The following is a 72,089-nucleotide window of genomic DNA, read 5'->3' on the forward strand; positions in this document are numbered from 1 at the left end:
GTGGGATTACAACCACACAGAACCAAAGAACAGGTGCATAATGAAAATGAACCAGTTAATGGGGTATTACATTTATTTCAGTTTATATAACACGCCTATGGCATGAAATGAGCAATTCCAATTTATGAATGTAATTACAATAAATAAATAAATAAATAAATACAAAAAAAAAAAAAAAAAATAATTTTTTTCTTCACTGTCATAAAATATTAGATTTTATTTTATATTTATATTAGATAGAATAATGTAAGTCAGCTTTTGTAGTGAATGTATGATTTATTTATTTATTTTTGCCTAAATATTATGGCGACACCATGGGATATTTTATGTAAGTAATGTTCCCACCTCAGCACACCCATTCACTTCTAACACTCAGTGTGGTGTCCTGTCACTCTCATGCCGTTTTGTACAGCCAATAGGCCTGGTGGTGAAGTGTCTTACCTCAAATTCCACCTACTTTTGCACAGACAAAATCAAACCTCCAACCGTCTGGTTTCAACCCTACTTGGTGGAGACTGATATTGTTGATTTTACTGTTGTCTCCTTGAGCAAGACACCTGACCTGACTTGCCTTCAGTGTGCGCATGCACATAAGATTGCAGCACATGAATAAAATATAAACATGACATGTTTTGGCCCTTTTATTCGTTAAGAAATAGGAGGTGTCATGTTTAGTTAGTAAAAGGATGCTGACGACTTGTGATGCACTTCTAATCCACATTGGGGCGCTGTTTCATCAGCATATCTTGTGTCGCTATGAAAGAAATCAGACAAATTAGAGTCAATTCAGTTGATGTGGGCGAGAGGTGTCGCCAAAGCCTTTAGTTGTCAGGAAAAGCACACTGCATTGTTGTTGTAACTGTTGTTTATGTGAAAATGATGTGTCCTTGATGTTATCACTGCCACCTGTTGGACCTGGAACCTTTTAGTGCAGCACAGACAGACCACTGTGCACCTCGTGTCCTGTCCACTCCCAGTCGCATGGTCCTCCCCAGAGACTTCCATTCGGGACTATCTTGGTTATATCTCTTGTAAATTTACAAGGAATGATCATAGGTATAGATCCTGGATTTTTGCCAGTATAGGCTTATGATTTTTTAGCCATATCTAACTTAAATCAAATTTGCTCTTTACTTTTACTTTTGTTCAAAAGATGGCAGTGTCGCCCCGCCCCTTTACATTTTTAACACGTTATAACGCTCGCTTTTGTGTAAGTCTGCAAGGCATAAGATACTTCATTTAACCATCAAGTAAAGACGCGTAATGTTCATCATCATCATAAACATCTTTCTTTTCTCTCATTTCCTTTCAGAAGAATCTCTTTTGTTCATTAGAGCTCCCACGCGGCGCATCCACACTCTGCAGGTCTGACGTGTTGATGCCCGCAGTATACGTGAGGACGCTGGGCATGGCACGCTCTGGCGTACGGACCTCGCCAAAACGCACGAGCGGCGTGTTTTGCGACGGGGAGAGAGAGGTGGATCCGTGTGCCAACTACTCATGCCGCCGCATTCCGAAGTAAACACAGCGCACAGAGCAGCAGGATGTGAACGCTTAGGTCTCTGTCTGGAGCCCGGTCTCCCGCGGCGTTGGTTCGAGCTCAGTGGCGCGTGGCCGTGGGGGAGACTGCCTGCTGCTGATGCTGATGCGGGCATGGAGCAATGATGTGCTTTTACCTGCTCCCTTTCTCCATCCTCTCTCGGTTAAAGCCCAACTAAGACACTCGACGGCAGAATTCTCAACACTGATCCGAGGCAACAACGACCAGAAGAAAGATGAAATTTCCCAGTGAGAATCCAAGAAAACCGGGGAACATGAACCCACCTCCAGGTACAACATTTACGCACACTTGTCTCGTTCTCTGTCACTTGTCAGTTACTGCGCTTTTACTACAGGCTATGGCGCGTTCCTTTCTGCTCAGTGTTTGTGGAGCTGTAGATTAGAACATTTATAACCTCAGCCCAAAGCATTATCACTGACAATAATTGAACGCTATTGGGGGAAGCCCGGGGATAAGACTGAGGGGTGGATTTAAAGGGGTATTTAAAAGCTTTTGCGTTTGCATTTGGTCATTGTGGCGTTTATGAGACAATGAAAAGATAAAAGAGAGAAGATGATGTCCATAGATTGTCCATAATGTCACTGGTGAGAGAGGCTGAGGCACTGCAGTCACCCCCCAGCTCCGCGCGCTCGCTTGTATTAAAGACCTGTCGAAACATTGGCGCCTGCAGTGGAAGCCTCTCTCCATTACCTCATCGGGAGCGCATCTTCATGTGGCTCACGTCAGCTCATCCAGCCCAGAAGCAGCAGCAGCAGGTGAAGCGTGTCGGGCTCTTCCTAACCTGCCATGGCCCCTCACACAGCCTCTGCAGCGGAGCGGAGGAGGGGGAACAGCACCCGGGCCCCCCCCGTCTGCTCTTGTTGTCTTACGAGCTCGGGTCTCACCCCTGTCAAGCGCACAACAACTGTCACGAATCCCCCAAACAGTTGTTACGTAACATCTACTGAGAAGAGGAGATGTCATAGTCAAAAAACACCACGAGTGCCCTTGTTGGCGCGCACATCTGGCGACGTTTTCATTATCCGCACCAATAAGCTTCAAAATTAGCTTTGACAAAATATTTAGGCTCATCAAATGCGCCGTATGCTGCATTCAGGGTTCACAACATATCTTATGAGTTGGATGAGCTGGAAAATAAGAAATTCAAAATCATGTCTAAACAGGAGTCAAATCATATACAATCAGTAAAATCAATAGACCGCGTTTTCATGGTTTTGGTCTGTCTCAACCCGAAACTTTCTGATAAAAACACATTTGGACCGATCTGCTCTACTGCAAGACAAGACAGCACTCAAGCTGCAAATGGTCTCTCCTCGAATGACCTGAACAAGATTCATTGTGTTCTGGACCAGAGTTTAAGCTGTTTTATTGTTTGCAAAAGGTGGCATTTAAGGAAAACTCTCTTGTGACATTGTAGTTATTGTTATTTAATTTCTGAATAGAAGAATAAAATATGAATGCGAAGTCTACAGTACTGTGGAAATATTATGCCAAATGCAGACAAGATGCTTTCCGTCATTATGTCCTTGAGCAAAACACTTCACTCTGATAGAATGCAGTATGAGACGACTGCTGAATGATAGTCATGGTTTCTCAGTCTGTCCCAGGGAAGCTGTGGTATGCATAGTAGCTCACCACCAGAGCTGATACAGAGTGAATGAATAGGGCAACAAATTGTTAAGGGAATTTGAGTGTAACCAGTTGGTACTAAAGCTACAAGATCCTGCTTGGGGAGCAATAAGACTGCCAGCAGAGTCAGACCTGGGATTAATGTGCTGAGGAGGGGAGACATGTCTGTTTTTTGTATTCTTATGGTTCATAAAGTTGAACCATTTGTGAATATTTGTCCAGTTATATTCATTCATATTTATTCATATATTCATAAGGCTCGAATAAGAAATAGCAACATTCAGATATACTGGGATGTCATGTCCAAAATAATGATAAAGGTCTTGTATTCTGAATAAAAGTCACAAACATTTAAATTCCTTATCTGCTGTGTTTCCAAAATCTGAGCTCCATATTGAACAGACTTTGATATGGATTTCCTCTTCCTTTTCAGTTCCAGTTCACACCAACCTGGTCCCCCCGAAGAAGGTGCAGCCAGGCATGCTTCAGTCCAGCCTGGTTCACGCCAGTCTGGCCACCATGCAGAACCCCATGGGCTGCTCCCTGCCTCGCCTGTCCGTGTCCCGGCCGGCGAGCGTGGTGGCCAGTATAGAGGCGGGTCCAGATGGTACGGTGGTCTTCACCTTTATGAAGCTGAAGACTGTGCTGGCCGTGTTCGTGGTGGTGGTCCTGTACCTGGTGGCTGGAGGCCTGGTGTTCCAGGCTCTGGAACAGCCTTTTGAGGACAACCAGAAGATCACCATCACAGCAGAGAAAGCTGCGTTCCTCCACAGGCACCCCTGTGTGAGCCCCGCTGAGCTGGAGGCCATCATCAAGGTGAGCTCCATGTTTACACTTCAGGGAAACAATTAGTCTAAGAAGTGCATTCTGTCACTGTGTCTTTGGGCAAGACACAAAGTAGCAGACGCTGTTGGTGTAAACCACATCTCTATCATCATGTCAGATATCTCCAGGGCAGCTGTGACCACAAAAGTAACATAGCACGGTGTGTGAAGTGCAGAGTGAGTGAATAATGCAACATAAAATGGATTTGGTATTTTGAGATGCGCTACATAAATCCAATTATTATGATCTGACCCTGGGGATGTAACCATATGCAATCTGGTATTATCACAGTGCGACACTCAGCGTGAGATTTTGTGCAGAATACAAATATCAAGTTTATTTAATAAGAGGCTTTTTCCCTTAAGATTTTAACCATCCAGTTTTAAAGGATATCCACATTGCAAGTAGATAAAGAAGCTAAATAGTCTTTTTTTAAAAGGTACTATCTCAAAGTACATGAATGTACTTACAGTACATTATCAGTGTATTGCCTATCCCCAGCTCCACACACACACAATCTGTTTACTACCACATTCTCTGAGCCAGAAACATGGAGTGGAGTAATCCATACATAACAAAGCCTGCATCAATGAATAGTAGAGTGAATAAAAGACCAGTTTGAAACGGGCCTGGCTCGGACCCACACTGCATCACTGTACTATTGCACACTGCAGGACTTTTCATGGCCAACCGCCCCGGCCTCCCGTAAAGCAGAGGACAATGGGAAGAGGCAGCGGTGAGCTCGATGCTTATTGAACTGGGCAGTGGTGAAACTCAGTCTGATAATGGATGGATCAGGCACTCTCGCAGAGCAGAGCCGAGTGAGCACGTGCCATAAGTGCTGCACTGTAAACATTAGCACACAGGCTAATTGTGTTTAGGCTATCAGGTGTCAAGATCTTCTGCAAGCACCTATTGTTACAACTGTAGATGTGAAGGTATCCAAGTATCACTCTGCTGCTGTGTACTACGTGGGCTGGATTACAAGGGTTGTAGAATTGTTGATGATGATTGGAAACAGGAATCTAATTTGAAATCATGTGTATAAGTCATTAGGTCACTGATCTCACTATACTGTAAAACAACATAAAACAATGCACATTAACAGTATTTTATTTTATCTGCACTGAGTTAGACTTTTCCAAATCAGGAGGAAGAGCTATTTTATCCAGCTGTATTTATGTATGATGTATTTCATTATTTGTATAGGTAAAACAATTAAATATTAAAATCTATGCCCTTTAATTCACTATTTCTGCATATAATTGAATATTCTTGCCTCATTTTGCTGCTTTAGTGAAAATATAGTTTCCCCTAATGCATCTGGGACTATGATGAATGCACTAAACTTTTACCCTGTTTATTTATGCTAATACCCATGAAAATGCATAAATAGATACATTTTTTCCATGTATTTTATTGCTACTGACTTTTATGTGTGTGTTTTATCTTTTTCTGATACTGTGTTTGGTGGAATTCAAGATTAGCATGTAATGTTGTCTTCTGCGCCAAGTCAATCTTCTATGGATCTGAAAAAATCTAAAAAACATCTCTATTTGGAGTAGAGTTTGATATCCTGAAGCAGATTTGATTAGGCCGGTCCTCCTCCATTTTAAACTCCTTCCTCGATCTCTTGTGTGTTGTGACGTGTGAATGCAACCCATGTGTTTTTATTTCCGTCGAATCTCCTGACAATCCTTTTTATTACGTAGAATTCAATACATTGTAAACGAAAATAGAAGAGTTTCCACCGTTACATTTTACGAGGCCCAGGTCTATAAACCTAATGCTTGTTTACAACTCCACCCTTCCAGCTTAATTCACTAATGGATGAAACACATAAATATCACTTTATGTTCACACCTCAGACTCAGCTGCTTTCTTGCAGACATGCACTTTGATCACCACAAAACATTTAATTACACACATAGGATCAAGGAAAGTGAAATATATTGCCCAGAGGAACCATGGCAGTAAAACTCGTGTACAAAGTCAAGTAATCCACAAACTTTGGGTTCGACTAAACACCTGCCAATCCATATTATGTTTGTTTTTGTTTTTGTCGGGAGGAGGGCATGACTAAAAGTATGAAATGGCAGTGAAGAGTGGAACTGTCAGACCTGATTATTGAACCCAGGGTGCTGAAACCTGGTTAACTGGCAGCTCTTTTTAATATGTGAGAAGTTAGATCAGCAATATCATAAAATGTAATTATGTAAACATCTGCTGACAGGTGTAATAAGAAACACTTGACTTTAATAAGGGCAGTGCACTGTAATGTCACAGGGCAATTGCACTATTTGTACAGCCCTGGAGGCAGCACACGTTCAGCTTTGGACTGTTTCTCACCGGAAAGTGGCAAATTTACCTAGAAGGCACTAAAATTGTCCAAACATTACAAAGCACAGTATTAAAACACAATGTACACAGTTTAGTAAAAAGAATAGTTCACTGAGTGTTTAGTCCAACTTAAAGTTCTATTCATTTGTAAATTTATTTTTTTTTTTTTACCGATTTACTTCATGCAGGACAGTCAGAGCAGATGTTGCAAAGATGTCACGGCTGTCTGCGTCATATTGGATCAAACATTTCTTTTCTTGCTGTTCAGACTGGAAAATAACAAGATCTAGTTAAATTAAAATGACTTAAATTAAGAACATTTTACTTTATTTGAGTCAATTCAACTTGACAAATACAATGTTCAACCAATGGAATAAGTGTGTTTTTCTTAATTCAAGCAACATTAGATTTTGTTTCTTATTTTAAGTGCAAAAAGTTGCTGTTTCTCTTATTTTAAGTGTAGCAAGATGTATTTTCATATTCTAAGTACAAAAAGTCTTGTTCCACTGGTAGATATTTTTACTTGTCAAGTGAAATTTACTCAAATCATGATAAAACATTCTTACTTCAAGTCATCTTAACTTGGCTAGATTTAGTATTTTGCAGTACACAGAATTCATTTGGAAGACACTCTAAATTACCCAAACATTGATTTACTGCTGATATTTGGAACAGTTAATGCATGTTTCCTTTGGAGTTTACATTTGTTTAGCAACTAGAATCAATGTGGCGACAGGTGGCATCATCTCATCATCAGTCACCTCATTGGGTTTTACAGGAATCCAAACAACACAACATTTAAATCAACAACCAAACAGGCACGGGGCATCCCTTCGTTCTGCACCAGCAAAACTCCTGCAGGCCTGGTGCTGGAGTGGTAGACTGGTGGCAGGCTGTGCTTCCACGGTTGGTCCAGCCTTTCTCTGCTGAATAATGGATGAGGCTGAAGGAGTGCAGAGCTAAATGGAGAAAAGAGGAGAAAAAGAAAGGACAGATGGTTGGTGCCAGGCAAGCGCTATGACAGAGCCGTGCTGGCACAGACTCATGGCTCATCAAAACACCATAGAGACAAATAAACCCAAGTATTAGAGTTATAGAGGTACTTTAGACATAAAGCACTTTTTAAAGCGAGTATGTTTATCACATCGCATTTACTCTATTTGAGTTAAGTCAAGTGCCCATTAGTAAGGAGGTTTGTCCTTCCTTCCTCCACTTAGCCGCACCCTGTCTTTGTCCCTTACTTTTACTTTGTAACTTTGAGTCTTACAGGAACAGGTGTGAGCTTTCAGGTTGTGACTTGGACTTGAATCTGATAAATGGACTTGACTTGGGATCTGACCTGGGCTAGCATCTTTATGACAGATTAATTCTCTCTGTTTAATTGGATCATGCCCCAGGAACATGTCCCTTCCCGCGTCTATTTGTCTGTTTTAACATTAGCTACTTGCCCTGATGTATAAAATTAAAAGCCAACTAGGAGCAGTGCCACCCACTCACCTCACTCCAGCTGACCACCAAACCAGATCTAATCACCCATATGAGGATTAGACCACAAAACCCACTACCGCTCAGTATAAAAACTATAAAAATAACTTTTCCACGCAGCATCCCAGAATGGATTCAACCACCAAGTGACGCAGTTTCAAGCCCGACTTTGGACACTCTTAAAAGTGTGCTGGCAAACATCACGCACTCTTCATGTAAGTTTGTGTTTGGAGGTTTGTGGTTCGAATCCAACTCTCGACATAATCATCATTGGTTGAGCGCTGAGATTCCAGCTCCCAGGGATGTAATCATTATGTCTTTGGGCAAGACACTTAACCCCCCTCACCCCCTGCGTAGATTTTTGTATGAATATGTGTGTGAATGGATGAGTGTTTCCTTGGTGTAAAGAGCTTTGAGTGCCTTGAAAGTGGAAAAGAGCTTTATAAAAATGTGATCATTATTGTTTAGCTTGATGTATAAGTGTGAAAGTCCAAGAAAATGTACAAGGATAAAATAATGATGGACGATGTGACTAAGGAAAATGTTTAAAGTTAATGAAAGCACAAGAGAGAAATTGTACCATGCATATGACTTATTAATTGGTGACTTGGATTGGTTTTTGGGTTGGGGAACGATTATTAAAGAAATTTTAAATTTTTTGATCTTTGAAAGGAGCAGGGTTTATACGATTTATCTTCTTCCTGTTCCTTTTGTTCATGCAGCAAAGACAAGGAAAATAATCGTAGAAACATGTATTTATGTTAATTTTCATATTTTTTGTAGTTGTTCTCTTTAAATTGATTCCAACAAAATAATATCATGAGCAATAAATAAATAAATTAGTTCCACTGCAATGACATGTTACACAAAGTTGTCTTCCAGATTGACAAAACTGAACTGACTAACTGTCTTGACATCACCGTCTAGTGTATTTATGAGAAAGTGTTTTTTTTGCTGAAGGCCACCCTAAGCGAGCACAGATGCGAGCAGTGTCACAGATATGAAGTAGTGAGATCAAAGGTCAAGTTCTTACGGAGAGTCATGACCTCTCCATCTGGCTGGGTTCATTACTCATACATAACTATTTGTGTCGTGCTAAAATTATACACCAGTTTTAATTAGTGGTGTAATAAAAGGAGATGGGTTTCGATGTAAAAATAGAACTTCATGGAGGAAGAGGAGGCTGGTGATTCTGCTGCTGTGGTGGAGTTGGGTATAGGAGGATAGAGAAGAGAGAAAAGACTTATATGGGGGTTGGTTGACAGGCAAAGGTAGCTTACTGTGACTGTCTGATAAAGTAGTAGTAGAAGCAGGAGGAAGAAATCGAGTCTTTCTTGTTAAGGAATCTCTCAATCATGTGTAACAGTGTTGTCACTGTACTAAAATATCCAAGCCGGAGTCCCGGCTCGATTCTGAAAGCTTGATCAATGTTGATGTAATGTTAAAAATACACAACCACAACATGAAATGGATTGATGCTGTTGATGGATTGGTGCTATATATATATATATATATATATAAAACTACAAACTCAGTTACCGTCTTATAATTGTTTAAAATGTAATGTAACACAGAATAAGTTCACTACATGGTTCTACTATTTCTACGTTCAAGTATCACTTAGTCAAATCTGGTGTCACAAGTACTAGCCAGGTTGTCAGAAGTATCAGAAATCAGACACTAATCAATACTAAAACTAGTACTGAGACTAGATACTCATTTGAACGAAGTCCATCCATCCATCCATTTTCTTCCACTTACCCGGGGCCGGGTCACGGGGGCAACCATCTAAGCAGGGACTCCCAGACTTCCCTCACCCCAGACACTTCCTCCAGCTCCTCCGGGGGGGACCCCAAGGTGTTCCCAGGCCAGCTGAGAGACATAGTTCCTACAGTGTGTCCTGGGTCTTCCCCGGGGCCTCCTTCCGGTGGGACATGCCTGGAACACCTCCTGAGAGAGGCACCCAGGAGGCATCCGGAACAGATGCCCAAGCCACCGCAGCTGCTCCTCTCGATGTGGAGGAGCAGCGGCTCTACTCCGAGCTCCTCCCGTGTGACCGAGCTCCTCACCCTATCTCTAAGGGAGCTCCCAGCCACCCTGCGAAGGAAACTAATTTCGACCGTTTGTATCTACGATCTCATCCCTTCAGTCATTACCCAGAGCTCATGATCGTAGGTGAGGGTAGGAACGAAACTAAAAAAAAAAATCACATCAACACTTTCCTGAAAAGCTGATGATCTTGAGCTGTATCAGAACAAGTGTAAGAGCACAAAGACTATACGCCCATGGACCATTATGAAACATATCTGGATGACGGACTTACACAGATATAAAACTGGATGGTAAAATTAAAGAAAGTACTGTTACTTGTTGAAAATCACATAATATATGAGTTTTTTTAATTATCATCATGGTATTGCAATACAGTAGGTATTATACTAAGTCTGTTCCTTAGTATCGAAATCGAGTTTGAAGTTTTTGTATCGTGACAACTATTAATATCCAGGTCTAGACTGTAGTTAACATTATGAATGACCCGACCGAGCATATGATGACGCATGATCCACTATTCAGACCACAGGTGTTTGAGTCCGTGTGTCCTTCAACCACCTTCTCCACAGTGTGCCACTTTGTGCCATCTGTTCCTGTGCCCCTCTTCCCCTGTCACGCCCCTGCCCCTGTCTGTGTCTGGTCCTGCTGTGCCACCCTCCTGGTCAAAGCTCATTATTTCTCTGTCTCTTTCCTCAGCACTCGGTGGACGCAGTGAACGCTGGAGTGAACCCGACCGGGGACACCTCCTACAACTCGAGCCATTGGGACCTGGGCAGTGCCTTCTTCTTCGCTGGGACGGTCATCACCACCATCGGTATGGCAACACACAAACAAACAGTAGCCCGCTGGATACTCTGGCTTAATGAGGTTTCTAATAGAGAAGTGTCGGAAGAGAATCCATAATCCTGAGTCAGTTTTTCTGTACAGTAGATTTTTCTTCATTTGGCAAACCCTGAAGTGCATTTTAGTCATTTTGACACTTATTCTGTATGCAAAAAGTAGAAATGGACTGTAATGGTGCTAATAATGGTATTACTGATGTTAGGGGATTCTTTTATAACAGTACTGGCCAGATATTGACCATTTTCTGATATTGTTTTTTAGCTGTAAAGACATTTGTGTGCCCATATTGTATTTCCAATTTGTGTCTTTTTAAACAGTCTAGTGAGTTCAAGAGCAATTAAGCTAAAATCTGGATGCATGTTTAGTACACAATCACAGCAATTTAGATGACAGATATTGGTATTGGCCGAAAAAGATCCATATTACATAATTCCTCGTCAAATGGAAAGTGAGCTCAAGTTAGTCACAGTAAATAATAGTAAATAATACTATTTGAGCTCATAATCATTTTAGAGTGTCTCACGTAAGTCACAAGTCTTTGATCTCAAGTCTGAATCAAATCCCAAGTCAAATAAAGGCAAGTCCAAGTCGAGTCTCGAGTCACTGGCCCATAAGTCCAAGTCAAGTCAAATCATCTGCTTTGAGCTTCAAGTCATTTAAAATCTTTAAAACAAAGTACCAAATCTATCTTAGATTTTTGCAATTTATGCAACTTTTAAGGATTGGACTTTAAAAAATCATAGTATATTTATATATGAGTATTTATAGAGTATGTAAGAGTTGTACAAATGTTAATTTTTCCTTTTTAAATGTCTTGACAAGATGTGAATCATTACGGTCAGAACAGAAAGAATTCAGATTTAAAAGTGCTTCTCAAGTCTTCTCAAGTCACAGTTCAAGTCAAGTCCCAAGTCACTGACCTTCAAGTCCAATTTGAGTCCCAAGTCTTACTCCATTTTATCAAGACAAGTCTCAAGTCCTAAAAAGAGTAACTCAAGTCTGACTTGAGTCCAATTCACAACCTGCAAGTCTCCACCTCTGCAGCGTGTTACTTCTTCACTCTGTAAATGAAAACTGCAGGTTCTCAGTTATTTGCCTGGTCAAAAAGGGTTAGATTAAAGAAAAAGAAACTCAAATGAATGAACTATTAGTCTTTGGTTCATAGTTGTTGGAACACTCTAAACTCTATAAACTTGTATTCCTGTGTCACCTGCTTGTTCCTGTAGCAGAGGTGTTTCTGCATAAACACAACAGCACCTCATTAGCAGCAGGAGCAGATGCAGTGCTAATGAAGGAGGTGTGCTCATGAACCTGTTAGCTGGATTCATTAACGCCGTACCTGCTCACGGCTCCCCTGCTGTGGTGTTTCTCCTCAGGCTACGGGAACATCGCTCCGAGCACAGAAGGGGGCAAGATCTTCTGCATCCTCTACGCTATCTTCGGCATCCCCCTCTTCGGCTTCCTGCTGGCAGGGGTCGGCGACCAGCTTGGAACCATCTTTGTCAAGAGCATCGCCCGCGTGGAAAAGATCTTCAAAGTGGGTGACTGACACTTAACATGACAGTATTGGCAGGTTTCAGATTATTGAATGTGATGATGTCGTACTCCTAGATGGAGGGCAAGATTGATTGATTCCCTATTGATTACACTGTACTTTGCCAAGTATTAAAAAATGTAAATTCACAATATGGAACCTGATCATTTCTATTATTGGCCAGACCAAAGACCATACTATATTACAACAAAAATCAGCAGTTGAACAGTAATTTTACCCATCACCCATCTTTATTAAAAGAAACAAAACTGAAACCAGCAATATACACCGCAAAAACTAAAATCTAGCCAAGTTAACACTACTTCAATTAGAAAGTTTAAGTAAATTTCACTTGACAAGTAAAATTATTTGCCTTTTACTTGACTTAGACTTAAGACTTTTTGTACTTAAAATATGAAAATACATCTAGACTTAAAAATCAGAGGTGGAAAAAGTACAGAAAAATTGTAATTAAGTAAAACCATCTTTACTTTGCTTAATTCCTACTCAAGTAAAAGTAAAAAAGTACTTCCTTTAAAATATAATTTGAGTAAGTTACTTAGTTACTTTCAATTATTTGATGTAATAAGAATGAGTCTTAAACCTAATCCAGCACAAGTAGTTTTAATCAACTTTTAGGTGATACAGTGCAAACCTTGTTCAGTGCAAACTTTGTACATTTTAAAGACAACTTAGCTCAATAACACTAACTCTTTTAACACGTGCATTATTATGTTATTCCCTATTTTGTGTTTGAACTCAAAATAGCTGTCCGAGGTTTGGCCAAGTGTTTCATTCGCTTTCCTCTCGAGAATTATTCAATGCACCTTCTTCTTGAATATCATCCATGACGTTGTCTGTCTGTGGCTCGGCACCAGCATCATCCAAGCTGATCCAAGATGATGATTATGTACGATGACTGTACATTTTATACTGAATGAACAGTCATTGAAACAAAATCTAATGTTGCTTGAATTAAATAAAACAAACTTATTCCATCAGTAGATAATTTTACTTGTCAAGTTGAATCTACTCAAATAAAGTCAAAAGTTCTTAATTTAAATCACTGTAATTTAGCTAGATTGTATTTTGGAGTGTATGTCTGAACCCATGTGAATACTGGTAGAATTTAAGAGAGGCCGATATTGACAGAAAAAAAAAAAAAAATCATATATTTTTCTTTACTGGAGGATCACAATACTGATTATCAGAGTAGGGCTGTAGTCAACTAAAGAAATTCTTGGTCAACTAACAACATACCCTGCTGATCGACCCGACTGTAAACTATACTAGACTGCAAAAGCAGGTGTGACAAAAGCTTTAGGAGCTATTAAGTAACTTTATTATCTATCGCACTCAAACTGCACCCACAAGACAACAAGTTTAACAAAACTATTTATATAGAAAAGTAATAGGAAACAGTGTATTTTTATGTAAAGATAAGTAAAACTCAAAATTCTCACGTCATATACTGTATCTTCTCCTTTCTTTTATTGTCCCATATAAATCCTCATAATCTAACTAAAATAATTTGTCAACAATAGTAATACAAAGTTTGGTTGACTAAGACATTACAGACAAGTGAATTGCCTAAAGGCTTACAGTCCAATACCCATCTGAAATGTGCTAAAATGTGTTGTTGAGTTTTAAAGGGCCCATATTAAACAGTTTTATGATCAATTTTATAATGATATTTCCTCATCAAAAATATACCCTAAGTTGTGTTTTGTTTCATTCACATATTAGGCTGAGTTCTTCTCTCAAACAGAAAGCTCTCTGCACCACTTTGTGATGTTATGTGGTAATACATAAGTGCTCCACTGTGTTTTTAAACTCCATGTGCCTTCACTAGAATAATTTGGATTATTTCACCTGGAATTGCCAAAAAACTACCACTTCATGACATCACAAGGTGGAACAGAGCATTTTAAGTCACTCAAACTGTAAACGAAACAAAACACAACTTGAGGTATGTGTTTGTGGAGGTAACAACATTATGACATGGTTTAAAGTTCTCAAGAGTCACATTTGCGTAACATAGGCCCTTTAATTAAACCTAACTGCAAAATTACACATAAAACTGCTGAAATATCACTCATAATTAATCCCCTTTTGAGTAAAATAGAAGAAAGGATGATGATCCACAAAGAACACATCACATTTTAGAAACTACTGTATGTTTGTCTTTAATAATACTGTGAGGTAGTATATTACTGGTATCTTTAATTACCATATTTCATATAACAGCACACGCCATAAAATCAGGCTTGTCAAATTGATTCAATATTAACTAGATAAATGCTAGTTTTATTGACCCATAATAGCCTTTATTAAAGAGAAGCAATATCATTTTATGGTGTGTAATTAAAACAACAGTGTTTAACCCGAGACATAAAACTGATCAATACCCACATGAGCTCATGATGATCTCACTTCCCACAGAAGTCTGTTCTTACTTGCATTCTTTAGCACGTCTCTTCTCTCAAACCTTCACAAGTCATGGTGCTTTATTGTTGTTTATGGGGGCAGACTGCTCTCAAGTGAACCTGACAACAATGACAATTCTTCACAGCTTGATAACTTTTCAACTTCAACTAATCAACTTTTTTCTGTGGGTAGAGATATTTTAAACCTGGGTTTTATTGTTTGTGGGATTTCTTGTATAGGTTCACAGTGAACAGTGGGATACCCTAAAGTAAATCTATAGTTTACTGTACTTATTACTCTCACAGTTACTTTAAAGCGCATATTACAGGTTGTACTAATTTTGGTTACTTATTTTTGTAGAAATTAAATAATTATATTGAAGATTTTACAAAAAAAAATCATGCTCAATTGTCCAGATTTCTTTTCTTTAGTCAGAAAGCAAATGAGACAAGACCGTCACAAAACAAGACTGTCAGTAAACACTACTATATATTTCAAATTTTCCAGATTTGTAAAATGTTGGTAAAGTTTAGGATACCTGTCTCGTTGGACATGTACACTGTTACTTGGCTATCATGCTGTAAACAAGGGACAATTCTCACCAAATTACATAACAGGTATTATTTGATAGTTTTCTTAAATTAATACTAAAACTGCTATAATTATTTTTTCCGTGTGTGAAAATTATACCCTGTATTTTGAATGGGCTTTTGTGCATTGATAACAATACAAATGGTTAGACAGAGGGTTTCTTTTTTTGAATTCAAAGTTAGATTTTATTTGCATTATGTAGGCCAAAAGTTTGGATACACCATTTCATTCAGTGTCAAATGATAACCATATATATCAAGCGAGATATATAGAATTAGGTAGTAAAGAGGGGGGAAAAAAGTAAATAACTAAAAATACTTTTCAACAAAGCAAAGGATGGTTAGCCAAGCTGGTGCCACCTAGTGCTCCCACTCAATTTCATTTCTCTCCAGCGACTAGGTCAGGAATCAGAATACACTTGGAGGTTCGCAAAAACCCTGGAAGTGCAAGTTCAGGCACCAGCCAATCAGCGAAGAGCCATACATTTTGTGTTGGCAACAATTCCCGAGATCAAGGATTTAAAGCTGGAACAAAGAGAATGTTTGGTGAATTTTGTCAAGGGGAAAGATGTTATTGCCCTTCTTCCTACGGGATTTGGGAAAAGCTTAATATACCAGTTAGCCCCATCAGTGGTGCATTACATACGTCATGCCCAAATAATTGGTTAAATTAAAAAAGTACCCGCCTACCATCAAGCGAACGAATTTTGGCTGATGAATGCCTGCATTGAGGATTTGAAGATAATATTAAGTAGAGTAATTTACCTTTTTCCTTCTCTACATAATTTCATATATCTTACTTCATATATCTGATGTCTTCTGTATGTGTATAAAATGTAGAAAGATGTAAAAATATGTCTGACTATGCTTCTGTTGTAGGGAATATTATACCTCTGATGATGTAGGTCAAGATAACAAGGACTCACAATTTCTTTAACAACGTCCACTTGATTGACATAAACTATGATCATTATTTACCACAGATACAATCACGCCAAACCAACTTAGAAAGAAGACGACATATTTAGAAAAAAACAAACATGAAATTCAAGTCATATGGTCGCTCTCTCTCTTTCGCTCTGTAAAATTAAACATGAGACTTTTTCTAACACAAAGTCTGCATTTCTCTCCATTGCATCAGTGACTCACCTTCTGTGCCTGTGACGTGTTTCTTTTTCAGAACAAATCCAATCAGATCAGTCAGACAAAGATCCGCGTGGCGTCCACTCTGCTCTTCATCTTGGCCGGCTGCATCCTCTTCGTCACCATCCCGGCTGTTATCTTCAAGTACATCGAGGGCTGGACCGCACTGGACTCCACGTACTTTGTGGTCATCACCCTCACCACTGTGGGGATAGGGGACTATGTGGCAGGTCAGATCATATCTCACACTAGGGCGTATTAGGGCTGTCTCGAGGTTATTTATTAAAGCTTCTACCATGAGATGTTATTGCTTTGCCTGGAATGTCCCTCACTATGGCATTAAGCGTAACCATTTTATGTTCAATCAATTACAGGCTTAGAATTGCTTAGAATAGTGTTTCCTAAACTTTTTTTCTGGGGACTCATATTTTACACGTCACAAACCTTCGCGAGTCAATAGGCATTATTCGTAAATAACAAAATAAAGGTGGATTTGACCATTACTGAACATTAATGAGGATATTTTATTGCTGACTGAATGATTGTGTCTCTCTGAACAATGAAAAACAGTAACGGAACCTTAAGCCTATTTAGGACATTAAATGTAGCCCATTTATTTTTCTTTTCAACAGTCAATTGAACCAGCAATATTGGAACAAAATAGTCAATAAAATAATTACAAAAAGATTAGAAATTATTCAAAACATGTCTTAACATTTCAAAATTTCTAACGACATAGGTAGACCTGTCTGCGTTTTGTAGAACGTTCCAGTCCGGGTGCAGGAGGAGACGCAGCAGCAGATCAGGCACAGCATTCAGTCTGTTTCTGTGCTTTGTCTTCATTTTTGTGAGCACAGAAAATCTCATGTATCAGAACTGTATATTGTAGACCCACATGCAGATCGTGACAAGGCGACCCTAAAAAAAAATTCTCTTGCCCAGTCCCCAGTCTGTGTGTCTGTGTGTGACCCAGTCTTTGGGACACAATGGCTTAGAAACATGCCTTGAAACACATGTATTCTCACTGTCAGTGGGGTCGTTGCTTCACAGATCTGACCTGTAACTTGGCCTAGTGGTGTCATCTGCTTGTTTCCATGGAGATAGATATGTTTCATGTAATACTTTGGGACATTCCAGGCAACACAATAGCATCTCCATTGAAACAAGCAGGTGACAGACACCCCAACCCCAAAGTTACATATGGCACCTTTAAGCACACAAAAAAAGTTTGAATTAGACTCTGTTGCTTCTAAAATCTTACAGTTTTAAGGTTTAGCGTAATTTGGTTCATTCTGTTATTGTCTTATCTCAGTTACAAGAACTTTTTTTTGGGGGGGGCTGCAGTAACTCAGTTGGCAAGAGCGTGTGTCCACTGATGAATGCTGTTGTTGTGTCCTTGGGCAAGACACTTAACCCACCTCGCCCCCAGTGTCTGCTTACACTGGTGTATGAGTGTGTGTGAGAAATTTCAGAAACCGCAGGTAAGATTTTGATTGAATTATAATGCTGATTTATTCTTGATTACAAAGCACTGAAGATGATGTCCCATTCGTTTATAATTTGTTGTTTTGGTTCTCAAGATGATTATCCAATTAGAAAGCAGAATGAGGCTCACATAAGTCACTCATTTAAGTTGCTGGCTCCAGTGCTGAAAGCTGAAAAGTACTCATACTGATAAAAATTACAAAAGAAGACCTTCACCTTTCCTCAGTGCTTTTGAGTGGTCTTGATTAATAGCAGAGGTAGCATAAGATCACTTGTTAATATAAAGAAATATAGAAATTTGTGGTATCAAAATTGGCATTGAGTACAGAGCCTTACAGAGCGTAGAAACTGTAGTAGGTGGGTTGGAAATGTTAGCTTTTTGACATCATTACCTTGGAGCACAGATGTCTTTATAATCATCAGAATCTGTTATAGTCACTGTGAAGGGGCTTTTTAGAAAACAAACCAGTCATGTGATCCATTTAAAGAAATAAAATGCCATTTCTTCCTGTTTCTGCTCTAAAAGCCTGTGGGCTGCAGGCCACTCTGCCTTCCCAAAGACAATCTCTATTAGATTTGTGTCTGTCACTCACACAACAGTCCCACAAGAAAGAGTTAAGTAACCATCCATTTATTCTCTCTGTAGTGACTCCTTTTGACAATTTGGTTTCTATTTCAGATCATATTGAAAACCTTTACACTACAGTTAAAGGATAATACTTAAGAAAAATAATGTTGTATTTTTTGTTGTTTCAGGGGGAAACCGGCGTATCGAGTACAGGAAGTGGTACCGTCCTCTGGTGTGGTTCTGGATCCTGGGGGGTTTGGCTTACTTTGCTGCAGTGTTGAATATGATTGGGGACTGGCTCAGGGTTCTGTCCAAGAAGACCAAAGAGGAGGTACGGATCCTGCTTTAGATGGACCAGTTTATTTTATCTGCAGATTTTGATGTTAATACTCTGTACTCTGAGATAATCTAATAGCACATTGTTCATATGTGTGGTGTTCTGACAGTGACTGTTTACTCTCATGCAGGTTGGGGAGATAAAGGCTCATGCTGCAGAGTGGAAAGCAAACGTCCGTGCTGAGCTGAGGGAGACTCGGAGGAGGATGAGTGTAGAGGTCCATGACAAGCTGCAGCGGGCGGCCACTATCCGCAGTATGGAGCGCAGACAGCTGGGGCTGGACCAGCGCGCTGTATCTCTGGACATGCTGTCCCCAGAGCGCCGCGCCATCTTCAACAGTCTGGACGCTAACACGAACAGCTACAAGACCTCCTCCCAAGAGAGCATCGACACCAAGCTCAACAACCTGCGTCTGCGTGGGGCGGAGCAGAGCGAGCGGAGGAACCAGCAGGCCACGTCAGAAGACAACATCTTCAACCGCCTGGGCTCTGTCACGAAGCTGGCCAAACGCAGCAGGAACAGAGACCTGAAGAAGAACATCCCCGATGAAGCACGGCGCCCACACAGTGAGGCCTATGGGTGCAGCTCTCCCATGTTTGAATGTAGCACTCCCTCCAGCGATGACAAGTGCAAGGACGAGCCAGAGACGAGGATAAGGAGTGTAACATGAGCCTGTCCGACTTCCCGCTGTATGTGCCTCAGAACTCTTTCACTGTGGAGCCCCCCAGAGACAGCCAGAGCACCATCAGACTGGAGGAGCTGCAGGGAGACATGGGGCTGTAACTGACCTACAGTGTTTTTAATGTCAATATAGTGCCTTAGGCCCCTCTGTGAGACAGAGACAGGGGCACCATCCTGTTGTCAAGTCCACTGTAATGTACACATGCTGTGTGGCCTCCATGGGTCCATGATGTAGACTCTGTCCACTCTCTGGAGGACATGAAAACTCTGGTAGAATAGTGCATGTGTGTAATGGTCACCTGGTGATGTGCCTACTGTTCAAACATCATGTGGCACCATCTTCACCTCTGTTCCAAAGCTACTGTCTGTACCTGTGAGGTCCATTTCAACAGTACTCCAGTCTTTTTGGTGAGTCCACATTCACATTCGGTCCAGTGCAGGGCAGAGGCAGCACAGAGCCAAAGTCTGATTCCACTCTCACTCTCTCATTCAGTAACAATAACACTTTGCTGTGTAACGTGCATTGGAGTCCATGGATGTATTTCGTCTCTTGATAATGAAGTCAAGTAATTCTGTTGTATCAAATGTTTTAACTATAACGCTGTGACTATGAAAAGTATAGACACATCGGACTATCTACAGTAGAAGTGAGGTAGCTGCCATGCTGTTCATCTGCCTATTCCACTGTCTTTGTAAAACCTCACCTGTCCACCTCACCCGTCCACCTCACCTGTTCCCTTCACCTGTCAACCTCTTCTGTCCTGTCGTGTGCATGGTCCCTGCCTGCTCCTGTCACTCACTGTGTCTCATTGTAACCTCTCAACACTATCTCAGGGCTCAGGCTCAATTCATGTGAGGCCTTCAAACACCACTTAGAATGATCTGAATTCAGAATATTGATTATATATCGATAGTTTTGCATGAAAATATTGTTTTTATAGACCTGGATTATATGACATTTTGAGGTATTTCACGTTTTTATTTCATTTTTTCAAGCCAGTGGGAGCAGAAAATTGCAGTAGCCATAAACAAAACCTATTCTACTGGCAGACTTTTGAAACCAGTCAAATAATAAAGGTCTAAATAATTAACATTCTGAATTCAACTCATTTTCACTAATTTATTTAAACAGTGCAGAGCCTAATGAAAGGTGAAGAAGAAAACAGAGAATGCTACTCCAAAAAACACTATGCAGATGAACAGTGGCCACTAAATATGAACTTTTTACCACTGGACCCACAGAAGAATCCATGACCTCCCTCTCCCCAGACACTTCGCACCGCACCTTAAGAGTAATCTCACAGTATTCAAGAATTGTCTGTAAAAAGCAGTTCACAAATAATGTACAGGGAAGCTCAAAATGCAGTACTTTGTTAAATGAGACATGGACATTGTAACTTCATAATAACTACATCTTAATTAGCCTTAATGAAGTATGAACAAAGAGTTTATTAAGATTTATTCAGGCTACTTCTTTACTACTTCTTATTTAAGCAGGTAGGGTATTAATTAAAAGCTATTTTCCTGATGTATTTGACCAAAATTTAACTTTCTCCAAAGATATATTGCAGCTCTTGAGGTCAAAAAGTGTGTAATACGTATAAAGAGTTTTATTGTCTGAGAATCAGGAAGTGCCCATTAGCATGCTAGTGGTTGTTAGCTTTACCGTTACTGTAAAACTCCACTCTGGGGTCACTAAATGTTGTGAAAAGTGCTTATAAACTCATCATGGTGAATATTTAAGATGCTTGGAATGCATAAGTGAGGAAGAATTCAGAAAAACTGCAAACTGTTTATAAAAGAGATCTGTTTTTAAGGTAGTAAAAATCAGGTATGGTGCATTTAAGCCTGAATAATTCTTAATAAACTAATAGCTCATTATGAATTAAGTCTTTGCTCATGCTTTATTAAGATTATTTAAAGTGTAGCTATTGTAATGTTCCCCGACTGTCCCCATAACACTACATATCTTCAGGTCTAGTGTGAATGCACCTGAAGCCCTAGAACTGGCACTTTTTTAAACGCTTTAAAGAACTCCAGAAAGACTATATTAAAAAACAATGTAAAAGAAGAAGATGAAAGAAATGGCATGCTCTGTGCAGACCCCGCGATGTCCATGGTGTTGACTGTAAACCACCACATGCTTTGAACACCTCTCCAGCACTTTGGTTTTTACGCAGATGTCAGGACACAGCCGTATGCAGACTCTGCTTCAAGTAATGTGCAATCACTGTTATGCCTTTGAATAAAAACATCTCACAGATTCAACTACCTGCTCTCTCTGTGTCATATATTACAGCGATGTATAGATAAGTTTAAAGAAGATATTTGATCTTTTGGGGAGTCAAAATGTTGCTTCCTCATCAAAAATATATCTGGAGTTTTGTTACATTCACACATTAACACGCAGAACACTCTCCATTGTGTTTTTAAACTCCATACACCTTTACTTGAATCATTTGGATGATTTCAGTACTGGAATTGTCGATTTCTACTGAACTAAAGGTAAAAGGTAGCTGTTAACTTGAAATCTACGTCTTTGTGACATCACAAGGTGGAGCAGAGCATTTTAAGCTTTGGAAACATAAACAGACTAATAATAAAGGATTACTGAAATGTGTGAATGAAACAAAATACAACTCCAAGTAGGTTTTTTGATGAGGCAACATTATAACCTGGCTAAAAGCTTACAAGAGTCAATTTTGCGTAATATATAAAAAAAAAAAAAGTGTTCCTATGGGGAATTTAGTATCAAGCTAAAATATGCCCTAAGCAACTTTTCATAGGGAGAATCCACCACTTGCTTGTTTCAAAGAAGATGTCATTGCATTGCCAAGAATGTTTCAGGTTTTCTTCATCTTAAAGTCTATATAAAAGTCTATATCCATGTTGACAGTCAGGTGTCACAATCACGATGTTCACTACATAGGTGCCGATCCCACGGGTGCCGAGGGGCTAGAGCACCCATTCGAATTCCCCCCGATCTTAAACTGTCTCTTATTTTTGAGAGTGCTTGCTTAAAATGAGCCGTAATCTCTGTATATCTCTTTCTCTCTGTCTCTCTGCCTTTCTGTCTGGATGTCTATCTGCCTCTCTATCACTCCCTTTCTCTAGTCTGTCTTTCTGTCTCTCTCAGTCTGGTTCTCTCTCTCTCTTTCTATCTCTGTCTCTGCGCTGCACACAAAAGCTATTCACTCAGACACAAGACGAAATCTGGGACATTAAGTGAGACAAAGACGCAAGGAACAGACAATGCAATGACAAACTCTATCCAATCTGTAAAACTCCTTGGAAATACTGACGCCCTCCTCCAGTATAGTGTCGAAAATGAAAAAAAGCTAAATGAAACCCAAACCTCACTTGAAAAAACATAAATCTGCACCTATGATTCACAATGTATTTCAAGGTATGTGTTAGCTATAATAATAAATGCAAGATAGATTTGTTTAATGTCATTGTGAAACATTTTAAGCAAAGTTTAAACATCATGAGACAATCAGGTGCGTCACGCTCTCCACTAGAAAACTTACATAGTGCGTCATTAAACACATAATTAGGGATCGGATTTTTTGAGTATTCGCAAGTTAAGAAAAAAGGGTGGGGATAAGGGATGGATGAAAACTAAATTATTCAGAGCACTCTAGCCTCAGATGTGGGACTATACAGGATTACGAAAACATGCACAGATTAATTGGAATATGACTTTGAGTAAACTAATAATGAAGGAACAGTTTATAAAAGTGAAAGTTGATTTTGCTTAACACATCCCCTTTAAATGACTCTGATTCTGATTCTGTTGTAATGTGACAGATCTGATAAATTTAGCCATATTTTAGCAAATTTTGTTAGTTAACATTTGTTACTTATTTGAAATGTTTCTAAAATAATACAAATTTCATACCAAATAAATACTTTAAAGTGGTATAATGTGGCAGAGTGATGTGCAGTCTGCAGTCATTTGGTTGGGTCAGCTTACATTTAAAACAATTGTATTACTCAGGAAGCAATAACTTCAATCCAATAAAGGTTTATTAAATAATAGGATATATACCAGAGCAACAAAATTGTAAACAAACAGGGTGAAAGTTCGTCTCCATTAGAACAATTTTAATGGAGATAATGTTGTTTCCTCATGAAAAACAGACCTGGAGTTGTGTTTTGTTCCATTCACTCATGTTTAACACACAAATCCTGCATATTTAAGATGAGTTCTTCTCTCAAACAGAAAACACTTTTCCACCTTGCGATGTCATGTGGTAATACAAGAAGAGCTCACAAGAGTCAATTTTGTGTAATATAGAACCTTCAAGTAAATACGGAAATGATATTAGAGAGTAAGAAAAGTATAATAAATAAAGTATAATGGAAGCAAAATATTGTAAACTGAATACAAATTACAGATCTGAGGAAACATCACAAAAGCAAGATATTCAGAATCCAAATCCACTGAAACAAACATAGGCATTCCTTTTTTGGGTGTCCTTGTATAGGGGAGCGGCAGAGTGGTTAGCTGATGGAAAAGGATCAGGTTCAGGTCTTTGGCTTTAACCTTGTCAGTCTGAAATAACCCAGGTTTTAGCTCAGTTTCTCTGTACAGGGAGAATAGACGCCATCGATCTTTCACCTTCAGATGTCCAGACTGTCGCCGTGATTTCAACCACAAATGACACTCAGAAGTCCAAAGAATTACAAAGAGGATTCTGTGTTTGTGCCACTGCCTTTAGATTATGTCTTGTATTATACATAGTTGTTGTGTGTAACATTGTGATATTGTATCATCAAAAGTCTCACAATAATATCATGGGCCATTACAATAGTCTCTTTGATTAAATGAATAATTATGATGCAGCAATAGCTAAAAATTGTAGAACAGAAGGAACTACATAGACCATGATCCTTTGCTCCATCTCAGTACCAGAACAAAATAACTGTTTGAAGCACTTTTAAATCTCAATTCTTTGGATTATGACAGAAGCAAAGGACTATCAAAGCATTTTACAAGGGAAATTTTGTTAGCCTTCGCAAAATATCATAATAAATCATACCTTGAGATGCCTATTGTGAAAATATGGTATTGTGAGATTTGGATATCATTACATCCTTAGTATAACAGTAAACTCAGAGTTAGAATTATACATTTACACACAAAACAGTGGAGACCGTTTCAGCAGTAGCAATTCGGACACTGTTTTTGCAATCAAGATGTTTAAGAATCCATTTTCAATTTGATGGTACTGGCTTGAAATGCTGAAAATGTATCCTAACCTGAGTTGATAAAGTCAAGCCCCAAAGCTTTGGTCACAAAAACAGTGTCCAGTGAACCACTCCTGGACGACTGGACTACACTGTTTTACACAAATTAGAAAAGGTTAATTCAGGCAACATGAAGCAAATAAGTCCTGGTGAGAGTAAAGATTTGGCAGCGCCTACTGGAGTTACATTACCTCTTACTAAATCAGTGAAGGCTTCATTTGGCTAAAGCTCTGTCATCTCACTCAATACAGAGTGATTGATCTGTGCAAAACTGCAAACAATCAATGATTTTGTTTATTTTTTTAACCATAACTAAGAGTTTTTGAGAAGGCAAAACTCACCTAAATTACATCAACATCTTTAGTTAATTCAAGATATATTTGCTTGTTTAAGTTGTCTGTTAATCATTTCGAAACAGCATGAACTAAGGTAAGTAACAGTTTTAGTAGAATTTATGTCAAACTAGTAAAAAATACTCAAATGAAACTGTATAAAAAGTCTCTAAATTCTACAAACATGACTGTGTCCCCAGACAGTCATGTTCAAATCAATCACTTTTTCCATTAACAATTGTAATGCCGATTTATTCTCTATTACAAAAACACTGGACATGAAGGCCAAGCTGTTATAATTTGGTGTTTTTGATCTCCAATCAGAAAGTGGAATGAGCCTCACATGAGTTTCTCATTTGGGTTGCCAGTTCTAATGCTTAAATCCAGTTGGTTTAAACCTAAAAGGACTCTGTTTGATCTGAATTCTCACTACCTAAACCCCAGCACCGGGAGCCAAACATCAGAGCGTCTGCTGCTGCAATACATGCTGCTCATAAACTGAGAATGAGAAAAACTTGTGTGTGTCCTCTTTGCAAGTTAAGGCACTGGCAACCAAGGTCCTATTGCATATTACACAAAAATGACTCTTGTGAGCTTTGAGCCATGTTATAATGTTACCTCCTTAAAAAAACACCTGGAGTTTTGTTTTGTTTCATTCACACATGTTTGAGTAATCCTTTATTATTAGTCTGTCTACATCTTCAAAGCTCAAAATGCTCCGCTCCACCTTGTGATGTCATGTAGAGGTAGTTTTCAAGTTAACAGCTCCTTTTACCTTTTGTTAAGTAGAAACGGGCAATTCCAGGACTGAAATCATCCAAATAATTCTAGCAAAGGTGCATGGCAGGGGTCTCACATTTTTCTTCCAGTGAGCTACCTTTACAAAAAGAAACAGCCAAAGAGGTACTAATTTTAGCAGTCACAAGAAATTATGCATAATGGGGGAACAGTTAGATACATATAAAACACAAACTTTTATCCATTTATTAGTGCACAAAGGTAGGCATCAAAACGATAATGGTAGTTCATCAAATTTCCGTACAATATGTATAATTCAGAAATCCTTTGGCGAACTACTTGGAAGGGGGTGGAGAGCTACTGGTAGTTCTTGAGCTACAGGTTGGAGTGTGTATGGAGTTTAAAAACAAAGTGGAGCACTAACTGTATTAGCTCCTGATGTCACAAGCTGGAACTGCAGCTGGAGTGTTTTCTGTTTGAGAGAAGATAAAGCCTAAATATGCAGGTTTTGCATGTTAAACATGAGTGAATGAAGCAAAACACAACTCCAGGTATGTTTTTTATGGGGAAACAACATTATCTCCATTAAAATTTCTAATGGAGACGAACTTTGACCCTTTTTGTTTACAGTTTTGTTGCTCTGGTATATATCCTATTATTTAATAAACCTTTATTGGATTGAAGTTATTGCTTCCTGAGTAATACAATTGTTTTAAATGTAAGTGGACCGAACCAAATGGCTGCAGACTGCACATCACTCTGCCACACTATACCACTTTAAAGTATTTATTTGGTATGAAATTTGTATATAGATTGTATATAGAAACATTTCAAATAACTAACAAATGTTAACTAACAAAATTTGCTATAACATAAAAACAAAGACTAAAAATAACATAATCTGAGAGCTTTAAACTGCAAGAGGCTACATACAGTTCCGTTAACTTAAGCACATTGTCCATTATCTTGTTGCTCGACTGTGAGACAGTGTGTATTTTGCTTCCACTGCAAAACAATTGCCCCTCTGGGACCTATAATAAAGTACTGGAGTTAAAGTAAAAGTACATCTAATCTGTATTTGCAGTGCACCTTCTCTGTCCGTACACATCAACCAGCAGAGGGCATCAGAGTGTGCGTGATATACAGATCCTGTACTACACCGTGACAGCCCCAACACTGATGTACTCCACTGTGCTCACGCCAATGGGATATCGATCCAGCCTCTGCTCCGGCGCGCTAATGCTCTCTGTCTCTCCTGCGTTATAAGCCACATACATCCATAATCTAATACAGAACATACAGAGCAGGTTTCATCCTATACACCACTGAAACAGACTCCAGGTTTTAATTAACAGCTGCAGAAGTGAGAAAGTTCGTGTCAAAACCACCTCCTGTGCCTCAACAGACTCTATTGATTTGGAAACCTGTGCATAAACATTTTACAGAAATAGCGCTGCTGAATAAACCAGGGATCATTCTAGTCACAATATCTGTATCTCAAAGGTTTTAAAAAGAGGTAATGAAGCAATATTAGGCTACTTAATCTTAAAAATGCCTTGACATGCCATTAGTGCAATCAATTTTGAGTATAAATTATTAAAGTGTTATGACAGATTAGTTTACTTATTTTTGATCTAACAAGATTTTTGCAAAAACATTCACCCTCGTTTTTTCCCCACAATTTAATCATTTTTAGATTTACACTTCAAAAAGTAATCTCGAAGTAAAGTAAAATGGCTTAAATTAAGAAAATGTTACTTTATCTGAGTAGATTCAGTTTGACAATTATCTCCCAATGTTTTTCTGAATTCTAGCAACATTAGATTTTGTTTCTTATTTTAAGTGCAAAAAGTTGTTGTTTTTCTTGTTTTAATTGTAGCAAGATGTGTTTTCATATTTTAAGTACAATAAAATCTTGTTCCACTGGCAGATAATTTTACTTTTCAAATGAAATTTACTCAAATCATGATAAAACTTTCTTATTTAGAGTCATCTTAACTTAACATCTTATCTTAACAAGATTTTAGTTTTTTCAGTGTTTGGAAATTGTGATATCACTCTAGGGAATTCCAAAACTTTTACCTAGCAAAACTCCTCTAATGTACACAGAAATTATTGCCTGACAAATATAAATATAAGAAAATGGCTTTATTTTGTTGAAAATCATGCTTAAAGATTTTTTATTTTTTATTTTTTTGATTCTCCCTGTGAAATATCCTAGTGTTTTCAACATATTTTTGAGCTTTTCTTCATAAATTGCTTCTTGATTGGTGTAAAATTATAATTTATATTCAGTTATTAATCCGACCAAACTAAATCAAAATTAGAGAATCATACAAATCTGTCATCTGTTATTAACTGTATTATGATAAAAAATGAAAGTAATTTCTACATTGGAAAGGAGCAAAGGATTCTGGTCAATGCAGTTTGCTCTTCTAACCAAAAACCAAGGCTGACTTTAATTAAAGGTGCAATCTTTGTTTTGCCTGGAATTTTCAACGACGTGGCATTAAACAAATCCATTTCCAACGAAGCAAGCACTACAAGGCCAAGTTACAGCTCAGATCTATGGAGAGGTGACTACGCTGACAATAAGAATGCATGTTTTTAAGGTATTAGGAGCAATAAAAATACCTGAAATTACATACTAAGTAACATTCCAAGCAAAGTAGCGGAGATGGAGACAGTTAGTTGGTTAACCATTATACCTGAAAAGTTGCATGGTACACCTTTAAATGTAAAACAAAACAAAATGATGAAAAGAATGACCAATGTTGAAACCTTTTCTACATCAAACCATGCTTGTCTCTTTAATTAAATGGATGTCATCTCTTCATTAACATATTGGCTTTAAGTAGACTAGATTAACTTCAGATATTTGCTTTGCCTCAACATAATATTACAAAATAAAATCAAATGAGATCATAAGCTACATTTCAGGTCAGCATGTACTTCTTTAGGTTAGAATTTGTTGCAGTAACCAAAACAACAGACAGTTTGATCGTGTTCAGTTCATGTTCATGATTAACGACCTGACGGATATTATCACCAAGACATCTGCATTTTCTGCTCGCTACTGTCAGTCTGATTCATTTCTAAAGTCAAAGTGAGCAGCATCCACACATTTCTCTAAAGCATCGTCACCACGGCAACAGCAGCATCCCACTCCCTCACCGCTCTCAAGTAATGTCTGCGAAACTAATCTGCATTGATTTGTGTATTCTTAACATCATTAGAAGTGGTAGAAAGCAATAGATTAATGATTTTTTTTAAATATGGACTTACCAAATTTCACTAGATGCTCCTTTATTAATGTGGTCACAAAAAAACATACTATAGGTCTACTATTATTCATGGGTTTTAGCTTCCTGTTTTTATACATATAACCGTTTCTAATCTGAACCATACAGAAATACTGTCTAAATGGTTTGCTTCTCAAATTTGTAAAGTTATGTGCATTTCCCATTGTCAAGCAAAAAACAGGCCAATACTGCCCCCTGCATTTCAAAACGGGCTTGTTCACTTCACCACAAACATTTGATAACCTGGGATCTGTTTTTTATGCATGCCTTTATTTGATTTTGTTCATATTTTATTCATAGTTTTATGTTGCACCACATCATTTGGGGCAATAACTATAAAACCGCAATAGAAACATTGATAAAAATTCCAAAAAAGAGCAATAAGAATTATTTATAATGTCAAATTTCATAACCACACTAATCCACTGTTTATTCTCACTAAATTACTCAAATTGAATTGAAAATTATTTGATTCTGTATGAAACTGTACAAGTGTATAAAGCTAAAAATAAGCACACACCAAAAAATATCCAACTACTTTTTTGTGAAAGGGAAGGAAACTATATACCTACCAATATATATATGTATGTATGTATGTATGTATGTATGTATGTATGCATGGGTATGTATATGTGTATATAATGTGTATGTAGGCATGTATATATTATATCTGTGTATATGATGTGTACTATATCTGTGTTCATAATATACATATATTGTTGTTGTTGTTAGATTTATAATGCATTGCAGGTACTGTGCAATTATTGCTTATATTGTACAGGAAATGAGAAGTCTATATGTGTTCTTTGTTAATTTGGGAGAAAAAAGGGGTGGGGTTAAATAAGTTTTTACTTCCTCCCTCTCCTTTTTCGGACACAAGGAAAATTTGGCGTAACATTTATTTTGCCTGTTATTATAGAACAGAAATTGTTACTTTTTGTGTTATATCTATATATTTACGTTTTTATTTATGTTCTATGTATTACTGTCTGAATAAACATTCATTCATTCATCACCAAAGCAACTTCCTATTGCGAATTTTGTTCACTTCCAATGGCAATAAACTTCTGATTCTGGACAAATCATCATCTTTTTCATTTTAAAACACTATCACTACTTTGATTTACATGATGTCAGTGAACAGTCTTATCTTATGGATCAGATGAGTCAGTTGATTCACTGTCAGAATGATGTGGGGTCTGTGTCTCTCGTGTGAAGGAGGTGAAGGAGGAAGTAGTGACCTGTGTTAATTATTCCCAGTGGAGCTCAGACGTAATGCAGATCGGTAATGTCCGCTCATTTGGACTCATCTGCAAAACCGCGGTCACTTTAATAATGAATACTAGAACAAGCTACTGTTTATGTGTTTGTTTATTGTGTTTATTTAGCAATTTTGTTTATTTAAAACATACTGTAAAAAGAACATTCAGAAAACATACATATTTTTAGACCCTGATTTACTTAAAACAAAAAAATATATACACATACATAAATATTTATATAGGCTGTTTGACAGTGCTCATTTCATAGGACAGACATTTTAAAACATAATATAGATATAAATACATTTACAGATAATGCATTGATCTGGAACCACTGATTTAATATTAGGCCAAGAAAGAATCAACATTTTTGAGAACATGTTGCAAAAACAAAACACCTTGAATCACAATAACCATTATTTTCTGGTAATTTAGACTTCTTAATTTTGATAAACTATTGTATTTATCTTTAATATGCATTTTCTGTGCTCGAAAAAAAGTTTTTCATAATAATATTTTTTCATAATTTTCATAATAATTCATAAAAGTTAAGTCAAAATATTTTGTCAAGTTTTATAAAGACTACAAAACATACAATACACAGTATTTATTATAAACAGCAACCACCAAATCAGTAGATGATAAATACCCACAAGTAAAGCTGTAGGCCTAGATCTGAAACTGTAAAGATGATTTATTGAAAAATATTCAAGTCTTTTTCCATTCTTAGTTCTCGTTTTTTCCAGTGCTATGAAATAGTGTAGACTGCACACTTGTCCAGGCTGACGCGGTGTGCACCATTGATCTTATTCACAGAGGAGTAACTCACAGTGCGGTACAGGAAAGTCTTTGGTTCTGCGTTTTGTCCTTCTCCCACACACCTCCCGGGCCCTTTTCCTGAAGTCTTTCCCCACTATCACTAAGAGCAGGGGGTTTATCGCACTGTTACTGTACGCCAGATATGTCGACAGCTGAATGCCTATGTCCAAAATGTGACCCCAAAGACAACTTGGGGTCAACCCAAAATAATCCAGAGTGTCCAGGAAGCTCATGAGCTGGTGCGGGCCCCAACAGACCAGGAAGACCACCAGCACCGCCAGAACCAGATATGTGGCTTTCTTCTCCGATCTCAGACTGGGCGGACCAACCATCCCTCCATCTTTTAGAGAAGCAACGATATGTTTAGTACAATAAACCATCAACAGCACTGGGAGAACAAAGCAAAGGATGTTCCTAGCAATGTTTGGGTACACAGTCAATTTCGGTTCAGGGTAGGCCAGAATACATGCATCAACTCCAGCCTCTTCTTCATAGCGTACAGTCCGGTAGATAAGAACAGGTAGACTGAAAACAAAACCGAGCAACCAGATGATCAAGCAGAATCGTTTTGCCCAAGAACGCCTTCTGAATGGACTTATGCTCATTGGTTTGACGAGGGCCATGTAGCGGTCGAGGCAGATCAGGGTGAGGAAGAAGATGCTGCAGATGTAGTTCATGAAGATGGCAACGTTGACGATTTTGCAGAGGAATTCGCCGAAGTCCCATTGGTAACCACGAGAGATGGTGAGGGCCCAGAAGGGGAGGCAGGTCATGAGAACCAGGTCGGCAAGAGCCAGGTTGCCCAGGTAGATATCAGCCACACTGCAGGGCTTTCTCTGGAAGCAGAAGACCACAAGCACCAGCAGGTTCCCCAGAAGACCTATGGCTGAGAGCAGGCCCAGGTAAAAGGGCTGCAGCCAGGAGAGCCAGAGCCACGCCGCAGTGTAGGGCTCACACATGTCCAGCTCCATGATAATGGAGGAGGTATTCACTGGCATCTGTCAGAACAAAACAATCAATACATTTACTCTATGCAGTGCACTATGTAACTTTTGCAAAACATTTGACATTTTCACTGTTTTGATTGATTAAAATGGGTTCCGTATTAACTTTGCACAAAAGAAGTGGTTTAACAAAGACTTTTAGTATGATTTAGTCTTTATTTTTTATTGAACCGTATTGAATCGATTTGAAATATATTGTATTGGATCGAATCATAAGCTCACTGTATCGAGGTATGTATCGTATTGGTAACTTCTGAATGATACCCAGCCCTATTCAGTATGGCAATAAATGTATCCGTCCCCATGGAAACAAGTAAGTGATGCCACTAGGACAAGTTACAGGTCAGATCTGTGGAAATTAAGAGTCTACTCACAATAAGAATGCATGTTATTATTTGCAATAATAACATGCACTGCAATGTATTTGCAATATACAAACACCCATAGAAAGTTTAGTTTCACACTATGGACCATTTTAAGCAAAGAAAGAATATATCCATGGAGACAGTTGAAGGTTAAGCTTTCTCCATAAAAGTTACATAGTGCAACTTTATTTTTGATTCAAAAATATAATGCATTATTAAGAATTATTCATTCATTTCAGCTGCTCTTGGCAAGACTGACAAAAATAAGGGTGCACCTATAGCTTGCTTGTCACACTCTGGAGGGGTAAAGTGTTTTGCTCAATGACACAATAGTGTGCACTGGTCAGAGCTGCATTCAAAAGTCAGTTTTTTGTTTATGAACAAATACTCCACTAAGCCACTGTCATCCATTTTTAAAAAACTATTTCCCTTCCCTGGCCCAACTTTTTTTTAAGCTATGGTATGTAAATAACATAGGATCAACATATTCACCCATACAAGAATATAATCAGTGCATTACAACTTTTTGACCAACTTTTGACTGTCAAGAACCATATTCAAATGTTCAAATGTTTCTCAGATATATTAGAAATCATTCAACAAAACTCACCTCTTCAGCCTCCATCCAGACGCAGCAGGAATGTGTAGAGCTGGTGGTGCGGCTCTGCTCTTGGTCATATATACAGACCGGGCCTGACGTCACACTGTCTCTCCTTCTCCCTCTCTCGCTGGTTCTCTCTGTCTCTCTGTCCATGTGCAGTGCTGTTCATGTGGAGAGTATGTAGCCCCCACCTCTAGCACTGACTCACCACTGACTGGACCTCAGATCTGATACACACAAGCAGGATCCAGACGATTGTGTAAAATGAAGAAAGGAAAGTATGTGATGAAGAATTAAGTGTGAGCATTTGATTTAGACCAGGAATCTCCAACCAGTAGCTCTCCACCCATTCCAAGCAGCTCGCCAAAGGATTTCAGAGTTATATGTATTGTACCTAATAAATAAAACTGGATTAATTACCACTGTAAATGTCTTATTTTGATGCCTAACTTCTGCACTTTTAAATGGATAATGGTTTATGTTTAATAGGCGACTGCTAAAATGAGTCGCTGTCCAGCATTTTTGTTTCATAAAGGTTGCTCACCAGAGGAAAGACCCGTGATTCACAGTAAATACAGCTACTGATAATGTCCACCTTCCAAAATGCACTGGGTTACATAAACAAATACCTTCTGGAATAAAAGTTTAGTATGTATGGCACTGACAGTCATTTTTATCAATACATTAAAGGCGCTGTACCTGAATCAATGTATCATTCGTTCATTTGTTTTTCAAAATAAAACCAAAAATAAGAAAACAAAAAAATAACAATTTTCTTCATTTTTTGTCTCCAAAAAAACAAAAAAACAGATAATGATTGAGTTTTCGATTTTGTGTTTAAATTAATAATGGTAAAAACAGATAACGGCCATTTCCTATTTCCGTGACTTAAACTGTGATGCCGGACTTTCGCCCTGGATTTGGACTGAACCAGGACTGAACCAGGACTGAACCAGGACTAAACCAGGACTAAACCGGTCTCAGCCCTAATCTCAGTCCTGATCTCAGCCTCGGTCTTGTCCCAGTCTGGTCTCTGTCTCATTTTTGATCACCAGACAGTGTATGCAGGCACACCTCCAGGCCTGTCCTGGCACTCAGTCCTGGCACTCAGTCCTGGTTCAGTCCTGGTTCAGTCCTGGTTCAGTCTGGCATCGCAGTTTAAGTAACTCAAACGGAAAACGGCCGATTATCAGTTTTTTCCATTATTCATATAAACACAAAATCAAAAACTGAAAAAACAAAAAATAAAAACAAACAAAACAAATTCGTTATCCATTTTTTCATTTTGGCTTTGGAGATAAATAATAAAGAAAATTGTGTTGTTGTTTTTTTTTCATTTTCTTACTGTTGGTTTTATTTTGAAAAACAAATGAACAAATGATACATGGATTTATCTGATTTGTACTGTCTTCAAAAATGTGGAAAAAAGAGAAGTAGTTCATTATAAACAGTGGTCTGAAGTTATTCCTAACTAACCTTATGCATTCTGAGCATCCTAATTATTCACCATGATGAGTGTATAATCGCTTTTCAGCTAGCATACTAATGTGCACTTCCTGATAGACAGTAAAACACAGATGCCAACAGCACACAGTGGACATATTTTGACCTCGAGAGCTGCTTATGCAATATATCTGTACTGAGGCAAGATAAGTTTTGCTCAAATACAAAAATAAATCCCAAAAGACTTAGATATTGTTTGTTGTATTTATAGCAGACATATTTCTTCATAATGCTGATAGTAATTCAATTCAACAATACAATATAATACAGTATAATAGAATAATAAAACACCATGGAATAGAGGTGTTTTTATTTCTCAAAAATATTTCAAAAACTTATGCATCCTTACTCAGACCTATCCTACCGATTCCTACCTATACCTCCCTTTCTGTCAATCTAAACCTCTTATTCTCTTATTGAAATATGACGTCTTTGTGGTCATCGACTTAAATGGACAGCTTCAGGCATGTTCTTGCAAATCCAATAACCAGAAACCAGAGCCCACGCAAAGCTCTCAACGATTACATTAGAACGACATAGGATGCTGTGGGGGGCTTATTCTGTCACCATACTGTGTACACTATATCTTTGCCTACGCTGGTGAGCATATGTATATTTGTATGACTATCATGACCTGGTTTACTGATTCTAGACTTTTAATACAGTAGATTCATCATGGGTAGGAATGTGCATATCTCCCACACTCAAAGAACCACACAAGAAGACAGATTCTGGGAAGACACAAGTTTATCTGATCAAACAAAAAAGTGAAAAATAGATTTAAACATTGGTCATTAAGAGAGTTAGAATGACTGAAGAAGGATACTTTGACAGCGTGTTTGTGTTGGTGTGTGATTTATTAGACACCTATCCTGGAAACACTTAACAATAAAACCACACAATTTACAGTTACATTTTGGGACAGAGCCAGCATTTTTGCAAAAGGAAGTTTATTTTGAGAACACCCTTCAGATGAGGAAATTTGGATTGGAAAAGGTTATGCAACTGATTCTACCACATGCACGATGCTGTGGGTTTGTTCACACAGAGCCAAAACAGGTCACCAAAGGTTGTCAGTGAAGGGAAAAGGTGTGCTCTATTTAGCTCATGCTTGGACATTTATAGGTCAGTTTTAAAGCTGCCACCCATAAGTGTATATGATTTTTTTTTAACCAGTAGATGGCAGATGTGAAACCAGTTCCCTCCTGCCCTCACCTTTGTTCAGTCTCACCTGTGCTCTCTGGTTTTCTTCTGTCAGACCAAAGATGGCACACTATCAGATTCAGTAATGTAGACAAAATCTAGTGGTAAAATGTGACAAAACAACAGGACTGGATTGGCCAGGCTAATAGTTTCAGACAGTAGTTTTAACACGTTTATTTTTTTTTACCTGGGCTACAGTCCAGGAAGCCACACGGGGAGGTGGTTATCTCTGAGCAGCTGAGCATCTCTCCTCACTATTTTGGAACTATTTACAGTTGTACTTCAAATATAATCAAGCATTCTAAATCTAGCTGCAGTTTTAATCAAAATGACTTCATGTCATATTTCATTTCAATATGTCAGGTTAGTGCAATGTGAGGAGTTCCAATACACGTGTGAGGGACGCCTCAGGAACTCTCACCCTGGACCTTCAATGAATTATTATTTTAAATTATTCATTTCATGTGTTCATTCTTGTAGGTAAAACATATTCTGCACAGAAGCTTTTGGAGTGCAGCATTCCACATAGTTTTTGTTTTAGTCCTCTGCTCTGTCACTATGGCCTATATCACTGCGTCACGACTCTTTCTACATTTGGTCACTTCCGAGTCCAAAAGCAGCGATCGCAGACACCTGTGTTATTGTCCTGATCTGAGCCAGCTCTTCTGTTCAGCCTCTGTCATCACCAGTAACAGCTCTATTTGTGGAATAGTTTAAAGTATTAATGTCATAACATTGTACATGTTCCATTTTTATACTGCATGAAGCTTAAACAGAACTTTTGGCTGCTCAGATATTCTTATCCTTAATCATAGCTGAAGTGGTCATGCAAGTAAATCAAATGTATATTAAAGCTGCACTGTTAACTTATTGACTGTGTCCATGGAGATGTTGTTGCTGATAGTGTAAGTGATGTAAATGGTGAAACGCCACTGCCAAAATGTGTTCAAACGACAGAGAATAGAATTGGATTTGTTGGTGTTCCCATGGGATTTTTAGCCAACAAAAACAATTTACACAACAGAAATATAACTTAATTTTAAAGACAAAGCTGTAAAATGGTAATAAAATAAATTTGGTGCATTTTGAAGAATGTTTTGGTGTTGAAAATATTTAACTGGGTAATTTTCTAGTGAAATAGAAAAAGTCCAGGATTGTGTATTTTGGAGGTTTAGCAATACTTCATACTATCACTATGACATAATGGGTTAGTCTTAGTCTTGCCTGGTGCTTTGAAAGACATTTTTAATTATGAATCACTGAATTGGTTTGAGTTCATCTGAAATACCATAGTAGAATCCAGAAGAATAGTTAAAACTGAGCTGGAGGACAGGTCAGAATTCTGTGGCAGATTTGCTTGTATAACTGTCAAATTGTGATTTTCTTGACTTGGTTTATGGTCAATATCTCTGTAATTACTGGGACTTTATTTCTACATGAAACAAAAATTGCCACAATAACTTCAGAAAGTGGTGCTATTATTCAACCCCAAACGTGACATAAAATTGATACAGCAAGTTTGTGGAGCCAATCCCTAACAAATAATGATAAGGTTCAAAGTTATCATCGTCTTTAATCTCCCATAGAGTTATATAGGCTGCCTAGAATGTGAAAGCCACCTATTGAACTGTCCAGTCATCAGCAGGTGAACGCGTAGACCACACCCACCACCACGATGTTCCCGATGGTGGCAGTGATGGCGATCCACAGCCAGAGTGCGTCCCTGAGCCTGGACGGGGGCTCTTCGGCCTGGCTCACGGCGGACATGGAGGGTGTGCGCACGCTGAACGACGAGTTAAACAGGGACTGGTCTGTGCTGTAGTCGTCTGTGGGAGAGGAGTCCATGAAGGCGCCCGTCATCACCGGGATCTATGGCAACCACAAAGAAAAAGTTACTAATGGCTCATGTATTTATTAACGATACACTGTGCAGCTTTTCTCATAGAGGGCACGTCACCTGCTTGTCTCCATGGAGTTTTTTTTTTAATTTGTTACAGGTCAGATTTATAGAAAAGGTGATCACACTTACAGTGTTATATATCATTTTACAAAGGTATTTTACACATCTTTAACATAGATTGAGTCAAAATAGTCTGAGATAAACTGCCATATGTTTTGTATTTATTGTTAGTTAATTTGCTTTTTTTACTACATGAGAGATCGACTTGGAGCTTATGTGGTTTGTCTGAGTGTCCTCACGCTGTGTTCATTCACACCTCCTGCTGTTGTGATGTGTCAGCACTGCAAACACGGGCTATCACAGTCATTTAAATTTCCAAGTCAGGTTTTTTTTTTTTTTTCAGCCCGTACTTACCAACAGTCTATGATCCACTTGGGACTTCAGCAGAATAATGGGTGTTTTTATTTTTATTTTTATTTAATTTTTACAGTAGTAGAGAAGTTTATAAATGTCCAGCAATGTAACTTTTGGAGGTGGCACATGACCTGCATGATTTAATGGAGATGGAAATCATACAGTGTTTATATACTTTATTGTATTTATATTTTATCCATCTCAGTGGATGCATTTTATGTCCTACTGTGAAATACTATAGCCAACTTTTGGCAGGGGTGATTGGAAATGCTTATGGCAGATTAATACCCTCATCTCCATCAGTCTACCCCGGGGCAGCTATGGCCATGAAGTAGTTTAGTATTACTGAGAATGTAGTGAATGAGTAATGGAAGGTAATGGAAAAATGGAAAGTAAAGTGATGTACAACTGCTAGTCAAACGTTTGGACACACACTAATTCATAGTTTTGTTTTTTGTTTAGTTTTTTTTGTTTATGTTTACTACTTTCTAAATTGTACAAAAAACAACAATATGATTGAATATATATATATATATATATATATATATATATATATATATATATATATATATATATATATATATATATATAGAGCGGGAAAAAAGAAATACATATTTTTTAAAATATATATTACATGCAAATACTGTGTGTCCACCATTTGCTTTGTTGACAGTGTTGCAAACCCTTGAGCATTTCTCAAAGAGCTTTATGATTAAGTCCCCTAACATGGTTTTCAGTACACAGGTCTACCATGTCAGGGTCAAAGAAAGATCAAAACAAAAGGTGGCTATTAAAAAAATTTTAATCTGGAAAAGTGTGAGAATATACAGACTTTTGACTGGTAGTGTAAATCAAAAGCATTAAAATTATATTATTATTAGAACCTGAAAGCGACACACTGAGGAAACGCAGGCTCCAAAAGTGACAAAGAGCCTTAATGACCTGTGCACTGAGATTAAAAGGAGCCGGTCACATCATTTGTCATGTGTAAAGTACTGCTTAATAACATATTAATATGGCCATTCGTCATGTTGGCTGAGTTAAAATGTTATAATGATAGTTGTATGACTTCCATCTGTGAACATACGCATCACAAATACACTTAAAATACAGTTTAAACTAGTAGGGCTCAAGTGTGTAAATATTTGTACTATTTTTGCCCGTGTCACTAGTGAGACTGGCTGTTCCTCTGTATTTGCTTAGCCCTCTGCAAACCTTAGGGGCACTAGTGCACTCAGCTGGGCACTATATGAGTTGTCCTGTGGTGCACTTAAAGCTGTGTTCTTTTCAGCGGACACTTATCGCTGGGAGAAATGTTCCTTTTCAAATAAAAGAACCGGATGCTATCAAGCAAAATAAGCCCTCAGCAATTTGCTCTGGTGCTCTCATAAAAGGTAAATAAATAAAAGATAAATAAGATAAGAACATGCACAAACACAATAAAGAAAAAACATAAAAATTTTAAATACATTTGTGAAGAAATTATATATTAAAATGAATATTTTTCAAAAAACAAAAAAGAAACAAAAACAAAAAAACAACAGACATAAAGATTATACAACTATTTACAAATAAACACAATTCAGTATAAAAGAGTAAACACTGAACAGTTAAAGAACGCACTTTTCAGGCCATTCATTCTGCAAAAGAATTCAATAGCAGTTTAAGAACTCTTATGTGCTGTTAGAAATGGAAAATTACATTAAAATTAGGATGTGTGTCTTTATCAACAACTCAATAGCTCTGATAATAGCTATAGTGAATAATAAGTCAAATTCACTTTATAATTCATTTTAGTTAGTCTAGTCTTGGCCTCACCTGGAGATCTGTGTCTACTCCCTCCATTAGATGTGTGTAGAGTTGTGTTGTTTACCTGTGCTGCCATAAAGGACAGGTCCATGATGGAGTAGTTTTTCAGATGTTGTTCCTTGACCGAGACTGGAGCTGAAGACCTGCTGCTACATTCTCCTCACAGAGTCTATCTTCTAAGAGCACTCACAAGTCACCACAGGACAGTGCAGAGGCCAGGGACGGAGGGGGCTATGAAAGAGAGAGAGGGGAGAGTGGGGAGAGGGTATGGGTATAGACAACACATCTTTCCCATCACCAATGTAGCTCAGTTTTAATCTTGACTAGTTCATGATGATCCAAATGTGCTCAGACTTCTCTTTTACCAAGAATTTTTCATTTGTAAAATCTGTCCTTGGACAAGACATTTTAGCCACATTGTGTACAGTATTGACACAATAGAAGTGTTTTGCTAAAATTTCAAAATTGATTTCCGCTCTAAGTAAAAGGCTCAATACTTGATACTGATTTGACTCTTTTCAGAAAATAAAGTAATTTTCAACACAGGATTAACAGTAGTTTATTAATATTAACAAACACTTTGACTTTCAAAAGCTTTTCAGGAAAGGATCATTTTTCTCTGGTGCATATAATTCTTTTCAGCATCAATACTTGTTCAAATTAGTACCTAGTTTTTATATATATTTTAGTATCGATAGTATCTGGATAGCGATACTTTTGACAAACCTACTCAGTGTGACACCAATGGTGAAAAAAGGTACAGCAGGCATAAAAATAATATAGCATAGATGCACTGTGGAGTGTGGAGAGATCATAGTAAGAAATGGAAATGCCGCACGCATTTGTGCAATTCATAATCCAGCCACAAGGGGTCACACCCCACTGAGTCTTTTGTGATTTATTTAGTTCCATGAGCCGGCATCCTCCTTATACATATTCTACTATCAGTCCTGTCTCATCACTACAAGCAAATGTGGCAGTGTTATATCTTCACCATATTTAGTTTGATGTTTTGTTCAACAAAATACCAAACTATATTTTATAAAGACACTAAAATGACACAGTCAATTCTAAAGTGAGGCAATAGTTTTTCATGAATTAATTTTACATGAGAAAAGCAATAGTATGTACAAAGAGAAAACATTTGTGCTGCTGTACAAATCTACAGTGTATTGGTTCCCTCTAGTGTCCCAGATGTAGAATACAGTAACAACAGTGCTATTTCCAAGGTTTAGGATTAGATCCATTTCTGCTGTTTTGGCCTCACAGCTGTAAATTAAAACCACGCCCTTATGCATCACTTGAAATTGAGCTTCTGATTACCTCACTCAAAAGATGATTATTAAAAAAGTTGCATAAGCAGTATTTGAGGATGTTTATTTATAGGAGCAAAATATCCCCCGTGGCACTATCTAGAGAGCTCAAGCTGAGTGAGAATGTTCATGTTGACTGTGGGTGTGCACACCAGACAGCAGACAGCTCCACTTAAGACGGTAAGCTTTTAATGACTATTTGGACATCAGGGCCTCATTGAGGATTTGAGTAGACAGGAGACATCCCACACAGAGATTTGCCTGAAATCATTTTGTGAATTACTTCCACAAGGGTTTAAGTACAGTCTGGAGCACAGAGTTATTCTTCAGTCTTCTTCTGAGCCGTCACCAGCTCTTTGACCTGTGGGGTCAGAGCTTGGATCTGGGCTCGGATCTCCTTGGTCTCCTCATCTGGCTGGTCCCCTTCTCCTCCCTCCTCCTGTTTGCGGCTCACCAGCTGCTTCACCACCAGGCTCTGGTACGACGTCAACAGCTGCTGCTGCTCCTGTGGCACAGTAACAGACAGTAAAATCAACACTCCTCCACATGTAACACCTCACATTCAAACAGAGGGACAGCAGCAGTGTTTTATCTACCAAAGCATAACCATGACCGCTAAATCAGACAACAGAGCACAGTTGTTATTTCATATGGATTTACCGTTAGGCAAAGCTCTTGATTCACAATCCGCTAACCACATGCATTCATTTTTGTGCACATACAGGGCTTTAGACCAGTTTTTTCAGATGATGAAGTGAAGCTGGGGAGTCCTCCCAGAGCCCACCCAGAACCTGTGAGCATCCCCCTGCCCTGTGGGTGCGTACCGTAGAGATGCGTCCGGTGAGCGTGCCGATGATCTGGGGCACACAGCGGCCCGGGGCATGGAGCATGTTCTGGGTACAGGCCTGGAACAGCAGCACACTGGTGAGGTGTAGAACCAGAGCAGGGTCCTCTGTGTCCCTGAGCTGCTCCAGGAGGGCCTGTCTGTGCACGAACAGGGTTTGTCTGCATACAACACACACACACAGCACCATTACCAGGACGGACGCTAAAAGGTACACTGCTGTATGGCCTTTTCAGACATTCATAAATTGGTGAAAAAGAAAAGTGCATTTTACCTCTCCTTTTTTTTATCGGCCTTCTTCAGCATAAAGCCACACACCTCTGCGGAGCTCTCGATATTTGTCAGGAAATCTTCAATAGACTAAATAAACAGCACACAAAAGGATTAATTCAGAACGGATCTCTTAAAAAGAAAAAACAATCAAAACACAGGCACAAATGGTGTTACTATTACAGGGGTTACTGTAGTAGTGTATAATGCAATATCAGAACAGGATTTTCAAACTAAATATGTACACAGCTGAGGACACTGCTACAAACCTGTAGTACTACTCAGGACACGTGTTAATGGCAGAACTAAGAATTGTGAAACTCACTTTTCCATTAAGAGCATTGTGCAGTTTCATCAGGGGCCCTTTTGTCTCATCTGGGAGTTTTCCAACGATCTTCAGTCGAACCTAAAACAAAACAGTAATGAGATAAAACCTGGCATACTGTACAGCTCTAATATTTCAGTCTGAATCAGGATGACCTCTGACCTCAGGAGTGATGGAGCTGGGGTTCTCCACAGACATCATCATGTCTGCAGCCAGGAAGTTGACCAGGATATTGGTCACATCTGTGCACACAGTTTTCAGCACATGTTTAGCAATGTGCACCTGGGTCTCATCTGCAAGAGAAAAATACATTTTAACCTGAAGGTTGAGGCATGGTATTCTAAAAATTGTGAAGCCTATTGACAGTGGTTTACCTGAGAAGGCTTTGGTGCCCTTTTCAAAGAGCCGGATGTTGTTGTAGAGACTAGAGATCTCCTCCTGCAGGTCCTTCATGCTCTTTTTTTTGCTGGGGCCTGATGGAGAGCTGCTGGACGACATGAAGACTGTGCGCAGAACCTCCTGGTAGTTTTTAGTCAGAGGCCTGTGGGGCAGAGCTGTTAGAGGAGGGAGAACTAGGTAAAGGTAAGAATAAATTTAGGATGACTGGACTGACCGCTGCAGATGCTCTGCCAGCTCTGAGAGGATGTCCTCAGGACAGTCTGTGAGGCGCTGCTCCAACACAGTTATGATCTCATCCTCTGCCATGAATGGGACTTCAGTCTGTTTGTTACGATCTGGACAAAAAGGATAAAATCAACTTTATATTATTTGAAATGTACCATTAAAGTAAATAAGCAGGTCCTTAAAACAGGTTGCTAAATTAGCATTGATTCCTGTTCTTTACATACTCTGCTGAGTAGACCCAGTTTCTTCATCACTGTCGTCATCTCTCCTGCCCTTCTTTTTGGTTTTACGTATCCGGATTTCTCTGGCATTTCCTCCACCACCTGCTTTCACACTGCCACTCCCCTCTGGAACACAGGATCAAATGTTTATCACTGGCTCATAGACAGACAGACTTTGTGTGGATTGTTTGTGAACCTGTTGCCTTCTTCCTGCGGTCTGCTTCCCTCTTCTCCTTTTTAGACAGGGCAGAGCTCTCAGACAACATGGAGGCCTGTTTCATGTCATCTTCTGTGATCAGAAACACTGGGTTGTTCTTAACCTCCTGTTAGACAAGTTTGGATGAAAAAGAGAAAAACTGTTTTAGGCACTCTTTTCGAGTGATTACATTTATAAAGGTGGTTTGCATAATTTGGCATGTACCTTCAAAGCCTTCTGCTGCATGGCTTCATCAAACAGAGAGAGGCAGCTGCTGAGGAACTTCTCACTAACCACTACAGTTCCTCCCAGGATTCGAGCAGAAGACTGGGCGTTGATGTTCCTCATGGCCTGGTTTATCAGTATGCCCACGTCCTCCTCAGACAGGCAGCTCGGCAGAATGGGCTGAACACGCACACAAACAATATAATGTATTTTTTTTATTCACAAGACTGCTGGCCTATTTGTGAAGCAGAGGATGGGAGGAAATGGAGCATGGCATAAAGATAAGAGACTAACACAAAAATAAAAATGTATTTGGCACACAAGAAAAAAATGTGCCACTGCCATTAGTGAAAGAGAAATAATTTAAATAACTCATTTATAATCATATTTCTCTATTTTGATAATATGTCCACTATATAGATATAATCTACAATACCAGAGGATCGTTATGTTCCTATACATGTTTCTAAATAAGAAAATTAAATTGGAGAATGAAGGAAGTGCAAAGCAGTGGACATATACCGATGATGGTGAAAATGGGGCAGTTTGGCAATATGACACCTTCAGGTGAGTAAATGGTGAGGGGAAACAACTATAACATGGTTAAAAGCTCTGAAAAGTCAATTTTGCAAAATATGTCTGCTTCAATGTTTAGACTAAATGCACAACCTTTGAAAGATAATGTTATACAATGACTAAAGACCACTACACTATTTAGTTTTTTCCAGGTTTAATATGGCCAAGTAAGGTGTAGTTAAGTTAAAGTCTAAGTTTTACCAGTGCATCTAATGTGTATACTGTAGTATACCTGGATATCAGTCCAAGAGCCCGAGCTGACTGCCTCCTCCACAGACCCCTCCACCTGGTCCACCAAGCCCTGGCCCACACAGGCTGCTCGTAGGAACAACAGTTTATTGGACTTGTACCGCTTCTTTATGTAGGAGCTGGGGTCAGGGATGCCCAGCCTTACCAGAGCATCAAACTCTGAAATACAGGTAAGCAGGAACAATGAGGAATAATAGCCTTATATTCAGCTCTTTTATGAGTGATGAATTGTGATCATCAATGTAATTCATGCATATAGTGTGTCACCTATCATTATTATACCATATATTCAATTTATGTGACAGCAATAGAGTAGTGTCGTTTTAGAATGCAACACTTGGTAATACACTCTGGCTGTCTGTTCAAAAGTTTGGCTCAGAACTTTAAGTCTTTTGGGGTTTGGTCGTCATGAAAGACCATGTGATGCCAGGACCCTCATAAAAACAAAGTGGCTAAACAACAAGATGAACTGAACAAGATATTGAATTGTGACCAGAATCAAATCGACTCTGTTTTGTCCAAGTTGTATCCAAAGCCACTAAACCCCCTAAATCGTACCTAAATATCCATTCTGTTGGAGGAAAGAGTCCACCCAGGCGTTCTGTGTTCTGGCATAAATATCAGGGATATAAACAGCTTTGTCCTGTCTGCCGCCAACAACCGTTCCTTTCAGACGTCCAGTGTTTACCAACTCCTCCAGGACAGCTGGTGAGACAGGCCTGCCATGTTAGAATACTCAATACTCCAGACAAAGTGTCAGTGTGCACAAACACTGGGCTTTCTTACAGTAGAGGAGATGCTCCTGGAATCCAAATGCCCCGATCATGCTGCTGACAGGTGTCGGCCTGAGCAAAAAACACAACAGAGACTTTCACAACACCACACACTGGGCAGTCTGCTCAAGTCTGCTGGCATTTTGAAGCTGAACCGTGGGAGTTTCTGAGTAACTGTTTGTAAAAGTGACACAATAGAAAACTCCTGTTAAGATGGCTAAAGTTACTGATTAACTGGCGCCTAACATCAACCTACAATTCTTGGACTGCACAATTAGGTTATTGTTTATTAAGATTCAGTGATTTCACAATGATACTCTCAAGTGTATTTATCTGAGAGGTCTTCAGCCTGAAAAATTAAGAAGTTTTTTATTTGTTTTTAATAAGAGAAAAAAGATCTGAAGTATGAATAATTATATGTCTAATATTATGTATGCAAACTTCAAATCTAACACAAATTTTTCTACTTTGAGAATTCAAAATTTAACTAACATCCTGCCTTCTCAGGACTGTGGTATGGTGAACTTATCAATAAAGGAGCTAAAATGAAGACTTCAGTAATTATTAAATGTACTACTGTGTTTGGATTTATTGTAGTAGAATAAAATCTAATATGTACATTTTTGTTGACTTGGTAAGTTGTGGTCAACCACAGGAAATTATACTGTATCTCTATTTTCCAACAAAACCTGTCATTTTCAAATTAACAATGGGCATGAGCAATACAAATTACAAAAATTTGAGCCTACCGTGTGATGGCACTGAAGAGACCCTGTATTCTGGCCTTGTGTCTGGCCACGAAAGCCTGAGTGAAGATGATGCCTCTGTTGTACTGGTCCATCTCTCCCTGGATGAGTTTCCCCAGACGCTTAGACAACTCCTGGAAAACATAAAAAAATATGTATTTATTGTCAGTATTTTTCTATAATATCATTCATATCATTTTAATATCACAACTCTACCACAGTCTTTCACCCACCTCAGTGAGAAAGTCACCCGGCAGGTCATAGCTCTTGCACAGTTCTGCTATGCTTATCAGACCAGCTTCCTGCAGTTTGTCATTCACCTCTTCAGCCAAACGGTCCAGGTATCCACTGCACAAAGAACATATTAAACATGTATTTCTATTTCCATCAATGCACAAGCACCCAGTCAAAAGAAAGTACATACTCGTCAATAAGTTGCCCCAAAATAAGCTGAATGCCTTGAGATCTGGCGATGTCACTGGCTCTGTTCTCAACATGCACCCAGTCCACATTAATGATCTGAAATTACACAAAAACAGAAGTTACTAACTTAAAGCTAGTAATGAACATTGATCCAATTGTTGTGAAGTGTATACTAATGGTGCTCAATATTGGGAAGAATACTTTGAAAATGTATTTTGTTATTTGTTGACTAAGGAATATCTGCATTAATGCATTCTGTAATGTATTCCATTACACGGTCCAACTAGAGAACTGTATTGTGAATACACATTTAATCACATTATATTATTGTTTAAAAAAATAATGCAACATCTGATTAATTTGTTATGCTTTTTTGATCACTGATGAAGGAAAAATTGCACATGCACTCACCGCAAGAGCAGTGTATTCTATAGCTTTGAACCACAACTTGCATTATCAAATACCCCCACGTGTTCGTTTGATTTTAGGAAAGTAACTGTTATTGTTACTGTTACTGTAACTCAAAATTAATATCCTGAAAATGTATTTTAGGTACATGTGTTTAGTTACTTTCCAACATTGTTTATACAACCTGAAGATGAATAGGACACTCAATAAATCATCATAATCAGTCATAAATCTGGCAAGCCCCACCTGCTGTAGATCCACAATATTGACACGTCCTGTAACATAGAAGAGACATGTTATAATATTAGATACCACCCAACATGGACGTGAATATGACAGCAGAAAAAAGCATTTCCATTTGTTACAGCTGGAACAACACTCACCCCCGTGCACGTACAGCTCATCCCGGATCTCTCTGCTGATCTGAGCCGGGGTGATGTACTCTTTACCGTCCAAAGTGTGCACCACGTCCAGTTTCTTGTCCTCCACCAATTTATTAATGATCTCAATGCAATTTCTCTCTGACAGCCTGGAAAAGAAGCAGTTTTAAACAAGTTAATTCTAATTGTAGTCCGCATCCACTATTGCACATCCACTGTTACACATAAAACACACTGATTTCTCAAATTTTATAGTTGTATCTTATAGTTTGTTGTACTACATGTGCTTTAAATCCATATTTGGACATTTGGACTTAGCCTCGGTGCTAACAGCTGTAGCTACTTACCTTTGCACCGTATCTGCAAACTGTGCTCGCTGGAAGTCCGCAGCCAATCGCCGAATTTCCTCCCAGTCCGCTGCCATTCTGGATTTTTATAAAACCTAAAAATTAAATCTGGGTCTAAAAGAAACCGCAATGAAGAGGGGCGTGTGTGCTGAGCTAACGGGCTAGCCACACGTCAACATACTGTGACGTACAATGGACAGTCGGGGAGGACAAAATTCAGGAGTGCGATTTTCGTTTGTAGTCACAATCTGTCTAGAAATTATCCTTTGATCAGCAAGTAAAGCCATAAAAAATAAATTAATACAAGTAAATGCAAATAGATACAAGTGAGAATTAATACTCAATTTTAATAATAATAATAATAATAATAATAATAATAATAATAATAATAATAATAATATAATAATAATAATAATAATAATAATAATAATGAATTTATTTTTGTTATTTATTATGCATTTAAAGATGCTCTAAATCTTGCGTAGAGAGTCCGCTGTCTGCTTGTTATTGTTTTGTCTGCAATATTTCACAGTATAAAACCTATTTATCTCTTATACATACAGGCCTATAGGCATATTTTTTGGCTAAATATACAATGAATAGGCCTACTGCACTTTCATACTGTAAGCGCCATCGCCCTTCCACAGATATGACCTGTAACTTGGCCTGGATGCGCCACCCATGTTTGCCTCCCTACGAATATAACAAGCAGGTGGTGGACCGTCTACAAAAAAAAAAACAAAAAAAAAAACTTTTTGCACCTTTAAGAAGCCTAGGGACTAAAGGCTTTTAAAATTAAATCAAAAAGTCTACATTTTGCCTCAAAGCCTTTTATTTTCGTTTGATTTCAGATGTATGTATTTATGCTTTAGTCATAGTGAATTATAGCTATTAATGCCAGTGCAGTGACCAGGTTCAGCCTCTAGAGGTCAGCCAACTATAGGAAATGTCCCATCGTAACATCGTCAGGGATGTGCTTTGGCACGCATTGCACATACCTTTCACGGTCAAAAATAAAAATAAACCCACAACGAAAAAAACACACTTAAACAATACTGTAACATATTCACAGAAGTTTGTTTTGCTCTTTATAATTTCTTCTTAACTCTATCATTTGCAACTGACTTGTAGTAGCTGTAGCAGTGTGCCTTTTTAATAAAGCACAGTCTTTGGTACAGTGAGACACTAATCAGGGCCCTGCAGCCAGTCTAAAAGTTGTAAGTAGATTTGCTCAAACTTTAGGATATATTATATGCTTTTGTGAGTTAAAATTTGTGCCTCCAGCAGAGATTAAAATGACCACTCAAGGTAAAGGGATATAATGCAGAATTATGAGATTAGAAAATGTATGGGGGCTACGTGGGCGGGAGATACAATATTGTAATGGTCCAAATGGAGTTCTGTCCTTCCTGAACTGCTATTACCATGTTTCAGTTAGGTGTCCATTATAAAACACATTCTTTTAAATGGTAGACTTCAGATTACAGTCTATAGGCAGTCTGGTTTGACTTTCTTCTGCACAGTGAGTGGGTGTCAAAAAGGTTAGGACACAATATAAAAAGTTAAACTAATGGTGTGGCTGTGAAGAGTGAAGAGAAAAGTTATATTTAGTTTAAAGCATGTAGGTGCAGAATGTTTTGCTCATTTTCAATAAAAAGTCCTATATGACACTAAATAGATTTGTTCGAGCTTTAAACCATGTTATAATGTTGTTACCTCACCAAAAACATACCCAGAGTTGTGTTTTGTTTCATTCACACATATTTGAGTAATCCTGTATTATTAGTCTGTCTTCATCTCCAAAGCTCAGAATGCTTTGCTCCACCTTGTGATGTCATGTAGTGGTAGTTTGCAAGTTAACAGCTACTTTTTAACTTTTGTTTAGTAGAGATCATCAATTCCAGGGCTGAAAGTTGCATGGAGTTTAAAAACACCATGGAACACTTCCTGTATGACATCACAAGTGTTTTCAGTTTGAGAGAAAAACTCAGCCAAAATATGCAGTCTTAGTGTGTTAAACATGTGAATGAAACAAAACAAAACTCCAGATATGTTTTTGATTGGGAAACAACATTATAAGAGATCAGAAAATAGCATAATATGGACCTTTTAAATAAATAAAGAATTAAAATCCAATGCCCCTCTTCTGTACTGTACCGTCATAACATAATGTGTACAGAGCTCAGGGACCAGATCTTAGTCATATTTAGCATAAAGGAACTAAAGTAATTTTTAAAGTTGTGTCACAGAGTTCAGATCTTAATTGCCTTGGTATTTGTAAAGTAATGGTTGTCATCACCCTCTTTTGAAAAGCAGACTTATCCCGACCTGACTGTAGAAAATAGCTTGACAAATGTAGGTCAAATTTCCTCTGAGAAGGCGCCTCGCTGTGTGAAATGTGTTCTAATGAAGGTGCGTGTTTAGGAACGCAATATAAAGTCTCCAGCATACATACTGAGGGAATAATACTACAAAATGCTGATTTGTGGACTTCTTTTGTCAAGAGTAGAGTTTTGTGAAGAGTCTTTTTGTCTTAAATTAAAGGGCCCATATTACGCTATTTTCTGATCTTTGTTAAAATGTTGTTTCCTCATCAAAAACATACCTGGAATTGTGTTTTGTTTCATTCAGACATGTTAAACACACAAACTTTGCTAAATTTAGGCTGTGTTCTTCTCATAAAACAGAAAAAACTCCACCTTCTGGTGTCATGTGGTAGTACAGGACATGCTCCACTGTGTTTTTAAACCCCATACACCTGCACCTTTAGAATCATTTGGATGATTTCAGTCGTGGATCTTTTCTAAACAAAAGGTAAAACGTAGCCGTTAACTTGAAAACTACCACTACATGACATCACAAGGTGGAAGAGAGCATTTTGAGCTTTGAGATGTAGACAGACTAATAAACCAGGATTACTCAAACATGTGAATGAAATAAACCACAACTCCAGGTATGTTTTTGATGAGGAAACACAAGAGTCAATTTTGAGTAATATGGGACCTTTAACTTGAAACTACAAATTTTAGTGTTTTAGATATCCACATTTGGGAGATAGTCGATGCAAGATCTTGAACTTTGTCTTAAGTTCTGGTTAAAACAAACAAATGAAAATACTATTCAACCTATTAAATCACATCTAATATAAGACTAATTTGCAAGGTCACGACAATAAACCTTGCACAAACCCTGTCTCTAGTCTGTTTTTTATGTGTTAAGACAAATGACAGCTCCTCCGGTGTGAGTATGCGAACAGAGTTTATGATGGACATAAATTGGCAATGACTATTATCCAAAGAGCACAGGCACATTCCAGTGTAATCAGGTTACATAAAGAAGCTTCATCAGATATCTTTGATTGAATTCCACTGTGAAAATGTGCAAAATGAGTTACAGAGGAAATCTTTTGAATACCTGGATGAATTCACTACAGTTTTATTACAAAAATAGTACTTTATATATTTTTTGCTGCTTATATTTGTGTTAGGCTTAAATTAATTTTTAATGATTGTAAACTAGAAGCATTCAGCACAAAATTTGGGCCCTTGGTGCAAAACGTTTTTCCAGGAGCCCATTTTGTTTTTATTTTTACAGATTGGTCTCCATGAAGACAGAAAGGTTTAATCCCATATTGTGAAACATTCCAGACTCCATGGAGAAAGCATTTGGCAGACACTTTACTAGAAAAGTTACACAATTCACCTTTAATCTAATCAGAATGCTCAGAATGCTATACCTTCACTTCTACATTCTGAAGTCACTCTGGCTACTTTCCACCTCTAACTGTGACTGACACACGGCAACATAAACTTGTGTCGAATCATTTTGCTCCTCTGGCACCGTTCTGATACTTGCTGAACGTATGCTAATATTTCCTACCCTAAAGTGCACCCCAGGGAGCTGCCAGCTGTTCCCCTGGGCGTGTGGATGTTCCATGTGGCTCCGTGTGGTGCCGTGTCTCTTCAGGTTAAAAATACAGGGGAGTGAGAGCGCAAGGCGTTTACTGACACCGGCTGGATTCCGACACTTGGGCGCTCACGGCTCTATGAGGAGGCTCCAGGTGCGAGTGGGCGGTGTGCTGCTCAGATCCCCACAGCTGCGGGTGAACGCGAGTGGGAGGAATGCACTTATTCAAGACCGCAGAGCTGCCTTTCACAACAGCCACTCAGAAAGTGTGTTTATTTAAGGACATATGGAGCAAAGGCCATGTATTCAGAGCAGAACAGAAGAGTTATTAATTGGGTTTAAAAATTGGAATTGTAAATTTCACAAACATGCACTAACTGTGTCCCCAGGTATGAGGTCAACATGTCCAAATCAGGTATTGCCTTTGCTGATAACAATTTTAATATTAACTTATTCTTAATTACAAAAACATTGGACAGTGTGTGATGGTCAAGTTGTTTATGTTATAATTTGGTATTTTGGATTTCACAATGATCTTAAAAAGGTTTAAATCTAAAACTTGATCTGAATGGTCACTACCTAAAGCCCAGCACCTGCAGTCAGTCCTGAATCAGTGCTAGTGCAGCCTCTGCAGCTCAGTGAGGGGATTCTGAAGGTTCTGAACTATCACGTGAGGCATGGTGTGTCCATATACTGAGAATGAGAAAAAAACTTGCAGGTTTAGACTCAGCTAAACCAGATTCAATAGTGATTGTACACCTTTTTTTAAACCAGTCAGAGCCTTTAAGTGGTTCAGTTGTATTGATCTTACTGTTATGGTAGTGTTACACTGGGAAGAAACACGTTTGATACCTGCAGTACCTGGAAACAATCCTAATACATCTTCTTTAAAAACCCTGTGAACCTTTACAACTGATCAGAACCATATTATTAAAACATATGTTTACATTTTTGCAAACATTCTCATGTCAAACATTGTGTAATCACTTTATTTTGTGCGGGAGCAGGGCTAAAACAACACACTAGCTCTAGTTAGAAATGTGATATACCCAGCTCAATTAGTCTCATTATTTCATTACATAATGTTCGTTACTCCAATAATCAAATGAACAACTTCATCAAAGTGTATAGCAATCTGATTAGCTGAGTCGCAGCAGGAGAGGCTCACGATGACATTTGATGATAGGATGGCATTCAGACATTATTACAATATAAACAGTAGCTACTTTTACATGGAACGATCAGATCAGAACTAAAATAAGCAGATGTCCTGATAATTATTCTGATTTTAGACTAACTGTTGCACTGAGAAGACAGCAAGTACACCATGTTACCTTTTAGTGTTCTGAAAATGCTAAAAAGAAAACAAGTTTCTTTTTCATTTTGATAAAAGTCCCATCTCCCTTTGCTCCCCATTTTAAGTCACTCTCCCTTCAGAACAGTATCACAAGACAATCGCCGTGTTTCCCATCAGGTTTGTGAAGTTGTAGAGCATTGGTTTGCATCATGCTTTTAAATATTTATGGAAATTGTCAGTTCGTTTGGGAGCATGGGTGCTGTAGACTTGTGGGTTGAGCACTGGACAGAAAACGTTTACAGTCCAGGAGAGATTAATTACTCAATTTTACGTAATACATTCACTCATTCATTTTTGTGTTTGCCACATTAGTTTGCCCGTTTTTACACAATGTTCCTTGTCCCACCAATGTTTACTTTGCGTTTTAATAATCTGCTGAAATCAGAAATTACATCATGATCCGATTTTTGATGTGCATATAAACACATCCACCAGCAACTCATTTTGTTTTATTGAATATTTAGTAAGCAGTCATCTTTTGTATTTGGTAGAATATGAAAAATAAAACTACAGACTGGATATTACAGACCTCCCTTTTTTTACGATAACAAAAAGCCCCTGTGTTGTGCCTATGCTCTTGACTGAGCTGTTACTGCGGGTAAATTGAGTCAGAGTGGAGTCCTGACAGTTTGCCTCTCAGATTGCATCATGTGGTGTTTCAGAATAATGCAGCCCCAGAGAAAGTGGCTGGCCCCTTCACACACCGCAGACCTGGACTGCTGATCTAATCTCACACCAGGGTTTGTGCTGCAATAAAAACTACGCCTTTTTCTCACAGATACACTGAGATAATTAATGAGTGATGAGCTGTGGGGGCGCTGTTGCAGAGGGGGCGAAGGGGATGGCATTAGAAATGGTCGAGATGATTTCAGACAGATTCTTTCACCTCGCCTGATTATTTTCATGTTTAATTATGAATTCCTTTAACTTTTCTGGTTACTTTTCTCCATGGAGATGTTATTGCTTTGCCTGGAATGTTTCACAGTATGATATTAAACCTTTCTATCTTCGTAAAGACTAAACCAGACCAAGTTACAGGTCAGATCTGTGGAGAGGCAAAAATGATTATCTAGGTATTTTTGAGCTATAAAACCACCTGTAATTGAATAAATGTAAGGTAGAGCTCTTTAATATCAAATGACATGCGCATAGAAACAAGCAGGTGGCCGACCCCCAAAACAAAAAGTTACACAGTGCAGCTTTAACTTGCAATATTTTATAATGAAAAACCTATAGAAGATTGATTTTGTCTGCAACCCTGTATGGAGCTCAGCAGTTGCCATCCACCCCCCTGGTTCCAGAAGTACATTTCTCATTCATTTTTTTCCCATAGATGTTCTGAAAAAAAGTTTGAAAGCTTGCTCAGGCATAATCTGCTATGTGGTGACAAATGGGAACAAGATAGTTTTATTTAAAATCTGTTTCCAGAAAACCTCAAAGTGTTTGAATTTCTGTTTAAACAAAGCTGTTCTGTGATTACTTGAGGGATAAATAACAGCTACATAACACTACATAACACATTTGGATCAGTTTTGTCTTATATTATATTTTTCTTAAGGAAATAAATGCGGCTTTAGTCACTGCACTGGTATTGGCAGGTATTGGCACTCACTTAGAGTGATACTTAAAGGTCCTATATTACGCAAAACTGACTCTTGTGAGCTTCAAGCCACATTATGTCCTTCTCAAAAACATACCTGGAGCTGTGTTTTGTTTCATTCACACATGTTTGGGTAAACCTTTATTACTAGTCTGTTTACATCTTTATTATTATTCTACAAAATGCTCCGTTCCACCTTGTGATGTTATAATGCTTTTCAAGATAACTGCTACTTTTTACCTTTAGTTCAGTACAGATTGGCAATTCCAGGTCTGAAATTATCCAGATGATTCTAATGAAGGTGTATGGAGTTTCAAAACAAAGTGTTGCATTTCCAGTATTGCCTCATGACATCACATGGTGGAACACAATGTTTTCTGTTTGAGAAAAGAACTGGAAAAGAAATGTGGGAATGAAACAAAACACAACTCCAGGTTTTTGATGAGGAAACAACACTATAACATGTATCAGAAAATAACGTGATATGGGCTCTTTAAATCCATAGAATCAGAATCAGTACAGGAAATGAAAAAGCTGGATCGGTGCATCCCTAATTTGAACCTAGAATAAAGAAGGCATTTCAGAATAAACCGCTAGCCTTGCCCCTCATTCTGATGCTGAATCATGACTAAGTAACATCAGGCTCTTTTTGTGCTTACATCACAAACCAGGAAGACATTTGGAAACATGCAATGACAACTTCCCGCAGGCTCTTTTCAAGGTAGTAAGTCTGACAAAATCTTGGAAAAATTAGAAATTGGCCCAATTTTCTTCATCTACATGTCAATGTAGCGTTTCGTTATGTTCGGCTAATCAACTATTCCAACCATACTTCAGTTTTCATTATTTCCCCACTGACACACAACTCCGAACGCACTGGGTACATGCGGTTAGAAGAGATGAGGGCGTCAAATTCATGACTATTCCAAACAGCACATACATATGCAGTCTTCATTTTACCGCTGATCATATTTACTTGAATGGGTTTTTTCATAGTAGGTTGGAGAATCCAGTGTCGGCAACTACACCGGAAGTTGTTTTTGCATGTTTCAAAACATCTTCCTGGTTTGTGACATAAACGTAAAACTGCCTGAGATTTGTGCACATTCAGTTGTTTTGATATTGTTTGGCCGTAGGCTACATTCAAACTATCAGTGCATCTCCTGCCATGATCTACCTTTGCCCTCATCTCGATCTATATTTTAGACTTCAGTTCTTCCACTTCTAACTTTGCCCTTTAAAGATGCATTGCGTCACTTTTCTGGTGGGGGTTCTGTCAAATATGGAGAGGCCAGTGCTTTGTGTGGAATGTAAACCTTTCAATCATCATGGAGACCAAATCAGACCAAGTTACAAGTCAGATTAATTAATTAATTAAACCAGAACTTAAACCAGGACTAAACCATGCTCCTCCCACACACCTCCTTGGCGTGGCCTCCTATACCCCCATTCTGCGAAATATTGTCAGACATAAAACCGTGGCACAAAAAAAAAGGTTGGGGATCACTGATGTACAGCTGTTTAAAGTCATACTGTGGAACATTCCAGGTAGAACAATGACATATCCATAGAAACAAGCAGGTGAAGGACCCCCAACCAAAAAGTTACATAGTGCACCTTTAATCGAAAACTCCATACAGCCAGCCCACGATATAATCATTATTTTTTCTCTCAAAGAAAAACTGGTTGATTTTTAAATATATTTTTTCGCTCAGTTCTCACACTTACTCACTTGCCTCGCTCCTGACTTGTGCCTGCAGCCATCTGAACTGCTCCGAACCCTCTCTGCCGTGTTATCATCTGGGAAGAATCAGTAATGCGTTATGAGGATGCAGTTAGCGTTGTTGCATGGGACTTGTTCGTCGAGGGTCAGGCTTCTAATCTCGGCAGTTTTTTGAAAAGGCTGCGATGCTTGCTGACCCCGCGCTGGCCTATGGAAATGAGGAAGGAACATATTGTAGCAACCTTAGCCTCTAGCACTAACATCAGTCCCGCTCAAAAATGCTAACTCTGGAATATTTGACGTGTAGAGCTGTGGGCTTGCAAGCGCACACGGAGAAGGGTTAGCTGTCAAGAGCACATTAGTGTATAGTCCTCAAAGGGACGTTATTTTTTACAGTTTTGCATGGTTAAATAAAAACCCAGTATTAGAGGTTGGTCATATAGAGATGGTGGTGTACTGGGGATTTTTTAAGTGGGGGGTATGCGATTTGTGACGTCAAAAGCCAAAAGCCATACACTCAACTTGACATGCTGAGGTGTCATATAGATTGTTTATTTAAAACAAAACAAAAACTCACTTTCATTACAATCATAAAGGTGCCAGCCCAGTAAAAATATATATTACAATATATGATGTTTTTGTACTCAAAATGATGCAGAATCATGTTATTAACACTAACGCTGCTCATAATCACCTACAGAACATAAATCATAGACAACAACACATGTGCCCAGGACTAAAACAGGACTAATCTTGGACTTGAGAGTGAGAGAGAGAATTCTGATTCTGATTTTAGTTTAGTCCTGGTTTAGACCTGGTTTAGTCCTGTGTTAGACCTGGTTTAGTCCTGTTTAGTCCTGGTTTACTCCTGTTTTAGGCCTGTTTTAGTCCTGGTTCAGTCCTGGTCCCTCATGTCACAGGTCACTATAGAACAGTACTGCAGATATCATGAGCATATGCAGGTTGTTTTCACCATTGCCAATATCTCCGATTTGACATTTAAGTTGTAGCTATTTTATATTTGTTTTTTTTTTATATATCTCACGTCGGGAGAAGTGGGTGGATGGTGTACCCCCGTGTTCCACGCCCACGGCACCCCTGTATAGAGAGCTGAGGTATGGTTTTGGAGATTTACAAATAAGGAATATCAGTTATAGCCTATATACATATTTTTCTCCCTTTTGTCTAAGAAAAAAATAATAAAAAATCCAAGATCCTGATGGATAACATTCACAAACTTAAGGTCCTGGCCGGCTCCTTTGAACATGTGGTCAAATGGGTTCATGAAGCAGCACACAATTCTTTAGCGATATTTTACAGTATCATTAACCAAATAAATTATAGTAAAACTAACACAGGAATCTATTGAGAAAACCAGATGAGTAAAGCACAAATTGAACAATGCTTTGGTATTTGCCTGGCCAGCCAAAACCCACACACTTTTACAATACTTTACAAAGATGTTTGGGTTTGGGACCATATCTCCGTACCATATTTCCGATGGGACACTGACAGATGGACTAACCAATCAGAGGAATGCATGGTCCGGTTGTGTCAAAACAAACATGGCGTCTTGCAACTAACCAAGAAACAGCACATAATTTCTGCAGAATCAACAAGCAAAGCACTGAACTATTGTCTCTTAGTTAAAAGAAGTTCAACATTTTGTTTTAAATGATGCAAGAATAGTGGAGAGGAGAAATTTACCACATTTGAGGGACAGATGCTACAAATTACTTGAAACTGACTCGACGAGCAACATCAGTATAGACCATAATAGCTTTGAAACATGTGATAGCTACTTCCCCTTCTCATTTACACACTTGATGTTTTTAGTATTTAGCGTAATTCATGCATGTTTGAGTTATCTTTATACCGTATTTTCTGGACTATTGAGCGCACATGAATATAAACCGCAGGTGTCCACATCTTCAAGAACGTTTTCAAGTTCAGGCCATCTGCTTTTATCGCCTCTGAAAGCTTTTGTCATCTTTTTGCATTGAGTCAGTTCATCACGCTGCTGTCGCCAAAATCTCACCATTGACTCATTGATACCGGGCTCACGTGCAGCAGCTCAATTTCCACATCAATTGCTGTCAACTTAAAAGCTGCATCATCTGCATTTCTTTGTGTGTTTTCCATGAGGAGGGTGTGTGTATGAAGCTGTTCAAAACACAATCAAATGAGCATCTTCCTAGGCGCATCACCCCCATCTCTCCCCGGGCTGTATGGCGCATGACTCCTGCAAGAGCCTCTGTTCTGTCTGTATCATGTCAGTGTCTTGGAGGATTTCAGCAGATTTCAGACTCTCTCGGGGGCGGGGCTAGTTCTGTCAATCAGGCATGAGTGGATGTCCGGCTACTGAAGTATGAGTAGTATGACTAAGTATTCTTGTCATTTATGCATATGGGTAAGACGTATCCCCCTTACTGATGTTATTTTAGCATCATAACTTATTTTATCACACGGCCATACACTATTTGAGTGCGCTGACAATATCGCTTGATGTGAACCCTAGATCCATGTGTGAACCATACAAACAGCGGCATTTTCTGCACTCAGGTTGCTTGTATCTGCTGTGTTGCCAAACCATAGACCGAATATATGAATGGACAATGTGCCAAACAAAGAATCTGTCCATATATTAGCCGCATCGTTTTATTAGCTGCTGGGTTCAAAGTAGCGGCTTATAGTCCGGAAATCACGCCACTCCTGTACTCAAGACGCCATTGCTCTGATCAACTTCCATCAGTATAAGCCCACTGCTTTTACTTTGTTCTGCTACTTGCAAGAGTGATTTGCAGCTATCAATAGGAGGTGCCAACAGCTGCGTGGGTCTTTGTTGCGATGATGTTTTAGATGAACATTCCGTTTTAAAATGTCCAAATTAAAACATAATGATCCATTGGCGTCATAGATTATAACTGTATATAGCAGACTCAAGCACAATATGTCTTCTTAAAGAGAAAACAAAATCTTTACAGTTAAGTGTGTGTTTTCCAGAGCTGAGTTACTTTCCTTTGTTATCTAAAGTCCTTTACAGTTAGGATCTGTAGTCAGCTATTGTTGAAGTAATTACTGATATAAAGTTGATTACAGTTGCCAAGTTACTGCGCACACCTCTCTTGAATCTGTGAAATGCTGACGCCGGGCGCTTATGCAGGCTTTAAATAGCGTGTTGGCGGTATCTTGTGTGGGCAAAGCAGTGGAAGAAATGGTGAAGTCAAACCCGTGCACCTACACACTCAAAGCATTATCTCGCCTCATTCACTCCATCTATTTTTCATGGCAGTTACATCAGTGGCTCAATATATGCTGTGTATGCCATTTATACAGAAACATGCAGATCTGATTGTAAATTCTGCAGTTATGGATACGGCCGGGATAATAGCCGTGACATGATGCGTTTTTACTGTAAGTGTGATGGTTTATTTTTGATGTACATTTATATGATGTAGTGTACGGGAATTCACTCAGCTGGTTAAAGTATGGCTATAGGATACTGAGCATAAGAGCCTTTTAGCGTTTGGTTAACACTGTACCACCTGGCTGTAACCAGGGCAGCTCTGTGTGATGTCACATAGTACATGCATTTTCAGTCGCCACTGGAGGCAAAACACAAAGCCATTATACAGTTTAGTTTTAGTGTTTATTTAGGCTTTAAAGGGTCCATATTCTACTAAACTGACTTGAAGTTCTTTGTCGTAATCTTCACCAAAACATACCTGGAGTTGTATTTTGCTTTATTCCTGCATGTTTACTTTCTCCCTCTACAGCAGGGGTGTCAAACTCAAATTCACAGAGGGCCAAACTAAATATTTATTGAAAATTTTTCAACAACATCTGCATGTTTTCTCTTCTTTCGAGATATGTAATGTTAAACCTTTTCTTATTAAAATTAATGTTTAATAACAGTTTTGCACACTTAACCCAGAACAAGCAGAATATAAAAAAACAACATTTTCAATAAATAATGTTTCTATAGTCTATCGGTAGCTGGCAGGCCAGCTCAAATACATATTTGATATGATCTTGCGGGCTAAATTTGGCCCCCGAGCCTGAGTTTGACACGTTAGCTCTATAGAGTTTAAAACATCAAGATAACAGTGCCTTTAATAGTCCCACAGTGACGGAACACTAAACTCAAGAACAGCAGAAAAATAGAAATATGCAACCAAATGAAGTTCCTTTTCTTTTTATAATTGAGACATCTTTCCCAAAGTTGTTCTCATCATGTCATTTGTCTGTGTGAATTAGCCTATACTATGTAGCATTAACTGTCTTGGTTTTAAATCATACACTATTTTCAGTTTCAATATTTGGTCACATACAGGCCTAGAAGCATCTGCCAGTGCTTTTTATAACACATGTCTAAAGTGAGTCGAGCTGCAAGGCTCCTCTTTATCTGACTCTTATTTGGCCTGGAGCGTGACCTACTCCTGCCTATCTCCATGGAAATGGCATAAAACATATCTGTCTCCATGGAGAATGCTCCGAGGTATAGCTTTAACTTTCTATTTCCATGGAATCATTCAGGTGACATGCCACCTCCAGAGTTTTTGCAAGGTTACGCAGCATTGCTTTAAATATTTACAGTTAGGAAAGACTGGACAAAAGTCATAATAATGGGTTTCAAAAAGCATAACCAAACTTTGAAACAGAAGACGTTGTGAGCTTCAGTGTTACAGTGCTGTGGGCTGTGTGAGTCATGTCTAGTACTGAGAATATTACCACCTCTCTGCAGTCTGTGCTGTGTGTACGCAGCTTTTGTCCAGCAATTCACATCACTCAGAATGTTAGAATAAAAAGCTCTATAATTCATGATAGTCCTGGCTATAGGAGAACAGAGAAAGCCACAGTGTTTAGAGGTCAAAGGGAGGTCGTAGAAGTTTGGCTCCATTGGACTGCAGCTCGTTCTCACTGGAGGTTTAAAGATGTACGAACAAAGTATATAATATAACTCTTACATGGTCAAGAAAATCACATCTATATTTTCATAGGCTATAACAGAGTGTTGTAAAAGCCTATATGAGGTGATTTCACAGATGTACCAATGTGTTTATCCAAAAAAGCATTTAAACTCCTTTGTAATTAGGAATGTGCCCTGAGGGGGACTTTTATGTCTTCTTCACCTGCCTGAAATGACTGAAAATGTGGAAAAAAAATCATTTTGTTTGTGATGTCTTTGCTTTAAATGTTCCACGTTATGGCAATAAACATGGAGAGATGCAGCTGAGGCCATCAGGTGAAGTTACATCTGTGGATAGGTGACCCTCTTCCTAATCCCTTTTCTGGTGTGGCGTGTATGCAGATTGTCGAGTTTTGAAAGAGGTGGTCTTCTACAAACAGCAACATGACTTAACTGCTTTACAAGCAATTTTAAAGGCGCTTTAGGCCACAACAGATTTTCCCCATCTTAAAAACGTGGAAAAACAAGTGAGTTAATTTTAAAGAAGGGTTATTTTACTTCTATGGGGTATTATCCGCTAACGTAACATACTTAGATCACCATGTTACCTTTTATTGTTTTGAAAATGTGCCAAAACAACTTATTAACATGTTTTTGATGGTCTGAGTCCTCGCTTTGCTCTTCGCTCCTTCAGAGCACAATCACAACACAATCAGTGTGCATCCCTCTAATGAAACTACTGTACATTGCATCAGGTTGTTGTGTCCAATTTTGCACTGTATATTTATGGAGAATTGTCATGGGGGAGCATGGGGGTGTAGGCTTGTGGGCTGAGCATAAGACAGAATCTTAGATTTAACCGTATGGAGGTTTTGAATAGGGCCCAGGAGAGACTGACATCTAAAACCTCTTCAGGCATGTTTTTGATGAGGGACCAACACAGTAGATGGTAAGCTCAAAAAATTATTTTGCATTCCTAATTATAATTCATTATGAAACTTTCGCTTTTAGCAACTGTATGGACAGCACAGCAACACTGGTTCACGAACAACAAAAATGTTTAAGAAATAGACCCCCCTTTAACAAATAATTTCTCTACTGCAAACTTAATAAACTCCTGATCTTATCAGGATCATTGACATAGTACCCTGGAACACAGTCACACCTAAACTCACTGGTAGACTTTTTTTGTCACCCTTCAGCAGTCCCACGTGTTTGGACTGACCCTTCCTTCTCACCTGTATCTGTCTTTAGTGGTAATTAGCACGGCTTGGATCCTCAGAGAACTGCGATTGGGATCTTGGGGATTTCTTCTCCAATGCCTCCTCTCCAGCCCCCTCGGATTTCACATTCCCTGACCCGGATTTTTGCAGCTATGATTAGGATTCCCGTCGGATTGGTTTCACAGGCAGGCAGGCATCTCTCCAGCTCCGAGCTTCTCTGCTGGACGCGGAGGAGAAGTGGCAATCTGCTGCTAATTGTCGGAGCTCAGAGACTGCAGCGTGTAATGAGAACGCGCAAGAACCAACGGACGGACTGTGTTTTCACAAATAAGTATGTATTCACAACTTACCGAGCTGTGAAAGAATTGTGATAAAATAACACATTGAATCCAGTTGGTACTTTGATTATATAAACTATTATATTCAAGCTCGGGATGCTGGAGTTTTAAATACAGTACGATGAATGTCACGTACAAACTGTGTTACTATTGGCAAAAAAAGTGGACACACTGGTTTGTCAAAGCCTGATCTTGACATATCTCAGAAGCAAAGCAAGGCCGGGCTTGGTTAGGACTTGGATGGGAGACTACTGCCACTGTGGGGTGCCATTGGAAAAACGTGTCATGGTGTCCTTAGGCAAGGTACTTAACCCACATTGCCATGAATGTGGTGTGTGCCTGGGTGTCTTGAAAGGTGCTATATAAATCCACTGATTATGAGTAAAGATGGGGTATTATGCAATTTTTTTTTTTTTTGCTTTCTGTTTCTACCATGTTATAACGTCATTCCCCCATCAAAAGCAAGGCTGAAGAGGTTTTAGATGTCACCCATACTTGTTTCAGTAATTTTGTGGTTAGCTGTAAGATTCTCTCCAATGCTCAGCCCACAAACCTACGTCATCCATGCTCTCACTCGACAATTCTCCATAAAATTAGAAAGGCATGATCTAAAACTGTAACAAACCTTGAGATGGCACTCTGAAGGGGGAGTGACTTGACACATGGAGCAAAGGGAGGGGAGGGGAGTGTCAAAAACAAAAGTGAAACTTCTATAACATGATGTTAACACAGTGTTTTGGGTGAATGTAGCATTTTCACAATTCAAGGTAAAATGGTGATCTAAATATATTATGTGTTAGCAGTTAATACGTCATAGAAGTAAAAAAGAAAAATAACACATATTATTCAAAATTGACTTTTTGGAGTTTTTAACTATGTTTTAGCATTGTTCCGCCAACAAAAACATACCTGGAGTTGTATTTTAATCACTGGTTAAAGGGACAGTTCGTAATTTTGGACATAGGGCCTCATTTCCTAGTGAGCCAGAGATGGAGATGTGTGGAGACACTTTTTAAAATATTTCATCCAGTCCTTGTATTTGCAGAGGTCACTGGCCATAGTTATCCTGCCACTAAAAACAGTCTTACCCACTCCACAAAGCACCCGAAGGAAAACAATTATTACACCAGACTGTCAAGAATAATTTTAAAAGTAAAACCAACCTTGAATTTGAAGGAATTATGTCTGAGCAGCAGCAGTGAGTTGTACTTCCTGATAGAAGGCTTGGCAGCTGCGGACTGATATCTCCTAGCACCTATTTACCGGCAAAGTAAAATTAAACTGCTGCTGAGAAAACAGTCCTTCAGCATATGACGATTCATGCGATGCAAGGTTAATTTAATTTCAAACATTATTCTATCAACACAGACATTTACATCGACAGTCTGGCGGAGTAATAGATTTGCTTCGAGTGCTTTGTGGAGTGGGTTAGTGGCGGGCTAACTATGGCCATTGACATGCACTAGCCTAGCACCAGCGACCTCTGCAAGTACAAGGACTGGATGGAATATTTGAAAAAGTGTCTCTAGACATCTCCAACACTCTGGCTCACTAGGAAATGAGGTCCTACATCCAAAATCCCGGACTGTCCCTTTGAGCCTGTTTGTCTTCAAATGTAGATAAATTATAGGTCAGATCTGTGGACAGCAACCAGTTCTGAGTAAGAATATATGTTTTTGTAGGTATTTCTAGAGATGAAAAGATCTGTGATTAAATAAATACAAGATAGATACATTTACTGCCTTCATACTTACTTTGGAGAGAAGCAGGTAGCTATAACATAGAGGGTGAGAGAGTGCATAGTGATAACATGACCTAAGATATGTTTCCACGAGCCTGTAAGTATATGCAACATGTCATTGTTTTGAATGGGAATAGGTCAAAGTGAATTTTATCTGATGACTTATTTGACAAAGGAGATTTAGTATAGCATGTATCGGCCCTCCACTGACCTCTTGGTGCATTCGTGGACAGCTAAGAGGGTTTGAAATGTGAGAGCCATGAGAAGGGCGCTTTGCTGATTTGTTTGGACATGGTTTGTTGTGTCTAATCAAAGGCAGATGAACATTATTATAGCCATATAGTTTTTAGATGGAGATGTAGTTAAGTTCTGCTCCCTGTGACCTGTTCAGAGCTGAGGCAGGTTTTAACACTAGTATCTCCATAGTGTTGTACAGAAGTTATTTGGGAGATTGACTTTTTGGTTGGGGGTCCGTCACCTGCTCGTTTCTACGGATATGCTATTGTTCTGCCTGGAATGTTCCACAGTATGACATTAAACAGCTCTACCTTACATTTATTCAACTGCAGATGGTTTTACAGCTCAAAAAAACCTAGAAAAACAGCATTCTGACTGTGAGAGAGGTCGCCTCTCCACAGATCTGACCTGTAACTTGATCTCCTCTGGTCTCCATGAAGATAGAAAGGTTTAATGCCATACTGTGAAACATTCCAGACAAAGCAATAACATCTCCTCAGCAGAAGAGTTATCCAATGCACCTTTAAGTAATGATAATGTGTGTATAATATAAGAGAGAAAGTTAAGCATTTAAGAGTTATATTATTCTGACTGATTGTTAGAGGAATACATTAAATACAATTTTTAGGTATTAAGTATTCACATTTGAAAGAAACAAAAGAAATATTTTCACTAATATATGAATCATTTACAATATAAAAGCAAAGAGATTTTTAATTTTTTTTTTTCCTCGGTTGTGTTTATTGCACTGAAAAACAGGCTTGCATCTCCACAAATCTGACACTTATTTGGCCTGGAGGAAAGCTTCCATGGAAATGTTGTTCCTTTGGCTATAATTTTCAAACATATGGCATAAAAAAGTATCTATATCCATGGAGAATATTCCGAAGTATGGCTTTAACTTTCTGTTTCCATGGAATCATACAGGTAAGGTGCCACCTCCACAGTCACATGCTGTACCTTTTAGTATAAACCTTTAGTTAGCTTTGTTCAATTTGCAGAGAAAGTTTAGCTATAAATGACCCTTTCAAATGCTGCGTTGATTCAATTGCAGTTCATTTTCATTCTTAAATACCAGACCTGAATGATACCAGAATGATTAAATAAAAATATTACATACCAGAATGATTAGAATAGTTTCATAAACTCCACTGAAAATGACTAGTGCTAACATGAAGCCACTGTCTTATCAATAAATAAAACGACTTATATACAGTATATATATTTATCCAGTAGGGATGGGCATGATTAGTCGACTAATTGACAATTGATCATTAAGAATTTTGTCGGTCATGTTAATTTTTAATCGACAATCCGAACGTAGGCTGCTGTGCGTAGCGTAGCATAAGGAGACAAAACTGTGTCTGATGGCGCAACAGTCCCACGTTTGGGCTCTGGCACACATCCTTGGAAATCACTATATCTCTCAATGAGTGTGTTTACATGCACATCAGTATCCTGGTTATCATTGGGTTTTTTGAGTATCACTGTTTCGTCATGGTGCATGTATCCACAGTATCCCAGTTACTGCAACAGTTAAGTGTGCATGCTTCCAAAAGACAAACACTTTTCAGTCTTTTCATCACCACAGTAGCCAAAATAAATAAAGTGACCAACATAAATAAAGTGAGTGAAATGACTGTTAGAGACAATAAAATGCTGCGCTAAACCTGCGCACATATGATCTCTGAAAACATGAACCATCTCCAACACAACACACACACAGAACAGACTCACCATTAGCAGCACATCCTTCTGTCATAGAAACAACACATATATTCCACTGAGTCGTGTCCTTTAGTTCGACAGAAGTTGACACATCGGCGAACAGCTAAAGAACTCCTTTTGACATGTGGTTTTAAGTTTCGTTTCTGTAAAACATAAACAAATGTGGCAAAGCTGCATTAAACACATTATAATGTCAAACGGGCTGATGTGGCTCTATTGTTATGGTTTATATGTTGTATAGTTGAGTTTATTTATGCAGGTTAGCAATAGTAATAATAATGATGATAATTTAAATATAAAAACAGTAAAGATTAATCATTAAGTTAAGAAAATTTAATTGAATGCCTATTATCCCTATTATCCAGAAGATTTATCATAAAACTGCAAGTGTTCATTCAGTGTGAGCGCTACACCGTTGCTCTGTGTAGAGACTATTCAAAAATCTTATCTTTGTCAGATCTACACTGTTTATACCTTAACATAATTTGGTACGGCGCGCTTTATCAAAACATACTATGATTGGAACTCATCAGCCTTAAAAAACAGGGTCCTTTAAAGTTTAATCACCACCTCATTTCTGTTTTCAAAGAGATTAAGTAAACGCTGACATTTTAAGAACGTATAAACAATCCACACCGACGCTTGCATTTACCACGAGCAATTTAATACTTATATTCTAGCGTTAAATTAGCCCCAGGCATTTTTATTTTCACGGCCAAATTTCAGAGAGACTATTTTTCCTGGATTAAACATGAGAGGAAGGGGTCAATTAGAGCCCACCGGAAGACTGAAGGGGCCGGAGGGATGGAGGGATGGATGAAGAGAAGGAGGAGGAGGAGGAGGGGAGAGAGAGAGAGAGAGAGAGTGTCCCGTCTGAGTTTTGATGAACGGCTGCCCAAAGCTCTGCTCATTTCACAGTGAAGGTCAATTATTCTCTATGATATTATAGGCATAAATTAGGGCTTGTTCATTTGGTGGTACTGCAGACTGACCACCGGCTGGATATTAAAACTTGATTTAGCCCCCATCGGCCGGCAAGCCAAATGTTTCATAAAGAGATACACTGCAAAAAGGTATGATAAAATGACTTGGAATCTGAATGTTTATATAGTTCAGCTTGATTTACACAAATGCCACATCAAAGTCCATTTTTATTTCTTTATATTTACTACTTTATACATAAAAAATCAAATATATCAAGCAAGATATACAGAATTATGTAGTAAAGAAAAAAGGTTAAATAACTCAACTAAATATTTATATGCGTAACCAGAGCTACAAACCCTTGGCCTTCTCTCAGTGAGCTTATTGATGAAAGCTTCTGAAATGTTTTTATTTTATTTTTTCCCTTCACAGCTGCGTCTTGTCTGGGTCAAGTTTTGAGTTTATTTTTTGTTTACTACATTCCATTTGTGTTCATTCATTCACAGTTTTAATGGTTTCAGTAAGAATCTACAACACAAACAGTCACGAAAATTCAAAAGTGTGTTCACACTTTTGACTAGGAGAGTATTTGGCTCGTTTTACCACATTTCTAATTGGTTTCTATATCACATTTCTTTTTCAAGCTCAATTATGATGTAGAGAAGTGATAAAATTGCACTGTTATCTCACAAATCTGTGCTTCACCTGCAGATATTTGGCTTGAAAGAAAAAAAGAACCCCAGTAAGAATATATTAGAAAATAATTTGTGCAGGATAATACCGAATGAATTTAATAAGTGGATTGTGCTAAAATAAAAGTCAAAACTAAGCTTTACCTGAGAAACAGCTTTTTATTGATCTAAAATAGAGTAAAAAGCTGTCTAATACTAGATTTGTGTTAACATTTGCCAAAAGCTTTACAGCTTTCTGCATAATTATTTAGTTCCTACTAGTGTGAGCACAATAATAACATTTCAAACTTGATTTTGATACTAAGTAATAGATCTGATACTCAATACCGATTCCGATACCATAATGATAATAACCGCCTCTATATATTTACACAATAGAATGCTATTTTCAACTTTATAATCATAGTATTTTCTTTCATATTACTGTGTTCTAGTGGTCCATGGGCATATACTAGTCTATGTGCTCTTATACATGTTCTAATACAGCTCAAGATCTTTCTAAAACTATTCAGGAAAGGTTCATTTCTGTCCTGTGAATGTGAATTTTTTAGTACCAATACCTGCTAAATCGAGTGTCTAGTTTCAACATTAGTTTTGGTTTTAGTTTCCTTCTTGCTGAGAACTGGATTTACAAAAATAATAAAAGAAAATCTTCAAAACAAGTCAACTAGCATTCCTTTTTTTCAGTGTAGGCCAAAGGGGGGCTTTCCTGACTGGGGCCTCCAATCACCTCTCCAAATATCGATAGTACATTATAGGTCCATCTCGCCTGAGTTTGTGCAGGCAGACTGATGTGCACACAGTGTTTATCATGCACACAATTAGGCAAGTCATTAGCTGTGATTCTCCAACACCCAGCACCCAAAGCACAGAGCAAAACGGGTGCGCGATTGGAAATCAATACGATATTACCTCAATTAAACCTGTAGAAGAAGAGGCTGCGCACAGAGAGATGGCTGTACAAGGCTATACAAGTGAGACCTGTCAGCGTGTGTGTTTCATGGTGTTTTTGGACAAAGCTTGCAACATTTTTCAATTTTCAAAGATTTTCTCTTGTTTACCTTTTGGGTTGGCTCGTTGCAGAGAAATCAGGGCTAACTGAATGACCTATTTTGCACAAAGTGGATTGAGATTTAAGAACATGCCCGGAGTTGTGTTTTGTTTCATCCACGCATGTTGGAGAAATTATTATTACTATGTCAACATCTACAAAGCTCAAAATACTCTGTTCCATCTTGTGATGTCACCCAACAGCTTTTACCTTTTGTCCAGTAGAGATGGGCAATTCCAGGCCTGAAAACATCAAAATGATTGTAGTGAGGGTGTATGGACTTTAACAACACAATGGAGCACTTCCTGTATTTCCACATGGCATGTTTTCGGTTTGAGAGAAGAACCCAGCCTAAATATGCAGAGTGTGTGTGTTAAAAATGTGCGAATGAAACAAAACACAACTCCAGGTGTGTTTTTAATAAAGAAACAACATTATAACATAGATCAGAAAATAGCGAAATATGAGCCCTTTAAACTTTTCCCTGTGTACAAATAATTTTAAACTATACAATTATGGAGAAGGTGTCTAAAAGTAGTTTCAGAAGCAAAAATATGTTTATTTCTTTTGCTGAGGGCACTGTATTTGGTTCATGGTTAGTGGTTTCATATAGTAAAGTCAAATGAGTTTTGCTCCAGCACAGCTATACACTATTTTAAAATCAGCCCCTAGGAAATTATAAAGCGCTATTATCCTCTGCAAACAAAGAAGTAACACTAGTGCACCGTTAGCATGCTAGTTGTTGTTTTTGGATTTGGATTTTGTGACTCACTGTGATGAATAAGGATACTATAGGAATGCATTAGAAAGAAGAATAACTCTAGACGACTGCAAACTGTAAAATGAACTAGTCCGGGTTTTAACGTTTTGTTTTTTTTTAACAGTAAAAATCATGTATGCTACAGTGCCTTTAATGGGGCCATTCTGTAGTATTCATGCATGTGTACTTAAAGTATTATCATTGTCCTTTTTAGCTGAACATAAAGTTTTGTATTTTTTTTTATTAGTGAAAGATATTTAAACATAACTGCGCCTCTAAATCTTGGGAAAAGCAAGCATCAATTAGTATGTTTAGCAATAACGAACGAGTGGGTATCTCATAAAACTGTACAGCCCTCTCTTAAAACTTAATTGCAGGTAATTAATCAGGGAGAGTAATGAGCGAGCAGCCTCTCCGACCAGCATCATTTTCACAGAGTTATCCACACCATCTATTTGTCTGGGTCCCTGTCCGTGAGCAAGACTGCAGTCCGAGGTTGAGATGGTGCAGTGACAGAGGAGTTGGACCACCAGCTGAGTATGATAAATGGTCTGGTATTAGGTGTGAGTGTGATTTATGATACTGTACTATGAGCATATGTGAAGTTCCACGCCCACACTGACAGAGAATGGCTCATATTGTTCAAAGTTCTGCTAAAACACAAATTGCATCCGGAAAAGTGTGAGTATATGCCTCAAGCTAAAGGATATGAAAAACACAAGAAGAATTGCCAGTTTTTCAATAAATTCATGGTGAAATCACATTTGTAATTTGTTTTGTACTGTGTGTGACCAAGTGTTGATGATGGTTAGTGATTTATTGCACCTTGACATTTAAACTAGCTACAAAATTACATTGTAAAAATGTTTCAGTTTGGCATTATAATGATCTATCAGGCAGGTGACGTCACAAAGCCAAGTTCTGGATCAAATCTGCGGGCAGCCCTGCCTTCAGAATGCATAGATAGATACATTTAAAGGTCCTCCATCCATCCATTTTCCTCAGCTTATCCGGGGACTGTCAGACTTCCTTCACCCCAGACACTTCTTCCAGCTCCTCCGGGCAGACCCCAAGGTGTTCCCAGGCCAGCAGAGAGACATCCAGCGTGTCCTGGGTTTTCCACGGGGCCTCCTTCCAGTGGGACATGCCTGGAACACCTCCCTGGGGAGGTGTCCAGGAGGCATCCGGAACAGATGCTCGAGCCACCACAGCCGCTCCTCTTGACGTGGAGGAGCAGCGGCTCTACTCTGAGCTCCTCCCATGTGACTGAGCTCCTCATTCTATCTCTAAGGGAGCACCCAGCCACCCTGCAGAGGAAACTCATTTCGGCCACCTGTATCCGTGATCTCGTCCTTTCAGTCATTACTCAGGACAAGATCATTATACATGTGGCCGAAATGAGTTTGAGTCACCTATGATCATGAGCTTAAAGGTCCTATATTATGCCAAATCTCTTGAGAACTTTAAGCCATGTTATAATGCTGTTACCTCATCAAATACATACCCAGAGTTGTCTTTTGTTTCATTCACACGTTGGAGTAATCCTTTATTATTAATATACGTTTCCAAAGCTCAAAGTGCTCTGTTCCGTCTTGTGATGTCATGAAACGAAAGTAGCTTTCAAGTTAACAGCTACCGAAGTTAACTGCTACCATTCATTTAGTTCAAAACACACTGGAGCACTTCCTGTATTACCACATGACATCACCAGTTGGAACAGAGTGTTTTCAGTTTGAGAAAAGAACTTAGCCAAAATATGCAGGGTTTGTGTGTTCAACATGTCTGGAAAAAAAACAAAAATGTAAAAACAGCTCCAGGTATGTTTTTGATAAGGAAATAACATTATAGCATAGATCAGAAAATGGCGTAATGTGGGCTCTTTAATGCCATATAGTGTTACATTACAGACAAAGCAAAACATTTCCATTGTGACCCTCCACCAGAAAAGTTGCATAGACTCAGAGCACCGTTTATC

General features: G+C 38.5%; 4 protein-coding genes across 4 annotated transcripts; 1 reads left to right on the forward strand and 3 right to left on the reverse strand.

The window, feature by feature from the left end:
- Window positions 1-1,775: 1,775 nt before the first annotated feature.
- On the forward strand, window positions 1,776-19,602 carry kcnk10a (potassium channel, subfamily K, member 10a). The gene is given in 8 exon segments (XM_020920790.2): window positions 1,776-1,830; window positions 3,624-4,006; window positions 10,589-10,706; window positions 12,112-12,272; window positions 16,467-16,659; window positions 18,671-18,813; window positions 18,950-19,463; window positions 19,466-19,602. Coding segments are annotated over 8 exon segments (1,704 nt in total).
- An 11,580-nt stretch (window positions 19,603-31,182) lies between these two features.
- Window positions 31,183-33,214, reverse strand: LOC110156553 (B2 bradykinin receptor-like). The gene is made up of 2 exons (XM_055149641.1): window positions 33,186-33,214; window positions 31,183-32,204 (listed from the first exon to the last, which is right to left on the reverse strand). Exons 1-2 carry the CDS (start codon window positions 33,198-33,200, stop codon window positions 31,194-31,196), a joined length of 1,026 nt encoding a protein of 341 aa, XP_055005616.1. The 5' UTR covers window positions 33,201-33,214; the 3' UTR covers window positions 31,183-31,193.
- A 4,306-nt stretch (window positions 33,215-37,520) lies between these two features.
- Window positions 37,521-41,338, reverse strand: LOC110156535 (uncharacterized protein C14orf132-like). The gene is made up of 2 exons (XM_020920736.2): window positions 40,070-41,338; window positions 37,521-37,751 (listed from the first exon to the last, which is right to left on the reverse strand). The coding sequence occupies exons 1-2, from the start codon at window positions 40,094-40,096 to the stop codon at window positions 37,521-37,523; spliced, it is 258 nt and encodes an 85-aa protein (XP_020776395.1). The 5' UTR covers window positions 40,097-41,338.
- A 147-nt stretch (window positions 41,339-41,485) lies between these two features.
- On the reverse strand, window positions 41,486-48,116 carry ufl1 (UFM1-specific ligase 1). Its single transcript, XM_020941271.2, has 19 exons — window positions 47,926-48,116; window positions 47,582-47,727; window positions 47,445-47,473; window positions 46,792-46,886; window positions 46,601-46,715; window positions 46,371-46,501; window positions 45,635-45,693; window positions 45,407-45,553; window positions 44,832-45,007; window positions 44,024-44,203; window positions 43,799-43,925; window positions 43,606-43,728; window positions 43,371-43,491; window positions 43,132-43,298; window positions 42,920-43,050; window positions 42,758-42,838; window positions 42,437-42,522; window positions 42,143-42,323; window positions 41,486-41,823 (listed from the first exon to the last, which is right to left on the reverse strand). The coding sequence occupies exons 1-19, from the start codon at window positions 48,000-48,002 to the stop codon at window positions 41,638-41,640; spliced, it is 2,358 nt and encodes a 785-aa protein (XP_020796930.1). The 5' UTR covers window positions 48,003-48,116; the 3' UTR covers window positions 41,486-41,637.
- Window positions 48,117-72,089: the final 23,973 nt, after the last annotated feature.

Source organism: Boleophthalmus pectinirostris, unplaced genomic scaffold (assembly GCF_026225935.1).
Source record: "Boleophthalmus pectinirostris isolate CB_2022bp ecotype Guang Dong unplaced genomic scaffold, ASM2622593v1 HiC_scaffold_13, whole genome shotgun sequence".
Lineage (NCBI taxonomy): Eukaryota > Metazoa > Chordata > Actinopteri > Gobiiformes > Gobiidae > Boleophthalmus > Boleophthalmus pectinirostris.

Excerpts from the sequence above, each read along its gene's own strand:
- LOC110156535 (XM_020920736.2), bottom strand. The coding sequence starts at position 40,096 with ATGGACCTGTCCTTTATGGCAGCACAG. Across the intron at positions 37,752-40,069 it reads TGTCCTTTATGGCAGCACAG|ATCCCGGTGATGACGGGCGC; the intron begins GTAAACAACACA and ends TGGTTGCCATAG.
- ufl1 (XM_020941271.2), bottom strand. The coding sequence starts at position 48,002 with ATGGCAGCGGACTGGGAGGAAATTCGGCGATTGGCTGCGGACTTCCAG. Across the intron at positions 47,728-47,925 it reads TTTGCAGATACGGTGCAAAG|GCTGTCAGAGAGAAATTGCA; the intron begins GTAAGTAGCTAC and ends CTTCTTTTCCAG. Across the intron at positions 46,502-46,600 it reads CGGGTGACTTTCTCACTGAG|GAGTTGTCTAAGCGTCTGGG; the intron begins GTGGGTGAAAGA and ends TATGTTTTCCAG.